Here is a 72,089-nt window from a genome sequence, read left to right as displayed (position 1 = left end):
TCTCCCAGTCTTTAAACTGAGCCCATCTGTGTTTTTAAGTACTAAGTTTAACCCCAGAAATTATGATCCGGACAGAAAAAATCAAGTTGTTAGCCACATTCTGAAAATGCACATAACAACCCCTTGGAAAACAAAACGAACCCATGCACCTTTCAGAAACAAACTCCAAGATGTTTTAAAATATGTTTGTGCTACGCCTAGTGTGATGTAGCAACAGCTGAAGGTCATAGGCACTGTATAAATAGAAAGGAGATTTTATTGTGACATGTCCATCCGGAGCCGTTGCTCTTGGGTATGCCATCTGGGATGGGAACAGGAGCCTGTGCATTCCTACGATAATAAAGAAAAAGAGATCCTTGTCCTTGCAAGGGGTGTAAGATGAAACCATGTGGGCGGTTAGCGATGAGGTTGTAACTTTGATCCTAATTTTACCAGTTCTCAAGAAAAATCAGAGGTGTCATGGTGACCTTTGGAATGCAAAATCCTCCTGTGGGGATTAAATCACATACCCAAGCAGAGAGAAGGAATGTTTTCACCCATAAAGAACATTTTCTATCTGCTGTAGATGGCTTATAATGACCGTGCTACTAATTTGGGTACCTCAGTGTCCCCATCAGTAGAGGTGACAGGGGTTCTCTGATGCATGTGCTGGTAGGACTTTATACCAGTGTCTGACAAAGTGCTATCAAAGGCCTTTTCTGGAGATGGCCAAAACCCTGCTTCATGCAATTTCTCTGTGCCATCCATCATCTCTCTGCACCCAGCCATTTGTCTTCCTCATGTATTTGGGTGACAAAGTCTTCAGGGTCTGGAACAGTGGATGCTGCACCCTTGGTCCATGCCAGAGCAACAGTTTCAGGCTGTTGCCTGCAACAACCAGTAATGATCACTCCAGCCACAACCTATGGACGTCCTGAAAGAAGGGGAGCACGGGGAGCCATTGGGGAGTAAATGCAAGAATCATTTAGCAAAACCAGAGGGGATGAAATACTGAGATGCAGGAGCTTGATGCAAGGAACCTGGCTGAACAGCCAGTGGAGGTCTTCGCTGGTGCAGTGCACCACAATTACTGCTGCTCCTGAAGCAATGAGTGAAGGTAGCTGCAAAGAAAAGACGAGACCTTCACTTTCACTGCTTGGCGCCAAAGATAACTCATGGTATTTACTTAAGGAAAGCAATTTGAGAGAGACACAGGCTGTAAATCTTCAGATGTCATTGCTGGATGAGAGCCAAAGAGCCTCTCAGCTCTCTCTGTGCGAGGTCCCAGTTCATCTAATGGGGGTATCTGCTTCACCGATGAAGGCAGCAAGGTCATGTCCTGTGCCATGATGGGATGAACCCCAGCGAGATCCAGGTCTGGGTTAGGGACCAGAGAGCTGTGCGTGCTTAGTGAGGACCTTTTCTGTGGAGACCTGACCCTCATTTGGACGCAGGTCCTCTGACAGCTGCTCAATGCTACCTCCTTGTGCTCCATGGTCCCACCCTTGGGAGGCATGTTTGCACCACGAATACGGATCAGGAGCAGCATCCTGTCCCCCCACACCTCCTTTTGCAAGATACAGGTTGTCTGCACCAGTTTGAGCAGGAAAGCGTGGGTGACTCCCCAGATTACTGTTGCCTGCTACTGTGGTCTGGAAGGAACTTGCTGGTCTAGGTGGCATGCTGAGGAAGACCTGAAGGTGAGGGATGGCGTAGCCACGGCAGAGTAATCAGGAGCTTCAGCAGCACAGGTAGTGCTACATGTACTCCAGCTGGGTCTTGCTTCTCCTCCTGCAGTAGAGGCTTGCTTGGTTCACTTGTTTTTTTCTCCCTAGGGTTATTTTTAGGCAGGTGACCAGGATGGGCTTGGTAAGTCTCATGAAACGCTGAAGCACATAGCAGTGGCCTGTTGGAAACCCATAGGAATAAAAGGAGGAGGGGGCCAGTACTTCTCTGCAGCGTGGAGGGAGCAACTGTTTATTCCCCTCCTTGAAGGACAACTCAGTGCGTGGCATTATAACCGCAGAGAGGAAAATCTTTGCTCTTCTGCTATGATTGCTGGTATGGTATTGGATTGTGCGATGGGTCACACCTATTGATCACAGCAGGCTAAAAAAGAAACAACCCATAAATAACTCCTGACATCCCCAGCTGTGCCAGAAATCCTGAACAAAGGACTCTTGGGAAAGCTGTTGTTGGTATTTGTCTGTTCCTCTCCTCTAGAAAATGCTTGGGACAGGTTTGGTTTAAGCCAGGTGACTGGGGCTCACTAAATGTTTTTGCAGGTGTTTTCTTAGCAGGGCTGAGTTATCTTATTCCTTAATCCAACCCTTCCTGGAAGAGCATCACCAGCCACACTGGGATAGGGCATTGCTACGGGTGTTCAGCCCTGTGCTGTTCCCATGTCTGCACTCACTAATGCTGAAACTGGTACATGGGCAGCTGGTTATGACAAGAAGGCAAAGATGACTCTCCTGTTCATTCACTGAAGCTAGTAATATCTTGTGCCGAATCTGGCCTTTGAATTAATGAAATGGCATGATTTGGGCAAAAGAATTTGTAATAAATGCATGACAGGGAGGCTCAGGGGGGTTCATTTTTGGATTGTGCTTTCTTTAAGGAAACTCAACCCGAGATGGTGCTAGGATGGACAAGCAAAGTATGGTCCCTGCAGAGTACCAGGGACCCATCCAGAGCTTCTGCCAGAACGCAGCAATGGGAAGGGTCAAGAGGCTATAAGAGATGCCTGTGGGGAACAGTGGTGTCTGCAATGCTGAGGGGTGCAAACTACGGCAAAGGGACAGACAGACATACAGCAGGAGCAGGTGGGTCAGCCTCCCACCCAGCCCAGCTTGCCGCTGGCCAGGGCCAGGGCATGAAGGGCAGCAGGCCAGCCCTTCCATAAAGCACTTACTGATGTTCCTCCGGATCCCACGTGCTCCTTGTGGACTGACCACAGCAAGGGACACGTGAGAAGGGGAGACGGCCAGGCACCATGCCTCTCCTCCCCCCTGCCTCTTTCTTCCTCTCTCCCTCCCCCTCTTTCTTGTTTTTACACTGCAGAAAAAAAATGTTCCCCACATAATGATGATTCGGCCAACAGGTCAAGTCAAGCATGATAGATTTCATTTTCAAGCTGGGGTCAGGCGGTAAATTGCCTTAATGCTGCTGGCACGGAGATCACCGTGCTGAGAGGCTCTTGCAAATGAGGTCCCCCCGGCATTGCTCAGACCTACCCTTTCTGCAGGAGCAACGCCTCAGGTTGTTTGGGGGCTGGGGGGCCCAGCCACAAGCAAAAGGGTCTTTGAGAGCAGCACCGTGCTTGTAACTCGTGGCCTAGGGGCATTTCCCACTTTATAAGGGGCCACGGCAATGTGCTTGCTTGATATATGAGTTATCTCTGCTGCCAAAGGGTCCGCAACGTAGTACGGGGCACACTGGGTACTGCATTTCCATGGCAGGAGGGAGAAGATAGAAAATGACTTTGTTAGAGCAAGAGAGGTCCAACAGGGGTGAGGAGTTGCAGGTTCCTTCCAGGGAGCGGGGCTGGTGCTGAGAAATCTCCATGAGATACCCAGGCCCTGATACGAACCCAAGAAATAAATCCATCCCATTGCAGAGAGATGGAGAGTCAGCCAGGGAGGGGAAGGTTTATTTAGAGAAACAACCGTGGGCTGTCTGCCCACATCAGGCTTTTAGCTGATGATCTGCACGTGCCGTATTTGGGGGCGGCTGGGGGAAGGAGTCCACTATTATAAGCCTTACAGCATCTCTACAAAATCCTGCTGAAGGCTGTGGAGAGCCCGATCCAGCAGGATCCCACTTCTAGTGTCACCTTTTCTGACCTTGGCCAAATCAGAGACAACCCCATGGCAGGTCGCTGATGGCAAACACCAGCAATTCCTGAGAAACGGGGTCCTTTGAAGGATTACCCAGGATTTCAAATGTGGACAGAAATCTGCATATGCCCTGATCGTCCTCTGCCAGGGCAGACAGGGAAAAAGTGGGAAAAGGCTAAAGGGACGGATGGCCTGGAGAAGGTGGAGATGCACGGATTCACCCACTTCTGAGCAGGATGCAGTCTGAAACACCAAGGATCCTGGGGATTAATGGCGATCTGGGTGCTGAATCCATTCCCTTTACGCTTCTCATTCCTCCAGACACAGCCAGCACCTGATAGCGATGTGAATCAGCACGGGATAATCTATCTCTTTCCTTCTCCATTTCTGCCTCCGTTAAACATCCCCTGCTCTGGGGAAGGCTCTGTCTACGGTAATTAAGGTGAATAGATCTCCTGTAGCAAAGGGCACTTCCCGGCTCGTTAACACAGGGGAGGACTCAGCAAGGGCATTTCTTCCCTGCCCTGGAGGAGGACGAAGAGAAACAAATGCTGGGTATCCCAGGGGTCCTGCTGTGGGGTGCCAGGCATTCAAATGCATGGGCGGAGACATGTGGCCAACACGCTAAGAGGTTTTGAGGTCCCAGGTTCACCTGTGCTCTGGGGTCAACCACATCTGATGGCATCCGAGCAGTGGGGAAGCTTTGGTGCAAGCCTGTGCTTGCACAGGGAATGGAACTCTTTCTCGTTATTGCAGGGACTGAGACCTTCCTCTGTGGGTTAGTTTGGCCCATCTTGTTGGAGCTCAAGTATACGATACCATCCCAGCTAGCTGCAGCTCCTCTCAGCATCCTGCAGGTGCCAGCTAGCTGGGCTGGAGCAGGAAGGGCTGAGATATGAAGGCTCAGTGGCCATCAGTAATTAACACATGCTAGCAGGTCCAAAAGATGTGCTGTAGCAGGACTGTAGGCTGTGGAAGCAGCCTGCAAAACCCATCCCAGATCATGCAGAAACAGGGAGTCTTGCTGTAAGAGGGATGAGAGAGTGCCAGTGCCATGGCTCAGTGGCTCTGGGATGAGCTCCTCCTCTCTTCTCTCAGCTTTGCAGCTCTGGGAGCCAGAGAAAGGATGCAGAAGGACCTGCCAGACTCGCCCCACAAGGGTCTCTTGAACCCAGCAGGAAAGTGTTGAAAATACATTCATTTCAAAGGCTAGTTTGCTCCAGCCTCTTCTCATACGAGAGTAGAGATGCATTTCCTACCCAGAGTTTACCTGCAAGAGGTGAGAAAAGGGAAAGAAACCCCCCTTTGCAGTGTTTGCCCTGAAAACATGTGCCCCGGTGCAAAATCAGCCGTGGAACAGGCAGGGCTGGTGCTGGGTGGCTGTTCCTGCGTTCCCCTCCTGGGCGGAGAGCAGCACCACCTGGGCTCAGCCCGGCCCTGCAGGCTCCCTGCTCTGCTTGCTGCCTTGCACTGCCTTCCTTGCTCACACGGCCCTGTTTGGCCAATACTGCTGGTCCTCCATCCCTCTCCCCCTGCCTCTCTCTGCAAGAATGCTCTGTGGTGTGCCCTGGGCAAACCCCCCAGGAACCAGCTGGGATGGAGTGGGGGAAGACCAGGGTCATCAGTGCAAGGAGCACTGAGGTCAAGAGGGCTTTCATGCTTCAGCATCTTAACTGAAATGGGTTTCCCTTCCTCCCCCCTCCCTGTGCCCACCAACTCACTCAGGCTCCGTCAAGGGCACCGGGCTAACGGCTCTCCTAGCCCGTTGCTGCGCACTCTGCATCCCCAATGAACCACTCGCATCCCTTTAATTAAATGTCAAGATATGCAGGTTTTTTTTAAGAGCCCTGCGCTCAGGAAGATTCATGGAGAGCTCAATTACTGTGTGGTGAGGAGCTAGGGAGGGGGGAAAGCTTCGGGTAAGAAAACTGCAGAGAAAATGGGGATTCCAGACACATGGGATCAGGGCACTACCTTAAACATGCCTTGGCTGTGCTCAAACCTGAGCTGTGCTTCCCACCTCACCAGGCTGTGAAAACCGATGAATGCCATCATGCCATCAATGCCGTCCACTGGGGGTTGGACTAGATGACCTTTAAAGGTCCCTTCCAACCCAACACATTCTATGATTCTATGTCTCTTGAATGCAGAACAATACCCATCTCTGAGATTTTTCATGCGATGAAACCATTAAGCCCCCTAGATGAGCTTGCAAAACAGCACAATTAAAACTGATATACGCTTATGGCCAGCCTGCATCTGCTGGAAATACTTTGGGTTCTTCATTTGCAAAGATCTACTAAAACCGGCCAGCTCCATGCTTGAGGTGCAGCTCCTTCACCTCCAAAGCGATGGCCAGTCCTGCGGCATCACCCCAAGGGGAAGCCAGACCCATCTTGCATCAGCATGGGATGTCCTGAAGGACAAAAACGGTTTTCGTGCAGCAAAGGGCTGCCTGGCACGGCCCTTCAGAGGTGTGGGTAGATGCTACCATCTTTTGTTGCGTCTCCACACCAAGTCCTCTGAAGCCACCTCCTTTCCTGTGTGCCTCTTCATTAAAGATATCCTGTAAAATGTGCAGTGACTGCTGTGGAGAGATGCCCGATGTGCTTTCTTGCAGCTAATGGAGGGCTGGATGCCGAGTGCTGGCACTCTCAAAGGAGGTGTTTGGATGTTTCAGTACAATTTGTCCTCCCAAGGAGGCTTGGAGGTGAAGCAGGAGAGGAGGCAGCACAGCAGGAAGCAGCAGGCAAGACAGAGGGCTGGAGGCAGGACATATTTATCCCCTCCATCTTCCCATGGTCCAGTGCCAACCGTAAATGCACGCAGCTCCTGCCCCAGGCCACCACCTCGGGTCAGCTTTATCTGCTCTCTGGCTCGCTGCTTCAGCCTCAGACCTGGCCAGAGCCAGTGTTGCACCTGGCAAAAGCCTTTTTTAATCTTGATAAACTTCCAAATCTCAACATAAATCTTGCAGTGATGACAGTGGGATTTTGGAATTGCCCTGGTAGGATGCGATGCATTTTTATCAGCTTCTGGGGACCCCACAACACAAGACAGCTTGGAAGGCAGAAATTTAGTGTTCCAAAATAACCATAATTTCTCCAGGAAAGCACTTTAGCAGGGCTTCTCAGATGTCAGTATCAACAGGCAACTGACTCCAGCCCTAGACTCCTCTCCATCTCCCTAGGCTACAGAGGGAGCTGACACGCTCCACGTGCACACAGTTCGAAATTCACGTGAGGTGATCTCCACCAGATCCCACCCTGTCCACCCCAGCACTCCAAGCATGGTTCAATGATCCCAGTGTGAATCTGAGGATGGGAGATCCTGGACTATCTGTTGGGTACAGCAATGGGCGCATTCTCCATGTTGGATCACAGCTCCAGGACTGCAATGCTGGTGCTTCCCACTTTCCCTCCCATCACTCTGCAATTCACAGTTGCTTTTCTGTTTTGCCGCCTGTAATGACGTGATGCAGGAGGCAGGAGAATGGTGGAGTGGTCAGTCCCTGCACCGAAATAAGGAGAACGGTGCCTCTGTCTGGACAGAAGACCCATGACACAGGGAGAGAAGACTGGAGAGAAGCATGTCCAAACTTCGGTGAAACCCTTCAAAATTTCTGTGCTTTAAGATAAAAATTGCAGATTTTAGATGCTGCTCGGGTAGGATGCCAGAAGGACCTGGGAAGCTGACTGGACTCCCAACACCAGTGTGTTGATCTCACCCCCATGGAAAACCATGAGCTCCCCAATCTCAGCAGTCCTCACCTTCACCCTTCTGCGATGCTCAGCCATGCATGGCCTTAATGAAGCTGCTCCTTGTCCTCAGTACATTTTGGGGGCCTTGGCTGTCTGGGAGGCATCACACTATGGTTCCTCTGGTGGGATCTCATTATGTGATGAGCTGAACATCTGGATTAAAATAGATCAAATAGGCACTAAATCCTAAATAAGCCTGAGAGCTCAGCAGCAGCCATATGCTTCCTACTGACAAGCTCAAAAAAATCTCTCCTTGCCATTAGCTCACACTACATGCAGCGTTTTATCCTCCTCCAACCCTGCTCTGAGAGAAAACCTTCCTGCTCTTCCTCCCCAGCCGTCCCTGCTCTGACCATCCTCTGAAACAGTAGCCCGAGGCTCTTCTTTGGCAGGGATGGCTGAGGGCACACATCACATCTCAGCTGTGTTAACTAGAAAATGGGTGGGCGTTTACCCCACTGTGCAAAGGATTTTGTGATATTAATTAAACGTATACTGCTAATAATAATCAAAGGGAGATGAAAAAGAAAGAAACCCAGAGCTTTGTTGTTCAGTGTTCATGTGTGACTCAGACAGGGGGTCAGTTAGCAAAAATCCCGTAACAGCACTGTAAATATTAATGTTTTGTTGCCTGTATCACTATAACTTTGAGGCCAAGAGGAATGTGGAGGTCTAGTGGCCTCTCAGAGCAGCTTCTTCTTGGTTGGGGAACATGGAGGGTGGGATGGACCCAAGGGCATTGCAGATGCAAGAGGATGCAAGACTGCAGGGATGCTGCTCTTCCCTGGGCATCACACAGGCTCTCTCTACGCCAGCTCTGGAGCCTGCTGGGACTGATCCATGCAGGAGAGGACAACCTGTGACCGGTCTCAGTGCCACTGAGGCTGGCTGTAGCTGCCTCTGCTGATGCTGCATCTGGGTGCGAGCATCACTCCAGGGAGGACTCAGAGATAAAACTTTTCAACACTGCTTTTATGGCCTGGTAGCACAGAAAATAAGGTATGGCCATTGCCTTTAGGTCATGAGCCTTATTTAGCTTAGCAAGACAAGGGCTAAGGTCTTGTGAGGCCTTGGCAGACTCGTCTTGGCCTGAGCTTTTTTTAGCTGGTTTTAGCCGTAACAGCGTATTGCCCAATGGTCAGATGAGCGTTGCTGGCTGTGACAGCCAATCTGCCCAGCGGTCGGGTGATGAGCATCTAGCTTTAGCTAAGCTTTTTGCAATTGCGTAGTTTCGCCCTAAAAGCATTCTACCAGCCAATAAAGGTCTAAAAAAAAATAAGGGATCCTTGTATAACCTGGTCTGCCAACCAGTAAGCCAGAAGTGCCAGCAGCAGGCTGCTTGATGAGGTATGAAAATAGCACCTCATCAACCCCCCAGCACCAACCGGGGCAGCCCTCCCACCCTCAGCACCTCCAGCAAAAAATTTTGGGTGCTGGTAACTTACCAGGACAACTCTAAGGAGGGGTGGGCACAGCACCAGGGGTGGCTGAAAGTCTACGTATATCAATCATGATTGCAATATTAGTGGGAATTATCGGTAATTGGAGAATTTGGACACTACATGTTGGTCTCATTGCAATGAGGGGAGGTCTAACGACTTACTTTATTGTTAATGAGACTAATGCTAAACTCCCTGCTCTGTGCATAAGGTCTGCTCCCTTTTTGCCTGCCACTAGATTTTGAGTGTAACACTTCAAAGTTAAGAATCTGGAAATGGTCTTAGCTGCTGTGCATGGAAAAATTGGGACAGCCCATGACCTAGGTTGGCTGGAGAAACTCTCCCTCCTTCTCTACCTCCTTTCCCCTCCCAGAACCCAGTTTGAGGGAGAGGATGGTGGTGGCTGAGCTTTGTGTTGGGTCAACCATCTATTATTTATTAATAATGAGTTGAAATGGCAGCATGGGGGTGTCCCACTGGTGTCCCCTTCCCTCCATCACCCATGGGCATGGTGGCCCCAGGACATGACTGAAGGTGGAGGAGGCACATGGCAGCCTGTGTTCATGAGGGCCACATCCTGCTGGCGAAAGTCAGAGGGCCCAATTTGGGCTTGCTGATGCCTCTTGGTGTAGGGAAGGATGAGATATTCACCTCCAGGATGCACAGCCCGAAGGAACCAGCTCTCCCTTTACAGAGGCATCTCCCCAGCCTGCCCCAGCTTCCCTTTTTTTTTTTTTTTTTTTTTTGCCGAAAAAGTGTTTTTTTGCTGTGGAAGGGGCTGGTTGTGCTTTGATAGTGCAGGATCCACGTGCTCCATTTTCCTTCTGGGCAAGATCTCATGATTTTACAGGCTGATCTCTCAATTCTTTCAGAGGGGAAACTAGGGGGCAGGCGAGGAAATGACATACCCCAGGAGGGGAATTGCTAACCGAGGAGCACCCCCCGGCTTTGTTTCGGCTGATGAACACCTTCCTTCCCCCTGCCCTGTTAGCCTTTCTTTTTGCATCCTGGGAAAGGTCTGAATTTCGGCTGAGGGAAAGTGCTGGGGGAAGGAGCGGGGTGGTGGGGGAAGGGATGCTCTCTCTGCACCGCCTCTCCCGCCTCCGGTCCTGTCTGCTTGTGGCCGATCCCTTCGCCGCGCAAGGTGATGGTGATGTGGAGTGACACTTGACTGTGCAGAGCGGGGAGACGGCAGCCCCCCGCCAGCCGCTCCCCCTCCCGCAGCGCTGGGGACGAGCCGACATCGCCCCGGGGAGCTGCTCCCGTGGTGCCAAGCAGCACCCTGCTCCCCACAGCCAGCCTTCCAGCTTGGAATGAGACTGTTCGAGGGGTCCCGGAGATCTGAGGTGTGATGGAGGAGGTGTTAAATGGGACCCGGTGTGGCAGGGCTGGAAAAATGCCCCTGGTCACTTGCTGGTGACGAATCATCCCTTGCATGGGGCTGTGCGGTGTTGGAGGGCAGGAGCATCTCTGGGACTGGGACTCACGTGACTTGCAGATCTGGGTGATGGGCTGGAGGAGATGTACCCAATAGATGATGGTGAATGGTGCCTGTTCAGCCTGGCTTCACATCCTGATGGCTCAAATGCAAGCAAGGCCATCTCTCCTCCATCCCCAGCCTCCCTTTTCTCCATCCCCAGCCTCTCTTTCTCCATCCCCAGCCTCCCTTTTCTCCATCCCCAGCCTCTCTTTCTCCATCCCCAGCCTCCCTTTTCTCCATCCCCAGCCTCTCTTTCTCCATCCCCAGCCTCTCTTTCTCCATCCCCAGCCTCCCTTTTTCCATACCCAGCCTCCTGGCTCCTTCTGCTAGCCCTGCATTTGGGAAAAGCTTGCTGTTGGCTGTCACACACTGTGCTGTCATGGGTTTGACTTGACTCTATAAAACCCAGCCTTACAGGACACCAAGCTCTGTGCCATGGGGCTGAGCTCAGGAGCAACCCTCTACTTCGAAGCCTGGAGCCAGGAGGAGAAAGAAGGGAGACTCCATGTCTCCCCATCATAGCCAAGGTCAGGGTGGGAGGGGAGGACCTGAAAACACTGCCTGCAGAAAACAGACCTGATTTCTCACCCCTGGATCAAGAAGGCACAGGGCAAGGGACATGACCTAGTTTTTGATGGCAGCACTTAATATTTCCCCTGCAAGGCAAGGCAAGCCAACCCAGTTTCTTCTCCCTCCCACTTCTCAGCCAAGCAGCCAGGCTGGGCTGGCCTGCTGCCTTCCCGGGGCTTAGGAGCACATCGGCATGGGATGGAGGGGAAAATGTGACTGTGCAGCCTCATCAGGCGCCCAGATGTGCTGCTGATTCATCCGCTAATTGCGTAAGCCCCAGGAACGGGATGCACTCGCAGCCGCTTGCTCCAGCAAGAGCTGTATGGGGAAGCATCTGTTTCCTACTTGTGCACCGGCACAGGGGTTGTGTGGAGGGACCACCCTCTATACGGGAGAGGAGAAGGACCGCCCGTTGCTCAGGCTACAACTTGGACGAGGGCAGAGGGCTCAGGATGGGGTGCAGCACCTGAAAAACACAGCAGCAAGAGGTGAGGACCTGGAAAAGACAGCACTGTCATGCTATGGCTGGTGGGAACCAGGTGTGCAAATCCAGAAGCACTCAAGAAAGGCAACCAAAGGTGGCCAAACCAGTCCTCCCATCTCCCTGATCAAAACCCAGAGGAGCATTTTGCCAGTCTGAGTGATCCAGTGGCCCTCGCAAAGGGACAAGGGACAAATCTCTATGGGATGCTTCATACACTCATTTGTGTAATCGTGTGGATATAATTTGATTATTCCTTCCTAGATGTTTAGCATCACAAAGGGAAATGCTGCTTCCAAGCTGAGCCCTTGCAGCCACTGCTATGAGACTGGTGTGGGGGAAAAAGGTCCAGAAACCGGGCTGGAGAGGCTGCAGCACAGTTTATGGCATTAAAAATATCCTGTCTGGGCCAATCGCTGGCTCCCAAGCTCCTGCCTGTGCCTGTGTCAGGAGTAAAACAGACTGTCAAGTGCACGTGAGAGGTCCTGTGTTTCCTTGCCACAGTTCAGGCATCATGAAGATCACAAAAGCTTTTTAAAATTTCCTTTGACAGATTCACTTGCCTTGGCCTAAGATCCTGGAGCTCTCCTTGGTTCACCCCGTGCCTTGTCAAACAGGGAGACACCGTACGTGGAAAGCCTCAGGCAGCTCCTGGCACAGTGTTTCCAGAAGTGGGGATCAACCTGACCCACCACGAGGGTGTGCAAAGGCTTACCCCCCCATCCATTCCCCCAGGTCCATGAAGAGGAGTGTGGGACACTGTTAATTTAATTGGTGTTGCCTGGATGTGAAATACTCTTCCAGCAGCAAATAGGTCGGGCCTTTCTGGAGTAGATGCAAAGCCCAGATACTGCTTTTGCCCCAGGGCACATGGAAATTCATTTGCTTTACTGGAAAGACACGTGCATCAACCAAAAACACCAGGATAGTCTTCTGCCAGGGCTGCAAATTCATGCTGTGCAGTGAAGAGGTTTCAGAAAGACCCCAGAACTCCTGACTTGGCTTAGCAAGAGCAAACCATGAGCAATAGCTGGAATTTTAGTGCGTGGGGTTTTCTACAGATGATTTGGTAGTAGATGTGTGCGTGCATCTCTCGAGTGCGTATGCACACGTGTAACACAACAGAGGTTTTGGAGGACAACATTGTACAAGAACAGCATACATTATTTTTTATCAAAATAACACTAGCAAGCTGAGAATATTTGGGTGCTATACATTAGAAAACAGCCATTACCTTGAAAAGGACCCCGTCACTGTCTTCTGCACACCCATGTTCACACTCAGCCTGAGCTGCCACGTGCTTCTGTCTGCAAATTTGGGCTTTTGACTTTTGCAGGCTGGCGTTTATGAGGAAGAGCAAGACCTTGGCCAACCCTTTGAGGAAGCCACCTGGCTGTCTCCTGGGCAGCAAGTCCCAAATCAGGGTCACCACGCAGGCGAAAAGCCATGCAAACATTGAATCTGGACCTAGCAAGAGGCAGAAAAATCCCTTCAGCGTTGGAGCTGCTGGGTGTGCATGTGGAGAAGGGGGTGCTGAAGCCAGTGGTGTCCTTCTGGGCTGCTGGAGGAGGGGGAGGAGGCTTTTTCTTGCAGGGGGAGTGAAGGAAATGGCTCAGTGAGTCATCCAGGACCCAGAGCAGTGTTTGTCTAAGCTGGGGGTTTAGCACAATTATAAGCGGCTTTAGGAGCGGCGAACGCGGGAGTAGCACACACAAAAAAAGTCAGGAAGGAAAAACAAACAGTGTCAGTGGTTATATAAGGGATTAGAGAGTTGCTGAAGTGTCAGCCGGCTGCTGCCTGCTCCCCGGGGTCTTCCACCGCCCCGATAACACACGGATGGTCTTTTGGTTGATCCTTATCACATCTCATTAAGAATTTTGGAGGCAGATTCAGAGAGGAGTGAAAACACATCCATACATCCACGATAGCTCCCGCTGGAGGGACAACAGAGGAGGATTTGAATGGAGCTGCAAAACTAAGGGTGGCTGGAGAGTCAACGAGTGGACAAGTGGACAAATGGACAAGTCTTCACTGGCCCCTCTATCAGGACACCAGAGCTAGGGGTCAAATGAACCACCAAGTGACATTAGTGTAGGGCAGGTTCAGACAGAAAAGGGAGCCGCTCCCCATCACGTGTACAGTCTAAACTGGGGAATTATTGCTGCAGGATGTTGCAAATACAAAAAATTTACATGGATCCTGAAACTTCAGCACCTGGTCATCCTCAAAAGGCTCTTCCAGCTGAAGATCCCACCTCTGCCTTTAGAAGCTGTTTGAATTTGATATTGTTGGAGGCTGGGAGGGAGTTGCTCCATGTTGGCTTGATTATTTTTTTTCTCCTCTTCCCTGCTCTCAGAAGTAGGATACTGTACTAGATGGACCAGTAGCTGGATATGCCATGGGATGGGTGGTCTATGGGATGAACAGGCCATTGATCTGCCCCAGTTTGTCCACTTTTTTGTTGCAGGACACAGAAGGCACGTGGTTAATATCTAGCTGCTGTATTGAGATTTGAACCCTTTTTTGGGAAAAGTTCCCCCAGGATCTTCCCAACTCACGTGTCCAGGAAGGCTGCCCACTCAGGTGATTCTCACCTGCTCCTCCCAGGCAAGACCGTTACCCATGGACCTGCCAGATTTGGAGGAGGAATAGGGAGACAGTCCTGGGAGAGGACTGGCTCAAGGTCATCCCAGAGGCTGGTTGCAGGGCTTGGGGCAGTGCTGTCCCTTAGCAATGCACCCACGAGGCACCAGGTCCTCCCACGCTGGAGCCTGGAGAGAAGCAGCAGGTCAACTCAAGCAAACCCACAGCAAATACTGATGCGATATTAGCAAAGTTCACCAAAGGGAGCCAGAACAACATGTGCTGCAGCCTGTCTCGCAGACACCCGCTCCAAGAAAGACGCCCTGAGCCTGCCCTCTCTGCTTACTGCTTTTTTCCTGTACTTATATTTAAAAGATTGATTCCTCCGGCTGGAAAGTTTGTGCAACCCTCAGCCACGGCTGTTGCATCACACCGCTGTTTGATTTGGCCAGCAAAGCAGAACAGCAATAAGCATCCTGACTTCATCTGGATCGCATACCTCGCAGTGACACCCATAAATAGAAGCTGGTTGGAGATGGGTGGGGACATCTGCGTGGAAACCCAGCACAGCTGGACCATAAAACACCTCGGGCTTCCTTATGCTGGGCCCACCCCTGGGCTGCAAGTGCTGCCTCTCATTTAGAGAGTGGTTAATTATAAAGAGAGGTGATAAATAAGAGCTGAGATATGGGGCGCTTTGCCCTCTGGCCCAGGAACATTCCTTCCTAAAAGGGAAGCACAACTCTAGGAGGTCTGACATCAAGAAATCAAGCAGCCAGCACCTTTTATAGGAGGTGGAGAGCAGAGACTTGACCATGTATGGGCAGTAGAAGCCTGTAGGGCCACAAGGATAGAAAATCAATTGCAATGTTTTAGATGTAAGAGGTAACATTTCCTCTTTGGGGCCATCTCAACACTGGGAAGATCTCTCCATGATGTCAGTGTAAGAATTTGTCAGATCCTGATGTGCTCTGCTCTGTGCCTCAGTTTCCCCTGCTCTGGAGTAGGGCAGAGATATACTCAGCGTGTGCTGAAAAATCTGCAAAACCAGGTTTGATGGGAAGTGATGGAGTTTGCTCCACAAGAAGAAAAATAAATACTCGGGAGGAGGCGTTTGCTTTCCGCATGGAGTTTCAGCATTTCATTAAAGCAGAGCCAAAAAAACCTCTTTCAGGCAAGGCCACGAAGAAAGATTTCCACTTCTCCAGCTAAACAGGAAGGGCTGTGTCCTGAAGCTGACTAAGACCTCCCGTTACTGGTGATGGTCTCTGTGGAGGAGAGGACACCTCTGACCACCTCACCATCTGCCTTAACAACATGTGCTTCCAGGGGATCATCCAGCCATGCCAGGAGGTCAGGGAGAGCCTTGTCTGACCAGGAACCAGCATAACAAATTGTCCCTTAACAATGGGACAAGTGAAATAATAACATCCGTTAATGACACTAAAAGACCTGCTAGGCTAATTATGTTCTCCAGGTGGCCACTTTGCCTTCAGTGGCTGCTCCTGGCTTGTTGTATAATGCTGCCCAACTTTTACCATTTGCTCATGTCAATATCCTCAAATTGCTGTTTTCTTCCCATGGAGAAGATGAGTTGTATCCCTGCTGCTGTCACGTCCACTCTCTGTGTGGGAGCGCCTTTTTGGAAGATGCTGATAAATTGTCACCTGCCTCCTTGCTGGGTGGAGGGAATAGACACAGGGCTTTCTTCAGCATCACTTTTTCCCCTAAAAAGCTGGAAGTAGAGTCCTCATCCAAAGCTATAAAACTCCTGATTGAATTACCCTTTCCCACCCACTCCCAGGGTGCACCATCCCGTAGAAAAAATGGGATGATACTATCAAAAGCTACTGTTGATCCACTTTTCCACTTTTGCTTAAGTATCAGCTTCAGCTCATTTGAAAAGGGTGGATCTCTGCCTTCTCTGCAGTGTCCCAGGCCTTTTTAAGACATCCAGACTTGTTTCATTTCCAAGCCACCATCTGCTTTGGAGTGTCCCTTGAAATCTGGTCTCATTTCTCATCCCCTTTTGCTGCCTTGTTACCAGAACCCATTTTCATGTGGAGGTTTCTCATGACCTTCTGGATGCTCCCATGCGTGTTCTTGGCCTCAGTGCCTGATGGGGATGAGTCAAATGGCTGCTGCCCTTTGCTTCCTGGGTGGAGGAAGGATCAGGAGCGGGAATCAGGTCCTGCTTGGTGGAACATAGACCCTCCTCCAAAACACGGACCTCAGAGAAGCGAGTCAGGTAGCGGCAGCCAACTCTTGGCTGGTGAGAGGAGACAGGGGAGATGGTTCAGGCAGGCAGGTTGAGGAGTGGATGCTTCCATGGCTGGTTTCATCCTTCTCAGAGCCTCTTGAGGAGGGCTTTTATTAATGCTAAGAGGATCTTGGCTGCGTGCATGTGGAGCTGGCACCCATCTGCTAACACCTGGCCTCGGATGAAATCATCGTCCTGCCGTGGGGGGTGGGGGGAGGCTGATTCACTTTGTCACGAGTCCTAATTATACACAACATGCTGTCTGATTAGTGCTCGTGTTTGGGAGAAAACACTCGGCTGGTTAGTGGCTCACAGAGGAACTGCGGATGGAGGGAAAAGAAAGCCCCCATCCCTCCTTGCCTGCAGGGCCAAATCCACCCTGGATGGCGTGGCCGAACCTGGGTAGCACCAGGCATGGACCATCAAATCTGCTGGGACATCTGACACTTCTCCTGGCCTCATTTCCATGCTTTTCATGCACAACCTCACTCCTCTCCTTTTCTTCCCATCCCATCTCACCACACCTGGCGGAGGGGGAGGTTTGGCTGTAGCCAGGAGGAGTTCAGGGAGCTCATTTATCGATGCCCTGGGTGTTGCTGGGCCCTGGTTCCCTGCCACAAACCAAAGAGGGAAGCTGTGCAGGGGTTGTTTAGCTGGCTGAAGACAGTGTTTTGTTTTTGGTTATTTTTAGCCTGGTTCCCTCAGGAAACCAGGTTTTGCTCTCCATGGCGTTGCTGCCCTGAGCGCAACCTCTCCCTGGGGTCTTGGCTGGGGATGAGGGAGAAAAGCTGAGGCGCCGAGTGGTGAGTGATCTCTGTCTTCCAACAGGCTCCTTGGCTTCGTCTTCACGGTTGTGATCATTGCAGAACAAGGTTTCCCAGAAAAACAATTTAGGTTCAAACCCAAAATTGTTGTCATAAAAGAAATGTGAGGCTATGGGGTTTTGTCCAACAGCATCACCCCATCCTAAAATTAATTGTAGCCAATACCCTCTGCAGCTTTATTAAAAAAACCACAACTACATATTTTGATACCTGGGGGGGGACAGGGGATGGATTCTTTCTTTTTTTTTTGAATGAAAGGCTTCCCTGCAATATTCAGCAGGCGTTGCAGCTGGCTCTGTTCATTCATATCCCCACTGGCTTCCAAAATATGCAGATGCGAACAAGCCTGTCTCGATTCCGCAGAAACGGGAACTCCTGCAGCCCGATCAGACGACAGCATCCTGCGGCCGGCGAAATACTCGGGGGGTTCACCGTGACCCCAATCTGCCCTCACTTCCCGTTAATTATAGCAGCATCACCAGCTGGCAGCACGCTCCCGGCCACGTGGGCTTCTCCCTTCCCAGATGCAGAGGGAAACCGCAGCCACCTCGAGTCCCTCGGACTGCAAATAGCTGCTGCCGGAGGGAGCAGAGCATCATACCCTGGCATGCAGGACACGGGGGAGACAGGCAGACCACCGGTTTCTATGACAACCGGTTCAGGTGTCACTGATGGAGGGGTTGCAGGTGGGGATGCCTCCTGGGGCAGGGGACCAGAAGATGGGGATGTTGCATTGCCACGGATCTGCGTTTTGCAGTGCAGCGGGGAGACGGCAGCTCTCGCGCTTGAAATCTCCTCTGGCAAATGTCAAAGCGAAGCTGGGAATAGTCTTACACAGCTTGTTTTGTTTGGCTAATCTCAGCAAGTGAGCTCACGTCTCCTGCAAACCTAAGGAGATTGTGTGACAGCAGCTGGCAGGGCTGGGGGAACGAAGCCGGATGGGCATGGGGGGTGCTCTGACTGTGTCCTTCTTGCTGGGAAGACCCCATTGCTTCCTGGGACCTGGTGGGACCACATGGATTTTTCCCAGTGCCAGCTCCGGCTTGCCGATCCCGGCAGCCTGGAGGAGTCTTCAGCTCCCGCTGGGACTGCGGCTCTTAATAGGCTGCCTGAATCTGGGCCAAAATGTTTTCCTAGCTGCTAACAAACCCAGACACTCTCCCGGGAAGGTGGAGAGGGAGGAAGAGTGAAGCAGAGATTATTTCAGACTCCAACACAGCCTTCGTTTTGAATGTGCCTGGTTTCTTCTGAGGTCCTCCTCTTTTCCCCTTGGCCTCCCTCAGATCTGCCCTGATGGCATCCCATCTTGACCACCTGCCAGCCACATTGAAGGATCCCTCCTCTACCTGAAGGACCTCTTAGACTTTGTTCTGGCATTCCCATCCTGACGGGTCATCATTTTTCAGGGTCCCTGTCCTCTGTATGTTAAAGAATAAAGTTTCTATTTAAAGCTATGAGCTCTTGACAGAGGAAAGAGCCATGGGAGCCTGGCTGCGACTACTCCAATCAGTGTAGGTTTTTTCCTCACATAAGGTATATATGCATCTTAAGAACAAGCTAGCTTCAACACCCAGAATTGTAGTGGAGGGATCCGGTTTCCAGTAGCCAGCATTAAGTCCTGCAGAAGAAGAAAAACTCCTTGTGCTCCCTTCTTCTGGCCTGAGCTCAGTAGAGTTGCTGTCAAACTCAAGATCTGCTTTCCCTGTTGAGCTGCAGATAAATTTGCCTGCTGGTTGGGAGAGCAAAAGGATTCCTTGCATGAGTAAAGTCCTCTGGAAAAGGTATATCTGCCTTGGTCGCATGTTTCTGCTGTGTCTGAGATCAGTGTCTGGAGTAGATCAGGGTCTGGACTTGGAAGGAAGGTTTGAGAAGTAGAGGTTGGTGGTGAACCCTAATTCCTATGGTCTACAAGGGACGGAGCCCTTGATCGTTGCTATAGGTGATCCCTTGGTACGTGAAAAGTGGAGTGGCCCACGACGTTCTCATTACAGAACTTAGTGAGATTTTTAGGTGTGTGTTTCTGTGTTGACATTTTTCCTTTTCTACTCTTTCACACAAAGAGGAGACCCAACAGGCTGAGGGAACGTTTCAAAAACACTTCTAATGTTCAAGGCTCTCTTTGCTCCAAAAGGCTGGGGTTATCTCTTGGGTGGAGCAATCCAAGAACATGATCTTGTTTCTTGGAAGTAGCTGGGCTGACCTGGAGGTTGTTTGTGCAGCTCATCCTAGCTTAGAAATGAAGCTCAGCCACTGGTCATTTCTTACACTGCTTTGTACAGCAGTGTGGACCATTATGTTTCCTTGCATAAGCAACCTTCTAGCAGAAGATACCAATGTACTTCGCAAACACCGCTGGTGCTTTCTGCTATCTGCATAAGCAGTTTACTTTGCATTCTAGCTTTATATTTACCCAGAACATCTTGGTATGCTGGTGAGTGGCAGTTCTCCATAATGTCTGCGTATGTGAATAAACTTCTGCTAACTCCGCGTGAAACCCTTCTGCCAGTCAGGCAAATAATTACAGCAGGGAAAATTAGGAAAGGAAAAAGAACAAAGACTTGCAGCATTTCTGGGGAATGACCAAATAGACCGGTAGACCTGGCCTGTGCCAGGTGCCTGCCATTTCATGATGTCTGTGAGATGAGATGTGCTCCTGTGGTCGGACAGAGATATGGGAACTGGCTTCAGTTCTTAGGTCATCTGTTCCCCAAGACAGAGGATGACGCAATGTTTTCCACTGGGTCAATGGGTCCCATGGATGATGAGGACCATTTTCCCAAAGAGCTACGTTTGACAGGCACCATCCCATTTCAGCTCAGCCCAGGGCTCTCAGTCCTTGCCCAGGCTTCATTGGAGGACTGCTGGTCTCCAGCTCAGCCATAGCCGTGACCATGGCTGGCCATGGACCCTTTGGCCCTGATCTGGAGGTTGACTTCAAGGCTTGGCCTTAGACCTGCCTCATCACCACCAACTTGCCTGATGATCTAGCCTCTTGGTTGAGCATGGCTGTTGTCCATGGGCCTTTCCTGCTCACCTTGCCTGGGTCCCGTGGAGCTGGGCACTAGCTGGTGAGGTTCCTGCCCTGCAAAGTCCCTGCCTGCCACTGTGCCATCCTATTCAGCTCCTGGCTCTCCATCCCTTGGGGATGTGGCCTGGGACAGTGCACATCGCACACTGTTGAGCAGATAAAAGCTGTATCCCACCACAGCTGTTCAAATTATAAAATGAAAGAAGGCGGGCTCTGCTCAATGCTTGATCAGGAGACTTCCAAAGAAATGAAGCGAAGAAACCTGAAACTCTACAAGAGTAGGAGCCATCTGGCAGATACCTAAGGATCCAGATGGCCCAATGATGTGTTTTTTTCTACAGAGCCATATCTGCTGTGTCAGTCCATCGCTGGGACTTGAAACCACAGCAGTTCATCAGCCAGAGTCAGGGCTGGAACACAAGAGACATGTCTGGTTATGCTGTGTCAGGTCCTAGCAGGGTGACACCAGCTCGATCAGCACCTCTTGCTGGAGCTACGGTCCCAAAAGGAAAGATCTAGCAACTAGAAAGCAGCCCTGGGACAGGACCAGCTCCTGATCTCTGTTGGAAGGAGGATGAACCAGCTCCAGGGTTCAGCTTACAAGTCTACAAACAACGTGGAGAACTAGTTACGGTTGGTGACTTAACTTCACCAGTGCTGAGGGGATTAACTAGCATTTGAAAAGGAGCTTTCAGAGTGTCAGATTGAGTGGCCAAATGCAAAGTATTAAGGCAGCAAAGCAGCCTTGAAACCTTACTACAAATCCCTTTCCAAACATCTCCCTTGCCCTCCTCGAACAACTCTTTGAGCAATGCCCTGACTCCAAGGAACGACGGCACATTTGTGCCAAAGAACCCTTCCTCGTGGCCTTTCAGAGCTGGTCTGAGCTGGGTCCCAAGAGCTCTGCTGCACGACCTGCCCATAATTCACCCCTTGCGTGAGTGGCTTTAGCCACAGATGGAGGGACAGGTCCCCAGCGGCAACTCAACATTACATGGTGCCTAATTGCAAAAAATTCAGCGTGCAAATAAACGGCAACAACCGTAACGATTTTCCTGCTGTAGGAGCTAGATTTTGTTAACATGCATATTAGCACATGCTAATTAGCTCCCACTGCTGCTCTTGCCACAAGCCTGAAGATGGATTATACCACATGTGATAAGCAGCTTAGTTTGGGTGGTAGCTCACTGGAAAGCAGGGAGTAGAGAGGGACCAGCCAGCTTTCTAAATGATGAAGATCAACTGTTTCTGAGCAGCTGGAAGGAATCTCAGCTCATGAATGTTTCCCTGCTCTGGCTGCTCTCTGCCGACGGCTGTTAGACTTGGTTGATGCCGCTGTAAACAGTTTGCTGCCAATGCTGCCATTTTCCCTCCTTGGTACACCCAGGATTTGTGCAAGTTTTGCACCAGCTTTTCCCTCCTGCTAAAAAAAGAGAGTAAAAGAAAACTCAGTATCCTCGTCTAATTCAGCTGCAATACCCTGGTTGTCACCTCAGTTATTTCTCTGTGGTGTTGGGCAAGGAGCAAAGCAGCAGGCAGCCTCCTTCCACCTTTCCCCAGCCCAGAGAAGCTGGGAGATGGGCTCTTTGCTGGGAAGCAATGGCTTTCCCTAACCTTGTGCTCGCCCTCCAAGCTCTGGGGGATGCTTCACTCCCGTTGCCATAAGAATGCTGGACAGGGGGGATGCTAGATCTGCTGCTGCCATCTCCTGGAGGAGGCGTGGATCGCGGGGGGTGTTTGAGGAAGAGCACAAGTAGCTGGGGAGATGTTTCAGGGAGGGCTCAGCCCAAATCCAGGCATGCCAGGCCCAGGTACATTGGTACCGTGCCGTTTGGACCCCAACAGCACTCACTTGTTGCCACCTCTTACATGCCAGAAGCTTGCAGAGCATCACCCAAAATCAGTGGACTCTCTGCTGAACAAACCATTAAACAATTCAAATGGCCATGAGCCCAAATCATGCCCAAATCTGCCCAGGTAGTACTTTGTCCCCAGTTTTGCCTTGGTTAGCTTCACCCTGGGGAGCTTTGGGCATGCCTTCTGCTGGACTGGGCTCTCTGGGAGGAGTCTGAAGGATTGGTGAGGTCAGCTCAAGGACGGAGGATGGCTTGGAGGTGACCGTTCTTGGAAGAGAAAGCCCCAAACAAGTTAGTCCCATCCTTAATGCACTGATCTAAGTGGCAGCAAGGAAATACATCAAGTAGCACAGGGTGACGTGTAAATCAGGCAGATGGGAAGGAACGGGTGTGAGGTTTAGCTGTGTGCATGGAGGCAACACAGACAATGAATGTGGGACGTGTTGGAAGCTGCAGCCGATGGCTGTTTCTCAGTGTTACAACCAAGAGCTGTAGCTTTTCTGCAGATTGCAATTCACTCTCATCTTTCCTGTAAGCAGGCAGCCCACAGAGATCAGAGCTCCCAGGGCTTCTTCCATCCAGATGGAAACCTGGGGCTGCGGATGGCTCCCTTGCAGTGAAGGTGAGGTGAGTCACGGGCCAGGCTGTTAGACAGCAGGGACCCGATGTGGGTCCCACTGTGGGGAGGCTGATGGGAGACACATCCTCGATTCCTGCAGCCGATTGTTAAGGGGACAAAATGACTGGAGCTGAAACGTGGCACTGCTTGTCTAGTGGCCAAAATCGTTGCAGTATTAAATGATTTTACATGGGGGTAACCTGACTCTGAGCTGTGTCGTCATCGTCATCCAGGGAAAGGTGTTCTCAGGAGCTGCTATGCCCCCTTGGCATGTCCCCGTCCCACCCTGGGGCTGACTTTGCACAGGAATGGGTGAGAGATGCTTGGATCATCCCTACTGCCAGCTCAGCTTCAGCTTCAGTGGCACCTTCTGCAATGGTTGCCCCATCGCAGTCCCTCTCCTTGCTTGGAGCCTTCCCTCCACAAGTCCCGCTGCTCCCCCTCTGCCATCTGAATCCTGCCCTCCCCAAAGAGCTCATGCAAAGTGGGAAAAGTTCACACAAGACAGTGCCGAGGACTAGCTTGCTAGCAGGAGGATGGAGGAAGAAAATAAGCCACACAAATGTTCCCCAGCTCTGCTGGTGTGGGAGACCATCCAAAGGTACCAGCACAACCAGGACACCTACGTCCTGCACCGTGCAGCGCAAACGTGACTGCGGTACCCGCGCTCCTGATTCCAGATTCCCTTGCTGGGCTGAAATGAGGCCGTTGTTCTGCTCCGTCCCCTGACCTTAATTTGATGCTGGCAGAAATTTTCCTTTGAGACAAACTAAAAATCTTTGTCATCTGCAGTGACCCGGGATCCACCTGACCAGGAGGTGTTTTAGGAGGAGATGTCAGTCCCTCCTACAGTTCACATCTGATTTGTCTCTGAACATACAATGCGATCCTTTCTGTAACCATTTTGGTCCTGCTTTAGGTCTTCTTAACTAAATTTCAGGCCATTAAAATGGTCTGAAAAAAAACCCCAAAGGGAATTGTGCCTCTCTGCTGCCAGACTACATCCCGCAGTGCAGGTCTGCATAGGACCTGTAGGTGTTAGAGAACCGTATCAGCTGGGTAAATTGCTATGCTGAAGTTGCCCAAAGATCAGGTTATAGCTGTAAAAGTCCTGCTGTGTCCATTCTCTGCCCTCCAGAGCAGGCAGTCATGCATCTTGGCTGCCACCTCTGCAGCCACCCTTTGCCTGAAGAAGCCCCTGAATTCACCTGGTCCCTATTTACATTGGCACAAGAGTCAAGGAGAGATTGTCCACATCAAAATCAGCTGGCTGGGAGCACAACGTGCAGCTGAGCTGGGTGTCCATAGCCCAGGGAGGAGGGTTTGGATCCCATCTCTGTGCATTTCAGTTGTCCATCTCTCTGTGTAGGATGCATCAGGAGACCAGGGCACAGGCCCAGGTGGGTCCAGCCTTTGAGAGGCTGGAAGCATGACTCTTACCCACAAGGACCCATGCAGCAGAAAGAGAGTCTGAGCCGCAATGCAGAATCAGATTGTCTACTGGCTTCCAAGCTCAGGTGCCACCTGGGAACTAGGAGGGTTCCCACCAACAGTTTCTCTACTGGGTCATTTGAGCTGGAGACCCTACAACCTTCTCACAGCATCCCCCTGCTTTGGGAGCCCTTCCATGGCTGCCCGAGGGAAAGAAAAATAACTCAGAGCACAGGCTGATGTGCTTCAGGGGCAGAGCTATACGCAGGCGCAGCAGCCACTGGAAGCACTGGGGCTGTGTGAGGTCCAGGGTCCCTGTGATGGGTGGACATGATTTCCCTGGTCACAAGGGGAGAGGCTGTGACAGCAGGAGGCTCCCCTAGTGCAGAGACAGTGGCTGGGAAGCAGTCAAGGCTCTTCCACCGCCACGGATGAGACAATTTCAGTGCCTTGAAACAACTTGGGGACAATGGCACGTGGCCAAGATGCTCCACAGCCCACTGCGTCCTGAGTTACCCCAGTTAATTAATTTTCCTCTCTGGATTGATGAGTTTTGGGTTTGCCTCCACCCCTGAGAAACCGCGCGGTGCCTTGGGAGAGGGCGAGGATTCACAGCCGGCTGCACGGCACAAACCCATCCGGCACCTTTGGCTTTTGAACCCTGCTCACGCTCACCCTGTGGTTTGCCAGCTGCAGCTGACATTTCCACCCCTCCCCAAGGAATACCATCGCCGTGGGGGCTTTCATGGGAATTAAAACACACAACAAGGGCAAAACCCTCCTTAAGAGAGAAAATGCCCCTTTTGTGTAGGTGGTAAAAGAGGAAAAAAAGTTTCCTGTGTCCAGACTTACCTGCCAAAACACGTAGGACAGTTGTGACTACTGTGCATATTTGTGCCAGTCACTTGATTTTTTTGAAGGCAAGGAGGACAGCGAGGATGCCAAGGAAACCACTTCTATCAGCAAGTGCAATAAGCTGAAACCCTTTGGGTGCAAGGGAATGACTTGCGCTGCCAAAGGAGAAAAGGAAGAGAAAAAGAACACAAGGTGGAATAAATCCAAACCACGATTGCTTCAAGTACCTGAATGAAGGAGAACGGGTCCCAGAGAAATCTTCTGGTTGCTCCTTGGGGGCCTCCTTTCACAAATGCTGTGGTGCTGTTGGCCAGCAGAAGAGCTGACCTGGGTGGTCCATGCTTTGCCCAGGGCTGGGGAGGTATCCTGCCTCCAGAGCCTCCACTGAACACTTTATTCTGAATTTATTGATTTCCTTAGCCTGCATCCACCCCAACTCTGCATGTTCACTCACCTCCCCCCACCATGGTTTCTGCAGTTCCCTTGCTTGCTCTCTCTTTCAAGCAAGGCTTTGGCAGCTCTAGTTGTGCCATTTTCTGCCCAGGTTCTTCTAGTTCCCTCCAAGCCCCATGACCATCATCTCCACGTTTGCTCCTAGCAGGCAGCACAAACCAATGGCATTTTCCCAAATAAGTCTACTGTCACACAAATGCTCCACCTGGCACTGGTGTGGATGTCTGGTCCTTTCTCTCTTGTCTTGGCATTAGCCAGGCTGAGGTATCTCACCCTTTTCTGTGCATCCTCTGGTTCCTTTTTGGCCCGTGGTCTCTGGCTAGCATCCTCTCTTCCAGTGGGGCCTGCTGCTCACTTCATCATCATCTTCTTAGTCTTGTTTCTGCTCCCCCAGCTGTCCTTCACTTTTTTCTTCCCCCAAATACATACTTCTGGGTTCACTGTTTTTCAGACCTCCTGCTCAGCAGGTACCCGCAGCTTCTCAGTCATATGTGCACGTGCATCTTCTACCATCTTCCACCATGCCCTCAAAACCTCTCTTGCAGAGTTCTTCAGCGTCCTATTTCCTCAAAACCTCATTAACGTTGCCTTCACTTCAATTCACAGCCTTCAGCTCCCACGCCATGGATCCTTTCTTCTACAAACTCTATCATTTGAGACCTGTTCAGTGTTAACATACAACCCGGAATCATACCTTTTGTTGGTTAGAAAATGATGGAAGCTCTTTGTTTATCGGGGACTCGGGGATATCCATTAGTCCCTGAAAACTTGTTGGACCTCTGGAAGGGTCAGTAAGACAATTGCACCTACATACGTGTACACATGCATTTAACATATGGGATATTTCCAGGTCACTCATACATAGGAGCTGCGAGACTACAGAAGTGACTGGCAGAGATGACTTGTGTACGCAAACCATAAGGGTGGAGACGTTTCAGACTTCTTGTGCATGCATGGTCAGCTGTACAGGTGCCCTCACGCACAACAAGTTCAGTGCCTGGTTCTCCTGGAGACACCCATGAGTTTCCCTGTGTTTGGTGCCTCTGATCCTTCCATTCGAGCTAACGCACAAAAACAGCGCCTTGACCCACCTCCATAGGACTGATGCGTACATCATAACTTCACTCTCGAATCTCACAATTCTTGTTTCATATGTCCAGCTGCCCAGCAAAATCCACTGCCTTGAAAGACACATTCCTGCTGGACCCAACTAATAAGGCATCCGATTAGGTTTCTGGGCCAGATCCTCAGCTGAGCAGCCCTGAACACAGCCTAGCTGGCTTCCAAGTCGTCATCTGTCTCCAAAACCGACTCTTCTCTGGAGCTCCTCTTCTTAGGGGCTGGTTTTCTTTGCAGCCTCCCCTGTTGACAGGGCAGACCATGCCAGTCCTTCAACGATTTTGAGTGCAGTCATCAGAAGCTTGTTTGTCCTGACGTGATGTGCAAGCTCCGCACCTTTGAGAACACCAAGCAGCTGTGCAGGCACTTTCAGCAGATAAGCTGCATCGGGGCGGTGGGGGGGGGGGTGGTTATTTGGCAACAGAAAGGGAGGCGCACATCTTGGACTCAAAAGGCAAATGAATTGTATTGCTGGTCAACAAATAAATCTGGAGCTGTTCCTCTGTCTCACCACCAAACCAGCCTCCCCTGTAACGAGAAGCCTTCTGAAGGGTGAAGAAGGCAAAGATAAATCTGGACCGGGTGGGATGAAAAGGGCTGGGGCACCGCTGCTGTGGGGCCTTGTCCCAGGCCAGGTGAGGACCCTCCAGAAAACAGTTCCAAAAAGCCATTTAGCTGCTGCCACTCTGTGTTTCACCGTGTAAACAGATAGGAATGACTTGTCCCCAGGGGCAGAAAATGTCACATTTGATGAGTACAGATGTAGCCAGAGAGATCATAAAATGTTCCTTTGTCTTTAAGGCAGGAAGGGGATTTTTTTCCCCCCTCCTTTGTTTTACTTGACTTTCACCTTTTTCTTTTTTTTTTTTTTTTTTTTAATATCAGAGAAGATGAAAAGAATTAAGGTCCCATCCCTACAGTGCTGCGGGCACAATACTTCCCTGGATATCAGCTCTTCCGTGAGGATCCCTGCATCGAAGCCATGGCTTGATATTAATGCTCTGAATTCGCTTTTGGGGTTAAAAAAAAATATCTGTGAATCCAGAATGTGGCTGTTCCCGTGCAGAGGGGAATATTGGAATATCGCAGCTTTGTGATTCACTGCCATCTTGTGATATTTAACATTTTCCTAAAAGGATCAACACACAATATCAATTAAAGAAAAAAACCCAAACAGCAAAAAAAAACCCCAAATCTGTTCCTAGTATCCATAGTTACAGAGAAAAGCTGGAAACCATGAGTCTGCTGGGCTCTGAAACTCCTATCACAAACAAATAAAATTAAAACTTGTGACATTTGTTGCTTTTACATTTTTATGACCCGCAAACGCTTCACAATCAACTATGCTCTTTCATTGAGACGCCTGAAAAAGAAGCTGGAGTTTTCCTTGATTAGATCTCGCCTTGTATGATGTGAAGACAAGGTTTTCAATCTAATTTTTTTTTTTGGCCTTTGCCTTCGGGTGGAACAGCAAAATTAGGACAAGCTCGCTCAGATGAGCTGGTAATTACTATTATTATTCCTTCCATGTACAAGCGGAGTACCTGGGAGCTTTTGTACTAGTTCAGAGAGGAAAAACACGGTGATTAATGCTGCATAATGCATGGGCAAAGTTTAACAGAAAATAGGGATTTTTAAATTTATTTTTTTTTAAAAAGCCAAATAACAGGGGGTTGTTCCAGCTTTTTAAAACTGATAAAAGTAGACTGGGCAAAGCAGCAGGAAGCAAAACGTCAAAACCATCTCACCTTTAACAAAGGACGAAGAGGTGGCGGGAGTAGGTGTCCTTGCCCAAAGCTGCTTTTGAGGAGGGATTGGCATTCCGATCCTGCCTAAGCGAAGCGCCCCGGCGCAGCTCCGCCGAGCACCGCGCCAGCTCTGCCTCACGAGCGGCAAACAGCTGACCCTCGCTTGAGGAAATATCCATCAGAAACTTTGGTACACGTTTACGTTTTTAAAATGGTAGATACTCCAAGAAATCCTTCGTTGAGGAGCTTTTGAATTTTTATGAAGCCAGAACACCCAAAATCTACAGCGCACCCCAGTATTTTACTCTTTTACTGGTATTGTACTGCCCCGTTATTTTACCACTGACTGCGCCAGACGTGACAGGAGGGACCACGCTGACACAGATGAAGGTGGTGGTGGCTGGGTTTTGTGCTTGACCCCGTAAAATTGTCCACAAGCACGCGGGGAGGATGGGTGCTCCGGACGAGTCAGGCAAATCTCGTGTCGCCCAGCAGGACGGTGGTTCCCTGCGAAGGAGGGTCAGGGCCAGCTCTAAACATGGGGGAAGAAGGAGAGGACCCGACCCCAGGCGCTGGTGGACCGTTCCACCTCTCCACCACCATCCTGAGCCTCCACCCTCACCCAGGACGCTGGGGAGACCTCCCATCTCAGCCATGGCCACCACACCTGGGGGTGTCCCCTAATTTAGTGCCAGCAGGGATAACAGCCTTTCCCTTAGGTGTCCCTGCTCATTGGATATATGAAATCTGAGTTATCATGTCATTTATGAATCCTGTCAGCGAAATACTTTTTGGGGCACGGCCCTTAATTTCTTCCCCCTCCACTTCCACGGAAAAAACACGAACACCGATTGAAGCAGCAGCATAGGTTTGAATGGCTTCATTTATAAGCCATCCAAACAAATGTCCTGAAGTAACTGCATTCACCCTTTTAAACTGTCTTTTTGGACACCATAAGTGGATTCCCAGAAAATAGCATAATGCTCTTTAATAGAAAAAATCAGTTACAATTTAGTAGTGGTGGCTGCTCTCCTGGGGCACCGACCTGAAGGGGACCTGGAGGTCAGAGCACCAACACCCGTTTCTCCTTACCTCCTGCCGGCTCAGGCTCTACAGCGATCTAGGAAGCCTCACCAAGTGAGACAGTTTCTTCAAGGCAGAGCACAGTTTCCTTCCCCGTAAGTTTTCGTAAGAGTTTGCAGCCCACAGGTGCTTTTTGTTACCTGTACTCTTTCCTCCTAGATTTTTTGGCTGATACACGTGGCTGGCCTCTCGGTTCCCATGCAGCGAAGATTGCATAGCGCCCAAACCCAATCCGAGTGAAACGAGTTTTCCTGAACACTGATATGACGCAATTGGGTGCAAAGAACAGGACCGGAAACGGTGAAAGAGGATTAGGACAGGCAGACCAGCTGCTGGCACAGCTACACGGTCACATCTTATCCTGGCTGATGTTACAGCTACGGCTACAACACAGTCAAGCCGGATGACGTTAGCTCTTCCAAAGACCATTACCAGACCTGTGCTCCCGTTTCCATACGGTAACTCCACAACCTTAGGAACAGCATGGCCAGGGTCAGGTCCAAAATGCAATATTGGGAATCCCTAGTAGGGAATCGTGGGTAAAGGCAAGCATAGACCCCCAAAACCCAGCATTAGGTATGAGCCCAGTACTAGGAGGCACCCACAGGTTAAATCTAGTCTCCCACAATGACCGACAACCTGCAGAAATGTCGACCGAGCTTGTTTGGTGACCCATATCTCACATGAAAGGGCACAGTCTGGCTACCTTGCCTGCCTCACATGCTTCACTTGATATGGAAACACTCCTCCAGAGCTCCAAACAGCACCTTAGGCAAGTGGCACTTCTGAGGCACCTGTTACTCTTAGAGCCCTCTAACGGACCATGAATTTGGCTCATAATAAATACTTCTGCTTAGCACCTCCTCTAAACGGCAGCTTTCAACCAGTCTTTCTGCGACCTGTCAGTGAATCACAAACAACCCTTTTGGCTTCGGCACAGCCCTGCGAAACTCCAAGAACGACATGGTTTGAATTACTGTGGTATTACCAGACAGGACTCTTGTCCGAGCTGACGGAGAGGCGTGTAAAAGGGGACTGCACACACGGTTCTCGGCAGGCAGCTGGCCCACGCTGAAGGGACAGGGCAGTTTTGCCGGTGCAGTTGTACTAGCAGAGCAGAAGCAAGCTTGCGCTGCACAGCTAATGTGGTGTTATTTGTTACATTCACAGAAATTGAGTGTACTTTGCAGTGTTTTCAGTGGATTTAATGGAATACCTCTGGTCTTTGTCTGACATTCCGGAGTCTATAGCATTCCTGGTTGGCTCCTTTATCTCATAAAATCCTTTTAACACATTGAAAAAAAATCTCTAATACAAATGTCTGCAATTCTTTCAATACTGTTTATTTTATTACAAGAATAGTTTAGGACAGAACAAAAAAAATCATGGCAAGATCAAATTTTGAATAATTAAGAGACTTTACGAGCCACAGATCTCAAGTAATGTCTCTGCTGGTTATTGCTGTGCACCACAGTAACGATGTACCCATCTTTCACGGCAACGTGTGGTGCTGTGCTGTAACTCAGCACTCCTGCAGAGTGTGCCGTTCAGCAGCAGTGCACAGAGTAAGAAGGAAATACATTTCCTTCCGTTGTTTTATTGCTGTCTCATCTCTCTGATAATGCAGCTTTTAGTCTACTCAAGTTATCCCTAAGTTTGGCAGAGACAAAACCAGCCCCTTTTGCCCTCCCCAATTACTGTGCACCCACATAGATTGTGCTAATTCTTCTTTCCGAAATCAACAAGTCATCAATTAGGCTATTAAAAAAATAAATATTCTTATGCAGGAAATATACTGACCCCTACAATTAATATATTAATAAGCATTTACTTGTAACATTAATTGCATGACTCATACTGCCTGAATTTTTTATTTAAAAAAAACCCCAACCATCCAAAACACAAAGGCCATGGGGCAGGGGTGTCTGAGGCCTCCAGACACACTGAGCTGGCTCTTACTTCAAAGGATGAATCGTCAGAATCTGGTTGGTATCAGCAGAATTGGCCTGCGCAATAAATGAGGCGAGGTAGCCTTTCCCTAGAGGTGTTTCTGTCTCTCAGCTACAGAAAAATAACGCAGCCTGGCTGCGAGCAAACTTTTTACGTTATATAAACCAAGCAAAACATACTTATATAGCAAAGGTTTTCTGAAATAACCTCTGGAAGTTCTCACAACATAGCAAGCACTCTTTCTAGAGTTTCAGTACGTATTTCAGTGAGAACAGAGACACACTGGCAGTATTTTCTTTTTACTGTATCCTTCCAGTGTTTGTACAGAAGACAAAATCTGTAAGCCTCACCCCTACACACCTATTATTCAGGACTGTACATGGCATTGCCACAAGCTTATACAGTTCCATAAGTTCAGAGCAAGTCTGGAGAAACCCAAATACAATCAAAATCAAATGTATTTGATACAGACATCAGAATCTGGAAACAATAAAAAGCCTGGGTATAGTCACATGAGACTGACTGCCAAGATAAAGTAACCATGTAAAAATTCCTGGGGTATGGGTGCATCAGAGTGCCTTACCCCAAAGTTCTTGGCTAGCCTCTGTTGTACAATAGAATGTCCTATTTTATACCAGCTCTAACAGGATCGAAAGCAAGACTTTTAATCAAGTCTTGCAGCTCTTGCTTAAAAAGAGCATCCTATCGTCAAGCACCGTGAACAGACTAGAGGGGTTCTTCTTTGTTTTTAATTATGTGGCTTATTCATTAAAAGGTTAAATTCCTGCTGTATTTTTCTAACGCCACAATTTCATGCCATGGTCAGAGCACCAGCTTGGCGCTCAGGCTGGAGGTTGATCAGGGAATTGCTTGCTTGGGCCAGCTCTGCGATGGATACTCGGCCTCTCTGTTTGATATACTGAGCCACGGCAGCCATCTCCTCTGGAGTGATGTAGATGAACTTTCCTCTGTCATCAATCACACCTACAGGGGGAAAGAAAGGACCTTGAAGTCAGCACTTTGGCTCCTCTCACTTCCCGACAGACATCAGTCACTTCTTTTGGAAGGGATGTTCAAACTGCTGAGGCTGCATTTCATATCTAGGGCAGGCAGAACAACGTGCTAGCAGTCAGGCTTTTATCTCCTCTCTGCTGTTGGGACTTTGAACAGGGCTATGATGATAGCTGAGTGCCTTGGTAAGACTAATTTTGTTCAGCAAAGTAACAGGTTCCTTTCACTTTATGCAGCTAGCTGGTGGTACTTCAGCAGCTACATCAGGTATACAGTTTCGGTGCTGATGTTCTGGGCCCACGCAGCCGGTGGAGAAAGGCAGAGCAGCAAGAGGGCCCAGGAGGTGATTCAGAGACCCTGTGGGGCCCAGCTCAGCCATTCCAACTTACCCTCTAAAAGGGAATGAAGCTCAGTTTCCATATTCCAGTTGCTCCATCAAGAGCGAGAATAGACCTCTCTGTTCTTAACACACTACAGGATCAAATGCATGGCAGAGAGCCTCACTGGCATGCTTTTTAGGCGACGGAAACATCCACGACAGTACATATCCTTATGCTTTGATTCAGACCGCTTTTAGGTCACTCGAATGGGTATCCACACATACCCACCAAGACAGTCATTTCCCAGACATGACCACAGTATCAGGTCAGTAAATGTTTGCATTGGCACCTTCACCTACTTAGTCCATGGAAAGAAAAAGACTGCCCAGCAATAAAACAGACTTGTTCAGACAGGGAGCTCCCCATGTGCTCAGTCTCTGCTTACAGTCCAACTCTGATTGCGTGGGTACATGGCTAGGAACAAGCACTTCACTTACTACAGCATCGTGGAGTGCCCTGGGATGTTTGCTTCTCCCACAGTGTGCTGTACCCTGCTATTGGCTTTAGCCACAGCACCTTTAAAACAGACTTGCAAAGTACCCCAAAACATCCAAGCGATTCTTTCAAATTCAGATTTCAAAGACATCATTTGTGATGTCTTCTGGCTGCTCGGGAACTCCTAAAGGCCTTCAGCAGGGCTCAAACAACACACAGGACCTTGTGCTGGTTCCTGAACTGCTGGGGCCATTCACCCCCACCTCTGTATAATGGATCATAGGAGCAATCACATCCTATAGTGCTTTAAACAGTAGTTTCATGCCAGCTGAAGCAGGGATAATAAAAATATCTATTTATCAAGTCCTACTAGGATCTTCTACAGTTTAAAACAAAAATTACACTGGAAGTCTCTCTCTACCATAATTAAGGCATTCTCTGCACCACCTATTCACCAGCTAAAATAAAGTCCCCTTTAAGTTTTGGCTGTCACCTGTTAGAGTGCCATCTGCCATCAGGTCCTGGATTCTGTTAATTACATCCTGTTCAGAAGGGAAAAAGGAATAACAAACTGATCAAGAGGAAAGCAAAAAACATTTCACGTGTTCAGACAAACTCCAGAGGGAGGCTTACATTTAATTCCTCAGTGCTAAAGACTTCAGCGAAGGATATACATCAGTATTTCCACACAGACAGACACAGTAAGCCTTTCGGTCTTAGAAGGATGAAGCCAGCTTCTGCATTTTGGGGTGTTCAAATAACTTCCCTATCCCCAAAAGAGACTTTAATCGCTACGTTAGCTGTTAGTTCTACAGAAGGGGGGTGGTTATACATATCTTCCCAGGAAAAGGCTGTACAGTGCCAATGCAACACGCAAGTTCCATGAAGTACACTGAGGTGTGTCTCCAAAAACCTGGCTACACATAATACATTCCAGAGCTTTTTATGTATTTTTTTTTTCACGCTACATTTAAGAGGAAATCTCTTCTACCAATCCAAAGAACAACTTGCTGAATTTGTTGCTGGGTTAACCCTTAGTTACTCCAAGCATGCAGTTCCAGTACACCTTAAGCTAGTATCTAAGCCTTGGTTTCCAAAGTTCTGCCTCTCCCCCTTTCTTCTATTTACGTGACTGCAGAAGCAAATTATAGTTTAGATTTCAACCAGATAAATTCCCTTAACTGACCCACTGCATGCTTAAATGAAGTTCTGGTTTAAGAGGGAGGCAGGAGCACAGCAGCCTGGACTTACAGCAGTGTAAGTTACTGTGAAGGGGCACCCCAAGATCAGATTAGGTACAAAACAACAGAAAACAATGGTCACTTAGAAATACATGTCAAGTGTGCTCAAATTAAAATAAACCAAGCCACAACTATTCTTCAGAGTCAAAACACAGAATGTTTAAAGAACAGAAAAAGGACGGATATCACACCATGAGCTCACTTTCACACGCTTATATAGGGCTGAGAGGGATAATTTTCCTAAGTACTGCACCCCTTAAATGTTCTAAAAACACACAAGCAATTGGAGGAAAACACCTCATCTATCGATTGTTTGCAAACATAACAATATTGCCCAATTATGTGGGCAGTGTCTGATTTTGCTACTAGCTCTGTTTTTGATTCCCAAGTATGCTGAACTGCTGTATTACTAGGATTTGCAAATACTACAGGACCCATTAACCAACAGGCAGCCATGCAAGAGGAAAACAGCACTTTTCACTGAAACAATCTTGTAAACCACAATCCTTCACTGGCTGGCTGGCACTTTGATGAATGGCCACATTTTTAGGGCTGACTTTGCTGATCTTCACCAAAATCCAAGCATTTTCAGTAATGTTGAGATACTTGCATAGATGTTACCCTTATTTACCCACTTTCTCTCCTGTCCTTTTAAATTCATTGCTTGTACTTGCACCTCAAAAAGTTAGTACTTACCTGTGTTCTTAAACCGAAGTGTGAAGCCAAGTCCTCCAGCTGGATTACCTTTGTTTTCTACAGAAACAAAAGAGAGTTAAATGCAGCTGATGAATTAGAAGTTTAGCATATTTCTTGTCCTTTCAAATAAAAAAATGCATTTAATAGACAAAGTAGAACCTGTCATTCTGACTAACTTCTAGTAAGCACTTTTCTCTGACAAAAAACTCTACCTTAAGTTACTTAAACCACTTGCTCTGTGGAAAGACTAATGCTCTGACCCACTTAGGTGAAGACTCAAATACATTTGCCAGTGTTCATCCTGAACCTTTTCTTACGTTAGGAGGACAGGATGAGCACGAGCACAATAAACAGCCGTGGCTTGGTTTTCCCTGCCACCTGAGTTTCTCAACTGCTACCTTTAATATCCAGTATGCTTTAGCAAGATCTCTTTTTGTTTGAGAGATGTTTCAAAGTACATTTTAAAACGATCACTAGTATATATCAGCGCAAACGTAAAAATCCAGACAAGGCTGGCAGCATTAAGTGCTTTAGTCTGTTTTACTAATGTCATGTGTATTAATGCCATAATAATCTTCCTAAGCAAGTGAACACCTGATTAAAATTGTCAGTGTTGGAAGCGTACTGCTAGCACACTCCTGTGCAGGCAGCACCATCACCTCTGAAAATAAAGGCAGAAGCAGAAACTGCAAATTTTCACTTTGCTTTTGATAGAGAATCTTACTGCAGCCACTCTCAGTCAGGACGCAGTCACCACTGCTCACATCTGGCTTTATGCTTCTCTGTAGCTCCAGAGAATTACAGAGAAACACCTGGTGCACTTGTCTGGAGCTACTTGATTCCTGGTTTCTTATCTGAAAAAGTTTTAGCAACTCATCTGTTTAGATGTGGTAAGACGATGCACTGTTTTTAGGAGCCTGGAAAATATAACATTTTTGAAAACATTCTGGACTGCATTTCTAAGAGCCATATGTGTACGGCCACAAGAGCTACATTGACATTATCAGATGCAGTACTTCAAATGATAAATGCATTTGATCCTGATCTTGAGAGTATACTGGAAGGACACCGAAGAAATAAAGAGGCTGAAAAAGATGAATCTTTTTCATTAATAAAATCAGACAAAAAAAAAGCCAGACACAGACTTAGGAGTTGTGAAGTTTGATGCAGCCAAGCTAGAGAACTGAATACCATGGACTGAACGCATGGAATTGGAACCAGTCCATGGAATTCAGTTCTCAGAGCTGGGAACTGCCAAGATTCATCACATCTTCTTTTAAAAGCATGGGGGTGGGGGGTGCAAAGCCACACGAACAAGAAAAACAGGGTTTAAACCTTCATTTAAAGATATTCACACTCAATGACCATGTTTACTGGGAGCTTTTCAAGATAGGTCCTGCTGTGAATAAGATCCCAGAAGGTGGGGTGGAATTCGGATGCACTCCCCCCACGCTCTGAAATATAACGACATTGTGAGGTCCCAAGCCAGCAAAACACTTCACCACATGCTTCACCTTTTAGAGACAGGCTTAACTTTCATTGAGCAACATATACACATTTACGCTTTACTTAATTCATTTAATTTTAGGTACGGTTCTGCTGCTGTCCTCAGCAAGGGATTAAAGAGAGCAAGAATTCCCAGGATTAAGGTGAGTAGGATTTTTTTTTTTTGTTATCTTGTAAGCATCATTCTTCTTAAAGAAAAAACAAGAAGGGGTAAAGCCTCTGAGTCCTTTGCTATCCCTTTCAAATGTAGTTTGCTGTTTCAATTCACTGGCTGTAATTCAGATGCATTCAACGATACACTGTCAAGCCAGGTGAGAACAGTGTGATGGACAAAGTGCAGTCTCCTATTTTCCTTGGGCCAACAGAGCTAGTGCTCCACAGCAAGGGAACTGCTCAGCCACTCTTTAACCTCTGCCCACTTCATTATTAAGTTTTTTCTGAAGTGCTCAGAGAGCCCACAGAGCCGGTTTGTAAGGCGTGTTGTGCAGCTACAGCACTGCTAAGTAAAACCGTAAAGCTGCCATTAAGAACTGGTTATTCTGCTCCTCTGAGAGCAGAGCAGTCGAGTCTGTAACTTCAGGACTGGCCACTGTAAGAAACAAACACACAGGATGGCAACTGCAGCAGAGACAATGCCACAGCCTGAGCTGTAAAGTGGTGACGTTGCAGCCGATGGGTTAAACTGGTTGCAGCCGATGGGTTAAACTGGTTGCGGGGCTACTATGAAACCCCCAAAGGAAGGGGGTGCTCAGCTTTCAGAAAAGCAGAACTGGGGGGCATCAATCCTTTTGCTGCCTTTAAGGAAAGTCCCATTTAAAACAATCCCACATGGCAGACTGGAGAAAAGAGGCTGCGTGTTATTTCAAACACCCTTAGGAAGGAAGCAAGCATGGGGTAAGCTACGTCCAGCCAGTTATACCAGTAAATAAGTTATTAACAGAAGAGCTAAATTTTTTTTTTTAAAATGCCAATTGGTCTTTTAATTTACACATTCTTCAGACAACTACTAGCAGCTTAGCACTGCCTCTTGATATAAGTCAACAGTTTCTGTGAATAGAACAGAAGATGAGGGCAATACATAAGTTATATATTAAGCATACTTTCAAGATTAAAAAACCAAACCTCTAAAACTTGTAAAAGAAAGCAATGCTCCAGTTCTGCAACTCATCTCTACATAGGAAATCAGGTGTTAAAGCACTTCCGAATTAGGTTTTCAGCCTGTGCTTAATTTCTCTGACGTCAAGTAGAAGTGACTAATATAAAACTATACATATGTGCTTAAACACTGAACTGAGAGTTTGTGACTAATATGTTCCACCCATCACAACCACCAGGGCAATGTGCAGAATCAGACCCCACTGTGTTATCCCTTGGAAACCCTCCCAGTTTTAGTGAAAGATCCCAAGGGACATTGAAATATCCTACTGCTCCACCTACTGTTATCCTAGGGCAGCTTGTTTATCAATAAAGAACAGCACATTTTCCTTAATCCACAGCTTGGCAGCATCTTGAAAGCATTATATGTGAATGGGTGAACTGGGATCACACCGTAGCATGTAGTCCATTTCCACAGTTAGTAACTGAAGCAGAGGGTGGTCTTAACAGACACGGCCATTTCAAAGTTCCCCTCCCTTTCAAAGGAATCTCTCCAGCTTCTGTGGAATACAGAATACTGAAATTGCTGCACGGCTGCAAAACGAAATGTGCCATCTGAAGGCTCATTGTCACTCCATGGTTTTACTTAGGCTCTTTAAACATGTTACCTATAGCTTTTCCAATCTATTCTCAGCTGTCCCATCTGCTTTTGGTGCTGCTTCTGATCAAAGCGGACTGGCTTATGCTGTGGACTTGGTTACTGAACAGGGGCTATTTTCATTTGGGCTGCAGCAACGAAGGCAAGTCCTAACTCCAAGTGCTACTAGCTTAGACATTTCCAAATTACCCCAAGATCATGTTGATCAGAAAGCACTTGAGATGCAAACCTAGCAGCTTCTCTCTCATCTGTGGCCTGACAGCAATGGGATACACCACTAAAAGTGCCAGTGACTCAGGAGGGAGAGAGCAGCACAGCAAAAGCTGCTTGCACTGTAGCTTTGCAGGGACTCTAGAATGATCCAGCCATTGTTCAGACTTGCACAGCAATCGCTCAAATTAATTTCTTGAGCGGAGTTTCCTATGAGACAAATCTGCTTGTAATTCCGGGGTTTTGCTGGGGTAATGGACATGCAAAACTGGCCCAGGGTGTGAGATTCTGAATTAACAAAGTGATTAGGACTTCACAAAGTATACAAGTGATTTGCTTACTAATGAAGTCTTTCACATACATGCCATACGTTGTCAGATAAGAGTCCAGTTTCCAGTAAGGGAAGAAAGGGATTCATTAGGACAAAAGATTTGCATAACATTGTCAGAGTAAGAGTAGGAAAATGCATTTGGCCTTTGATATACCAATAGTGGAGAAAGAAGCATTTGTCTTTACAGATCAGAAGTGGAAATCCTCATGAACACACCACAGGTTTTAAATAACCAGCCATAAAATATGATGAAAGGGAGGCTAACAAGTGATCTTCTCATTAAATATTCCTTCCAAACATTAAGACAGCATTGCAAATTACATGGATAAAAACAAGAAATCACATGAAAAGTTGGATTGACCTTTACAATGCCAGCATTGCAGACACAAACACATCCTGCATGGCAGGCCACATGCTGGTACGGCAATTCTCATTCATGCTAAGACAAGATGTAGAGACTGTTTTCTAAATCAGTAGCTGCTGTTCACAAACAAAAAGCCTGGATGTCCCAAGTCCCAGTCAACAGCAAACATTGCTGCTCAAACTCTGAGTGTGATCCACAAGGTGCAGAGTTTGTAACGCCTGTCCCTATGAGAGAAGGTTAAGAGCTACAATCCTGCCCCAAAAAGCCAAGTCACAGCTATAACTGCAAATGGTTTTAACAATGATGACATGCTCATGCATGGTTAAGTAAATAATGCAGACTATATCTAAGGTATCACTTTTGTTACTTGTTGAATATTTAAGTAAATCAAAGAGGAAGTAAAAATTTCCCTTCTTTCTGCAACTTGTCTCTTTGAAAAAGGTATTTTAAACAATCTAACAAGTATGGAAGGAGGAGAAAGACCAATGGTAGCTTACCTTAACGTATTCGAGAAATTCCATTAGAAAGCTGCGAGACTGGATACAGCAAGGAAAACAATTGTTATTTTAAACACATGAATATTAAATGCATTGCAAACTTGCTGACTACAAATATTATAAAAGTGTTTAGCTTGCATAATTCTGAAGTTTTAAACACACGCACACACCCCCCAAAGGAGATTTTTGAACTGGAAAAAAAAAAATAAAGATGTAATCTTAGCTAGGAATTTATGATAGGTATTTTCTAAGACAGGATATGGCTAAAGTACAATCTGTGTTTAAGTGTCTTCTGAAAGAAAATCTTTGAATCTTTTATTCTTCACATCATACATACCTTGAAATAACCACATCTGTGTGCATTTGTGCATCATGAATTAAGTTACATATACACACCAAGGACATTTTGTACAGAGTGGTTCAAGAGACAGCTCATGCAGATGGTAAAGTGTAGCACACAGCTGCACAACACGTGGAAGCTCAAGCCGTTTTCAAAGCTATGCACCTGAAATCCGGCATTTCAATATATGCGGCTCAATTTTCAAAGGCAATGCAAACAATGCGCATTTAAGTTAACAGGAGGATCAAGTTACTCTGCAACCCTGGAAATCAATCAACCATAATTAACTGCTTAGGTCTGGTCTCAGGACCTTAATTTTCATCATGAGTTTCAACATGCTAGCCTCAACAACACAATGTAGACTCAGCTATTGTAAAAGGATACTAAAACACTTCAATACATTATCCACCACAAGGCAGAAGGGTGGCTTGCCATTTCTGTAAGGCTGGTGTCCCCAAATAACTAAGTACCTGTGATTGCTTCTGAAGATGACTTTCAAATCACCTACTATTATAGTACTATCTCCCCATCCCTACCAAAGATATCTCATACCGCGACCCAGGCATCATCAACTGCCTGCCAGCTCTTCTGAGTGAGGAACACCCTCTCTGTTCCCACATATAGAAAGATTAACTTCTCCTTGACAGGCAGCTGTAGGAACACAGACAACAAACACATTCTAGCTTTAAAAGGAGCCTAAAGTAGAACAATTTAATATTTTTGCTAAAATCTGATCTTCTAACAGGACGGGCGCACATTTTTGAAAGGACTTTCAACAGACTATGCATTTTGCTGTTCTCTGCATCTTAGGAAATTCCCCATCACCAGATACAGCTTCTCTTGGTGTTAATCCCAGAACGATGGAGGAATTTCTCTTAAAGAAAGGGGGTCCATAGTGAGAACTTGTAACTAATGTCAGGCAGTATTAACTCATTACAAGCTCCTCAGCCCAAAGCCACTCTCAGGCACACTAAAGGCAAATCCATTCAATTCATCAGGGTTACTTTAGCAGAGAGGCAAATGCATGCATGGCCCTGAAAAAAAAGTACTTATGAAATGCACTGGACAGCTCAAATTTGGCAGCTACAATCCAAGAGCAATTTCAGCATTTGATAGCAATTAGAGTTAGCCTAACAGGTTTTCACAGCAGACAGAATAAGAACACCGCGTCCCACAACAGTGGAACTTTTTCAAGTTTGCTGTGGTATCATGTCAAGTATCACATTTCAACCACCATCCCCAGCAGCGCGTCTGCAGGCAGCTGCAGGAGGAGCATGCTAGAATGTTATGCAGAGTTTGAAATACTATCAACATAGCAATCATTTGTGACACTGAATGCACAGTTTTCCAGCGTACAACCCACAAGCATCTAGGTTGTCTCCTGTGAATACTCCTAAAATAAGTCTTTTAAGACAAGAGCTTGGCTTTTCATTTGATTTCACAGCAGCTCCATTGGTCTAGAAAATAAAACCAAACCCAAGCAATTCCTCCCAAGATACGTGAGCATTACCAACCTCCATATTTAGCCTTGCTTTCATTTGCCCCACTGTATGTAGGTTGGGCAGAGCTGACGACAGTAAAAGAGTATCTGACTTCCAGGATGAGTTTTATTTCAGTCCTTACATTAAGGGAGGACAGAACTCATTTCTAGTGATACGCATTTGCCTTACTACTCTAAACTAATTTGTACGAGTCTGGAATTAGGGACTGCAGCATTCCCCAGGAAATACTCCAGGTTAACATGTGCCATATACACAATTTAGCTTTTACAAGCAAAAACACTTGGCTGACTCCTAATTTCAAGTTCATTTTACACGAGACAGAATGTAGTAAGGGTGACCCAAGCCTAACAAAGATAAAGGAAACTGCATTAACAGCCTCACATACATACCTCTTCCTCTGTCATTGATTCTTCAACCCCTTCCTCTTCAACTACAAAGCTCTCCTTCAGCTTCAGGTACTCTTCATACTCCCTCTTCTCCTCTTCTTCCTTTGCCTTCCTTTTTTCCTCTTCCTGGACAGAAAAGATGACAAGTGGTCAGTTTGCTCCTCCCCAAATCAGATTTAGTTTTAAGTAGCATCTTCTTTATCTGCAGTCTGGTTTTACTAGGACAGAGAGCAGATAAAAAGTTTCTAAAATGAGTCTAAGTTCTCTGATGATGGTATCATTTATTTCACAAGCCACTCTTAATGTAGTAACCATCTCGCATGGTAGTATAAGCTTGCACACAATACACCTAGGCTGGTTCTTAACAGATCTGACAAAGGGGAGAAAACCACTCTTATATAGCAACCTGCTTTCTTAATTTGCATGAATATGTTTCTTCTGGAGATCCCGTGACAGGAAGTCCCTGCCCCTAACTGTACTTTGATGCAATATCCACATTTTCAGTAACTGGCCCCAATTCTGCTCTGACATGCACTAGTATAAATTAGGAGCTATCACGAAGAATATAGGAGTTACACTGGTGTCCATCTGTGTATAAGAAGCCGTCCCGTAAAAATTTCAAGTAAAATCTTTTTCTTATGACATATAAGAAAACTACGTCTACATGGAATGTAAAGAATAGTATAAAGCATTTTAGGCATAGGAAACAAGGTATGATTGTATTAAAAAAGGGTTTTATTTACATGTTTGATTGTTAACCATACATACAGGCTCTTTTTTTAGTTATTTGCAATAAAAATACTTTCAGTTCCCTACCCTGAAAGAAATGTTAAAGTCTTAAAAATAAACAAACAAATAAAATAATGTCGACCCAGAAAACTCTAAGCCCAACATCAGTGAAATGGTGATGCATTCTAGGTAATGTAGAATAGTCACACATTCACACAGCAAAACTGTGATTAAAAGTTTTGGAATGTGATAGATTACTTAAAAAATGTTTCAAATTAGAAAAGGTTTTTACCCGTAGCTCATCAATTTGCAGCTTTCCATGATTTTCTTTTAAAATTTGTTTTGTTCTTCTACAAAACACTTTATACATGTAGCTTCACACAGAAGAAAAATGTTTCCTTACACAATGGTTTCTTCCAGAGAAATTTTTGTTCGTACAGCACCTGGTACAACGAGATTCCAATTTGACTGGCCTCTGGTTGCTATCACATTGCAAAGGCTTGATTAAAACTTAGAGAGATGAGTCCTTCAAATTTCAGTGACAGTCTCTGGACATTCCTTTACTATTAACAAGGAATTGATCTCTCAAAGAACAATTATATTGATGTCTAAATGCTTGCCATCCTACATCTTTGACACTAATATGGTAATTACTTCCTTAAATGGCTGGAAAGCAAACACTTAATCCATTAAAACAGGAAGAGACAGGAACAGGTAATTAAGTATATTGAAAAATGTCCATATTAAAAAATGTCCATATTAAAAAGGCCATATGTAACGCCAAAATCAGCAAGATACCAGAAACAGGGATGGGAGGGTTGTCCTTCAACAAAAACCGAAAAGAAAGTGTATTTGCTCCCAACTGCGTTTAATCAAACTCCCAGAAAGTCATGAGAAGGAATGCTATCAACATACAAGTATAAGAAAAACAGGACTGAAACGATCTTACTGTATGTGCAAAATCAAAACCATTTTTTTAACTGCTATCTCATGAAAAACTACTGATCTGAGGAAGCTCTTGAGACAAAACAAGACCATTTTCTGGGTCATTCATCACCGTAATGATTATTAGCAAAAGTCCAACAGTAGATTTTTTTTCCTTATAAGCGCTACAGGTGCCAAGAACAACATAACCATATTTCATTTGGAAGTGACAGGAAATTTTCTTTTCTTGTAAGTGCATTAAATTTAATCTTGATCCTGGAAATACAAGAATAAGGTTCTTCCCCTGGCCTATTACAGAGGTGTAATTCAAAAGGATTTGAAATGAAGGAGAAAAAAAAATTTAAAAAAAAAAATCACAAAACCTGAAAATTTCTTTGGGAAATTTCTAGACAGGTCTACAAAAAAAAAAAAAAAAAAAAAATTGGAAGACAGTGTCCCACTTACAACTGAGCAACAATAAATAAGAAGTATTTTCGTGTTTCTAGAAAGTCTAACAACAAATTGAACAAGTCTTCCTTACCTACTTGAAGAACAGTACCTTCAATTTTATTAAAGCATACGAGCACGTTACTAACAGTACTTCCATTTCCAACACATGCAGAAAAGCACCTCTGCTGTGTTTTTCTCAGCTGCTCTGAGTGCAAAGCACTCATCTACCAGTCCCTCTTTTGCGGTCTCTTTAAAAGCCAACATGAGTTTATTTTCCAGATCCTAAATTTTGATGCTGTGATCAACAGAGCATTTCCAGGTGGTCTGAGCCAGTGCTTTGGTAGATAAAGCGTGTCAGCCTCAGAGCCTCATGTTTCCTGGTAGTTGTAGCTTCCTCCATAACACTAAGTATTTCCAGAAGCTTTTTCATCTAATAAATAAAAATCCCAGCCACTTCCTGCACAGTCTCACATGCTTTACTGCCTAAATTCACCTATGATTAAATCTGTAGAAAAAGAAAGATTTAGCCAAACTGTAAACTGGTTCAAAGCCAAGAGGAGAGATGTTTTTGCACAACTGCACTGGGAGAAGCAACCAGCAACAGCAGTGGAAGGTGAGCAGGGGGAACTCTGGCAAAATCAGGCTGTCTGTTAACACTTACTCTCTGCTATTTTTTTCACCATCATGCCAGCATTCTTCTTTCACGTGTCCAAGTCATGCAGCAGTACCATGGTAGGTGCAGGGTCAAATTTAGGCAGGTTGCATTCCCACAAAAACCAGTCTATCTGTACACATAACCCACACACGGAAACACTCGCAGCACCCCAGGGTCTACTAATGAAACAGAGACCAGTACTTGCTTCATGCAAGTCATACAGGGGGCACTCAGCTCAAATATAAATTTAAAAAAACCCATATCTTTGTCAGTCAGGTTTCTTGGCCTCTCCCCATCCTGATCTCATTAACTGCTGTGGAGTTAAGTGGTAAAGCATGCGGCTCAGAAAAGAGATAATAGCTGGGCCACCTCCCTTCAATGGGTGGGGTGGTGGGGAAATCCCAGCATCATGGAAATTTGCTAACTGCAGATGCTCACCTTCAGCTGCTTGCCTTCTTTTTTTTTTTTTTTTTTTTTTTTAGTTTTTGAAGCAGGTGGGTGAGGAGAGAAGCAAACCTAAATGCTACCCAAACAGGGGGCTTGCTACAGTGTAAACATTTCTTTTTGATCAGTTCACGCATGCGAAGCACAAACTCTCTCACCCTAATCATGTCTTTATTGGGAAAAAAATGAAAATAAAAAATTAATCACTCAAACCTTTCCTCTTTCTCTCCCTTTTCTGACAAAATGTTCACATTATTACTGATTGATTGAGTCTTCCATGACATGCCTGCTATGAGTCTCATGTGCCACCTTGCATAGCAGAGACCTACAAGCTTCCAGAACCCCATGAAGTCTGTGGATCTCCAGCACTCTGGCAGACATTTTCCAACACCCTTACCCCTTCCTATACTGAACCTGGTCAGCACTGACTTCCCACTGCACCCAGTCCCAGTCCTTCCACTGATCTCCAGGCTCCCTCCGTCTCGCCTGCCTGCTGAGGACCTGGATTTGCTGTGAGGCTCCTTTCAGATCATTACCTTCTGTTTGCCTCTTACCTTGATCACAATGATTATTTCCATGACATCAGAAATATTAATTGTGCCAACTGCGCAAGAGCCCAGCCTTTTACCAGGTGAAACCCATAGCAACTTAACTCTTTTACGCTTACAGCTGGAAGCAGGCCTTGACTCTTGGAGTCCTGGGATGCTGCTTGAGTAACTGCAGTGGCTGGCTGACAGATTACAGCCTTTGAAGGTTTATCCTGCATTACTATTTTCAGCAAAGGGTGAGGACCCTTACAACACTGTCCAGTGAGAAGATACTGAACTACTGTTTCTACTTTTCAATGCAGTAACCCATTTAAGGTGACACTGAGACTAAGCGATATTAACTCTATAGAGTAAGTAGCTTTTCTGAGAGCTTTGCCTAAGCAGCTCTCCCTGAGAGGAAACTGCTAGTTGTGTGCTGTGCCAACTCTCCTCCAAATCAGATAAAGATAAACGTGCTGACAAACAAATAATTCACAGGCAGCTTATTCAACTGCTAAGTGGAAGGGATCTCACCGCTAAGTGGAAGGTAGACCAAACACTGGACTCTCTTCAGCCTGATACCAGTTGATCCTTGTTTGTGGCTGTTTCCTTAACTCGCACAATGAAGAAAAGCATATTGGTTCCTATGCCAAATACTTTTGAGGTTCATGGACCAAAGAAACCCTCCTTGCAGAACATTCAGTTTTCGTGCCATTCATGCAAGTTCTGCAGGAATTGGAAAGGGACTTTATAGTAAATAATTTCGCACAGAGCAGATGGACTTCTAGGATTCCTCCCCACTACTCCAATGTTTAGACACAAAATAAAAAAAATACCTTTAGAAAGACAGAATAAGTGTTCTTACCAGTGCTCATCCCCTCAAAATCAGAGTAGAATGAGTTCTCTGCAAGGTTTTCAACTTGTACTTTCTTATGAGAAATTAATTTTCAGGAAAGTATACACACTTGAAAGCTGACGCTTAAACTGAAACTACTTAGTAGTCTACATCAGCCTCCAGAAATGCACTGTTTATGTATGAATAGTGGCTATAAATGCCAAACAGATAATGAAAAGCTCTGCTGAGAAGCAATCAAATCTCGACGTTCACATAATCCTACACATAATAAAATAATTCAACAATCAACATTTTAAAACATGGTGCCTATTCTCACATGATCAAATATCAAACCAAAGAGACAAAACCTTAGAGTCTTATTTCTCAAAAGCTTTAACAGGACTCTTGGGATCACTAGCCGATCCTCTACTTCTACAGCTCTTAAGATCCAGACCATTTTTATTTACGAGCTTAAATGCAAAACTGAAAGCCTAAATGAAATGGCCCAAGTTTAGAAACTTTGGGTACTGCTGTGCTTGAGCAATACAGATCTCGTTTTAACGTAACAGTGAACAAACATCAGTCCCCACTCCTGCTGTGGCCTTTTGTTTCACAACAGTTAAAAGCTTGCTCATTGGAAGACTCGTAGTTTCTCTACGGTATCAAGCTATGTTTCCAGAGCAGCCCACTCTACAATGGATTTGCTGGCAACACACCCGGTTCAACACTGCATTTCAGTATAGAATAGTGATAGCTGTGAGCCCTGCATCTGCACGAGCAGCTTCCTTAGCATGGTGAAGCTATGCTGAGGGAGTAAAATCTACAAAAATCCCTGTGCACAGGGAAAAAAAAAAAGAAAAAAGCTCTTGTGCAAGCAATCTGCAAGGCTTTGTATGAAGACACTGTTTTGCAACATCAGAGGAAGTTCGCTCTCATTGATAAGGTGGCAGTTGGTAAACCATCTCACCACTAAAAAACTCCAAGAGTGAAAGGGAAATCCCCAGGGTAAAGCAGAGCTGAAGCAAATGCCAATTATAAAGGAGCTTCATCACATGCATAGCCAATCAGGTCACCAGAACACTGGAAAGGAAACTTGAATTTAAAAATATATTATCTGGTTTGCAACACTGGAGCCAAAGGGCAACCACATTTTATTTATACGTGCATACAAATGCATTTAAATAGAACCAGGGGGTTATTTTTCTCAAGTATATGCAAGATTTTAGCCCCATAACTCCCTTGAAGTCAGAGTTCCCACTTGTAGTGAAGCACCGTGTAGAGTTGCCCAAAAGTAATTGGAGAGAGATATTAGTTTGCCTATAAAACAAAGTGGGTTTTTCATCTGACTCAAGAATTCATTATTTCCACTAGAGTCCAAATCTTAAACTACTTGAGCGGGGTGTGTGTGTGAAAGGGCTAACAGTCCCGGTAACTTTATCAAAGATCAACACTGGGGAATTTCTAGAAGACCTGCATGCTGAAACATGATTTTATATCCTCCTGATCTATTTGACTTCCCTCATCATCTGACTAACTTTTAGATGGTATTTAATGGCGCAGGAATCGCCCATTGCTGTTGACTAGGATTCAGCTATTAGTTTAAGGCTGTAGCTGCAACGCTGAAAGGAGACCCTCCTTTATGCAAAGCCAATCTCAACGTTCACAGAAGTCAGCACAATTTTGGTAGCATTTCTTGGGAGAGAGACTGAAAAAAAGGCGCAACTGAAATTTAGCCAACAAAGCTGATTGCGCTTGTTTGGAGACTTGCCACTGTCACTATACCTGCAAAAATACCCTGATGTACTGGAAAACAAAGGGGAAAAAAAGGCAGTTGACAACTGTAACATTCTTCAGACAAATTTTAGTGATAAACTTAAATTTCTTGTGCCTTATAGGATTATACAAACTACAGAAACATCAGTAATCAAACTGCCTCCAAAAATCATACAACCAGCTACCCTCTGGCTTTTATCTCATGACTATCAATCCACTCCTTGAGCTACCTTTTATAATTTTGCCTTTCCATCTCCTAACTTATATGGCGGAATACTATTATCACATGTGTCGTCCACAAGGGCTTAGTTGTGATAAAACGTTACTTGTGGAAATGAAGAATCCTTTCCCTAGAGGAACATATAAATGACATTTTTTCCTATGTATTCTATAAAAACACAATAAATCCAATGATCCCTTTATCGCTTATTAGCAGCCTAGAAGAGAGAGGCAGTATCTTTTACATCACACAATCAGTCCATAACAAGATTTGAAAGATAAGATGTTATGATCATAAAGACAGCCTATGCTTACATACACAGTAATCAAGTATCTATTCATTAAATTCATTTCCCTTCCTATCACCCAGTCAAGACTAAAACACTGAAGTCTTGTTATTATCATGCTCCCTATAATACTGCTTTCTTTGCTGACAGAAGCAGGAACTCAAGCAACACAGCCTAAACATGTACCAGTCTTGAATCGTTCTGTTTCCTGTTAAAGACTCTGATGAAGACAGAGAATTAAAATTACTAAAAACCACTTGAGGAAGAACATTAAATATTGTCAGACACGTTTACTTCAATCCACACTCAAAACGTTCAGCTGTTACTGGATTATCAGCCTGTCTTAGACCCAAGCAAAAATATTATATTGAATACACTTTCCCCTTAGTAGCAGAGTAACATTCGTGATGTAGCCCAGTGCATTGTCTTGCTGCCCCGATACAGATTACTGGGAAAAACAAACAAACGAACCAATCAAGAAAAGGCTGAAATTAAAGAATCTAAGTAGCTAACGATTTATTGCCTAAAGTGAATAGCAAGCTAGATTCAGGCACCTGAGAAATTTTCCAAATTCTACTAAGTACTCCTTCGGACTGTTGAGCACAAAGTTTAAAAAATAAAATACACCCCCCCCAAACCTTAGTTTATATTCCTCTTTTTTACTGAGCCCTGTAAAATGGAGATGGAAGTGTATTAGTGCAGCCTTTACTAGGGATACTGACCATTAAAGAAAAAAAAAAAATAAGGGGGGGTTTTCCTCATTCGAACAAAAAAAGTTACTCAGCCCTAAATTGAACAGACATGGATTAAAAAAAATAAAGTTAAATATTTTAATAAGCACTTTCTGTGTGAAGAGACCTCTAGTTAGAATTTCACCCTTATTTTCCACTCAACTTTTCAACCATGCCTGACTGGTCTGGATTAGCCAGCTGCTCTGCGAAACCTGTAGGCAATCAACAGGATAAGATCTTTGTCCTGGGCTACAACTTCTTTTGAGCTGGTCGACCAAGCTCAACTGCAATTTGCTTAGCAATTCACCTGCCGTGCTGGCACCACTCTGGAAGGAATTGAAATTCTGTTCATTAGCCTCCTCTAAAGGAAGTGACATTTAAACACTGCTAGCGTCAGCAAGCGTGCCCTCCTAATTATCCCCAGACTACTGGAGCCACTTGGTTCATTACAACCAACTCTTCAGGATTTCAAGGATATTGAATTCCCAGAATCTTAGAAAAAAAATATTAGGTAACTGGGTGGAGACAAAACACTTAAAAGAAAACACCACTGGAGGAAAACTGCCATCTGAGTTATCTGCTATGCCAAGCTCCATGGCATGCAAGCATGGGCAATGGACATGTGCTTTAGAGGCAGCCAGAGCTTGTCTTACCTCTTTCCAAGCCGCAAATATGAGTGGGAGAAATTGGCAATACTTAGGAGAAAAGCAGAGTGGTCAGAGGGACCACAAGGCAGAAGCTGGTGCTACTGAAGTGTGTGGGCAGGGGAAAAGCGGTAGACACAGATCCACAGGAAGCCAAGGCTGATAGCTCTGCTGTTGCAAAACAGCTTGGCTAAGCACAGGAGTGGCTTGGACTAGCTGAGATCAGTTATCCAGTCTCAGGGTTCATGTTTTGACCACTACCAGGTACTTCTAGATTTCTACACCTTTCTCAGAAGGTCAGCTATGAAATAACTGGTCTGGAAGTTTGTCCAAGTTGCTTTTACAAGTCTTGGACCATGCTACATATCCTGATGTTGTAGCACTGACATTCTTCTGATCCATTTAAGTTTCTGAAATTCAGGAGTCTTCTATTGGTGAAGAGGAAACAACAGAGAGTTCAGAAGATAAAGGTAAATGTACGTTCTACAAAAGACCTCAGGGACACAACCTGCATGTGTAATGTATGGGGAAAAAAAAAAATAGTGTTTTAATTGCTTTATCTTGCCTTCATGCCCCCAACAGAGGACAGTAAAAATTGTCTTTTCCTCTTTTTAAGTGTTATCAGCAACACAACCCACTTACACAACCTGTGCTTAGGACAAATTAAAATAAATCTGCTCATTACAAACCAGAGACACAAATTTCCATGCACATTTAAGTATCCCAAAAAATTAACACAGAAAGCTGGGAGCTATGCTCCCCTGGGATGGCAATTATTAAGCACAGGATTGTGCAGAACACTTTGGTCCTTGCCTCCAGAAGCACACTGCAAGGCTACCACACAACTCGCTCAAGCACCAGAGAGCATGAAACGCATTCCTAGTTCTTAGCCAGTAGCACTGATGCCCAGAATACACAAAGCAGCCTTGAAATAAGTTTGCCTCCCTCACTGATGAAAGTATTCAACAAAAGCATTTCAATTGCATGGTACCTGTTTTTCTGGGTCACTCCTGCTAACTCACACATTTGTATGCGTAGTTTAGAAATTTTTAATTGTGAAGCACATGTAAATTTGTATAATTAGAATAAAATTGTATAATTTTACACAACAGTTGTAAAATCGGTTGATGATGTCTTTCACTTTCTGCCCTGCTGGTTACAGCTGTCAGGCAGGCAGCTTAAATAAGCATAATGGAACAGGGGCCCGGTGAAGTTATGAAATCTCCTTCCTTAAGAGACACTCAAAGCTGGGCTGGTCAAGGTCTTGAGCAACCTGCTCTAACTGGACATGGTTTGAGCAGGAGGATAGACCAGATGGTCTGCGGAGGTCCCTTCCAACCTACGTTATTCTATGATTCTGTGATAATCAAACTTTTCCTGTCAGACACCAAGCAAGCAACCCCCAGAATGTCTCTCGCTACTAGGTACAACTCCTTCCTTCATATACCTGCACTTAAATAGCTCCCAGACAAACTAACAGACGACTTTATCAGCTATTTTCGTCAACATAACAAATTGACCAAACAAGCTGTCACGATGGCATACAGCTGTAGCAGAGCCACTACCAGGAGACCGTGTTCCGTTTTGCCCTAGACTCAACCACCGTGGGTGGGTGCTTGCTGCCACACGTGTATATTGATGTTTGGAGCAGTTTTCACTTCTGCCAAGCACTTAGGGGAACAAAGCTGGGATCTAAAATTGAAATAACTAAGTATTACTGTAATTCAAACAAAATGGGAGAAAAAAAAAACCCGAAACAAATAAAAGATGTATGCAATAGTAATAAAAGCAAAAGGGAGTGCTGCTGATCACAGAACTTAATAGAAACAATCTCAAAGACAAACCTGGTTCAAAATTTCCATCTATAAATACAATTAATCCCACCTGTCGTTCTTCCTCGAGACGTATTCTCTCCTCTTCTTTCCGCCTTTCCTCCTCTCTTTTTGACTCAACTTTTTTCCGTTCTTCTCGTTCTGCTTCTTCGGCCTAAAAACAAAAAAAAATACAAACAAATTATGCAAGACAAGCCTTACTCTTCCTGAATATATATTTTTTATTTCATATTGTGATACCACGGGGGGGGGTTCTTACTATGTTCCTACATGCATGTTCAGAAAGAAACAGTAAAGAGAATAATAATAAAAAAATATATTAAGAGAACAAGCAGAAGACATTCAAATGGAGGATTTCTGGCTTTGAATGTTTCAGAGAAAAAGACCTAACCGAGGAATTTATCTGTCTACATGGGAAAATAAAAATCAGCATGTTTTAAAACGAAACAAAAGATTCCTCACTCCACTAACCGATGCTTATCTAACTTCATTCAACTTTGCTCAAATTTTCCACAAAAAAGAAGCTAATTAAATAGAATGAATATGGAAAGTAATGACAAAATGGTTAAAGCATAAAGTGAGAAAAGGATTGTAATGGAAGTTTATATATAACATAATAATCAAGTTTCTTACCAATCACCCTATCTACAGGGCATACCAGTACAGTGTAAAGCAGAAATTGGATTTAAACCTCAGGTTACAACAAAATTCTCAAGATGGGATTTCACTGGCTTTGTTTGTACCCTTTACACATTAGAAATGTTAGTAGTTTCATAAACCCTGTCTTTTTGTAAAATGTGCGAAGCTCACCGTGCACTCTGGGCTCTGCTATGCAAAGGCTGTTTAAGTTTTACCTACTTCTTGCAACCCCACATTCCAAGTTATGGAACAATACAGAGTTTGCAAAAAATATATAGAACAATTAAAAGGAATTAATGTATAACCCGCTGCCATCCATGAGCAGAGTTCTGAAAGTAAGTTTCAAAAAGCCTGTTGCTTCCCTGGAGTTAACAGCAAAACACTAGTCAAAACCGAAAAGAAATGCAATAGTATTTAAGTACTCTTACACACAGATTTAAGAAACAACAACTGAAAAAGCTACATGTGTTCAATCTGTATACTTGGTCTCTCTTTAAGGGCCAAACTTCGATCAAAATCTGACTGCAATCCCTAAAAACAGTAAACATGGCTAAACATAGATAAACCCATACAAAATTTTTGCACTATGAGAGCACATGAAACGCTACTCAGAACTGCCCACAGTTCTGGTCAAAGACCCAGTGTTACAACAATGCTATGTGGGCTTGAGTGTATTTTTAAAGGGAGACAGTACTGACATTAAGCTGCAAGCCAGTGGAAACATCCAATAAAAAGTATTCAAGTGTTAAACTCCTCTCTCCTCCCCACAAGAATGCCAGAGAAACTAACGGAAAGAAAACGAGACACAATTTTCCATGGCCCTCTTGGGGTACAATGTAAAAAGCTGAACTGACGTTTTTAAAACAAAAACACAGCCTTTATTGGGATGATACTGCCTTTGCCTTTCTGGGGTATCTGTCATCACCAGCTCTTTATTGAGTACTGCTATTTGGGGTCTGCTCTGGTCTCTGTACATGGCAGGAAATGCTTACCTCTCTCTGTGCTTTTCTGGCTTGTTTCTCTTCTAATTTCCTCTGCTTCTTTGCTCCAATTTTCCCAGACACTTGAAATTCTGGCACCTCCTCAGCATCATCTTCCTCTGCAACATTGTATAAATGACAATTTTTAAATCATCTGTAAAAAGTCCCTTCGAGAAACTTCAATACTTCCTAGGAAAGCAGCAGCGGATGAAAAGGAGACACATACATTTCAGACAAGACCTATTAGATGGAAAAAGGCAAAAAAAACGCAAACCACACGGGACTGCTAAAGCCAAAGAGTAGAAGTAACAAAGCAAACACACTCAAGTGAAGCCAGAGGTAAAAATTTACTTCATCTATTGAAGGAAGACTTTTCATAAACGTTTCCTGCTTTCCACAATTAAAAGACATACTTTCTCTTATACATAAAATGTGACAATCGTTGTCATTACATAACTGCTTAACACTAACCTGCAGAGACTTTCTTCTCAGTTACCTTTAAGCTTAGCACAACAGACATCCATTCAAAAAGTAGGATTCAGAGGCATACCACTCATCCCCTGGTTCTACCCCGATATAACTAACCTTTAATGGAGGAAGAAAAAAAAAAAAAAATCCCTGCAATGCAAGTCTTGGGCCTGACTGGAATGGAACTACATGTGAATAGTTCCCTGTTGTACGACAATTGGTTGTTTGGAACGATGATTTCTGCAACTGTGAAATATGAAAGCATCATGCTTAAACGATGTGCAAACACATTATATTCCTGCTCACCCAGGGGCTAAAACAGACTAAAGAGCTTTTAAAAAGTGCCATTTCCTCCGTCTTCCCCTGGACCAATGTTCTCATGAACATCTGGCCACTTCATTTGCTAATCTAAATTAGTCCTTGATCCTACAACATAAGTACCGTGGATTGACCCCAACACTCAAAAAGAAATCATTAGCTCACTTCATGAAACACTACACAATATATAGAGATTCATGTGTCTGAATCAGATGTCAGAATCAAAAAGAAAGATCTTTATTGCATGGATCCCTTTTTTTGGGAAACTAATTTACACTTTGAGCATCCACAGAGCTGTTATGCTTGATGCTGACTTCAGATCCACACACTTGAAGTCCATCGGGTAATCTGAAGAATGGCACAGCCAGCTCCTGCAATTTTCCTGACTTGCAGTGTTTACCTAGGGAGGGAGAAGTGTGCAGGGGAAGTTCTTCCTCAGTTAAGTTTTAGCCCTTGTCATTGGCGGGGGGGAAAAACCCCACACAATTCCCTATTCCCACAACCCCTGAGCCCTTGGTTTCTAAGGCAGGGCTAACAAGAAGAAAAAGCCCATCCCGTTTGATAACCACCTTCATGAGAGCCCGCAGCAGTTGTGCTTGGAGCTGACTGTACTGTGGCAATCACCAGAACTGGTTTGATAGGCTGCAGCAGGATATTTTCTGTAGGGAGCTCTCTCCAGAGAGCTTGGTCCCCTTTTTTGGGAACCCAAAAAAGCTGCTGTTAAAGGAGCATATGGATGAACACGACTTGCCCTTCTTTTACATGTAGAATTAGGTTTGAAACACTCTTGTTTTACTAATTCCAATACACAATATGGTACTATGGTTAAGCCACTGAGACACATCGTCAGAAACGAATGTAATTGAGAGCTGCGTAGGTGGCTCTCAAATAACTTATCTGTTTTCGGGACATAGAAGTTAACATGAGGCAGGCTTGCTGAACTGGGCTTCAGAGAATTACTGGTATCTGATTACCAAGATCACCAAAAGGGGTTCCCCCTTCCTACAACACAAACAAAGAGAGCAACAGGGGACACTCAGACTTGACACAGTTGCTTCTACAATTTTGCTGAAGCTTAAAATAACTTTATTTATTTTTTAAATACCAGGCCAAGGGGAGTTCCAAACACAATGGGTGAGCAACCCAGCATTAGCAGTTATTACTCCAAACTTAACAGTTCAATACTGGTATTATTCTTTAGAAAATTATTTCTGGAAAACATCACAAGTATAAAACACCATCTATGACACTATTCAACCTGAGGCTCTGAGTGCTTCTCAGATTTCATCTATATTCAGAGTACCTGAGCCAGAAGTCAGGCAGAAGTCTAGAAAGGCTTTTAAAGCCTCTTTCTAGTTCTGGATCAAACATGCCTTTGTTCAGCAGCCTTTGCTTTCCTCCTGTTTGAAGTATCTGATGTGATGGTCCCCTAAGTACAATTTCCTCCAAGCTTTTTCTACTGCATGGAGTTACATCCAACAAGAGACAGAGACAGTGTTACAGAGACAGCGTTGCAGACACAGCCCGTGATTCAGCAGAGCATTAAAGGTCAACAGTGCACTAAACCTGGGTGCAATTAGTATGTGCTAAATAAACCTGAACATGCTGACGAGAATATAAGCACATGGTAAAAGGATTTGCTGGATCAATTGGTTATTATAGCAGAATAGCTGCACCATTTTTTTCCACATAAAGAAGCTATCGTTTCAGCAGCTTTTAACAATCACTTTTTACATGCTCATAGCTGTCAACACCAGTAGACCTCATGGGGTGGGGGTCAGTCCATGGGAACATGCACTCCATCTGCCCCTGTGCTTCAGATGTGATGCAAGACAATTTAATTGTGCTCACTTGTTGTGAAAGCAGTTTATTATCACCCAAAGCACTAGGGTTGGCCAGCATACTTGGTTGGGAAGCCTAACATCATCCATCATTGCATTGTTGAAGCTGAAAATGTATATTTGTTGAAAGCTGAAAATGTATATATGATGTTCTGTGGTCCTCTCTCTGTTCAGTTTATCTGAAGTCTTAAAACGTGGCAGCTCTGTGACGTACGAAGGATTGTGTCAGGAAAGGGAGAGAAGTTTAGTGCTCCAAACGTGACAAGCCATTTTTCAGTAGTGATTTTCCCTAACTGCTCACAGTACCACAGGACATGAAAGTCCTGTTCCCACCTCACAATATGGTGCTGATAAAGAACACCAAACCTCAAGGTACATAGGATCATCTTCACCTGAACTGCTTGGATGTGACATAATGAGACTGCTTTCAACTAGTCACAACCCTACCATCGTGTTCTGGTCCATCTTTTACAGAGTCCAACATAAATATACCAACACTTCCAGAGCTTGCAAAGCATTCCTACCAGCCTCCAGCTCTAAAAGGCAGAAAGCAGGAATTGTCTGACTTACAGTGGTGCTTTCACACCACTTTACATATTCTGCTTTACACAAACATGGGCTTTACTCAGCTAGACAGCTGAGAGGTAGTTTCAGGGAACCTTAGCTTTTCCTTAACATTTTGAACATACTGAAAGGCAGGACAACCGGAATCAGTTAATGGTCACACAGAGGTTTGAAACTCTTGAAATTTACACAGTACTTTTTAAAAACACTTCCCAATACCATTAGAAAGTGTGCTGGAACGCTGATGTTCTCTATCAGGACAGGAATTTACCAGCTACTGTGTGCAGAATATGCAAAAAATCCAAATGAAATAACCTGCATCACATATTTTAGTTGCCCTTGTCATCTGTGTCAAAGGGTCCCCCTTGCTTCTTCTTAAGTTTTGGAAGCGAAGCAAATGGATTCCCATCCATGAAAAAGGATGCAAGCTGCGCATGTGCTTACTCACAAAAAGCCTTTTGTGCATGGCCAGCTGCTTTATTTACTATTTATGCAGCACCTAACAAAAGGAGTAAGAGAAAAGGGAGTAAGACGTCAGGCAAAACAAACAGTTCTTCCTAAAGGCAGAAGACAGACGTGTGTTATTAACACTGAATAGATGTATGACACCAGCCACTGAAAAGGAATGGGTCCACCATATGGAAAGGTGTGGGCATTCATGAGTAACACATCCCTGCAGTGGTACAATCCTAACAATTTTTTTTTTATTTTCTTTTTTTAATTTGGTAGGTATCCAGTTTATGAACCAAACAAGACATTGGCTTATTAATCTGAAGCCACAAAATCACCCTACACTTAGGACAGAAAAAGGTCACCAAACAAAGGACATTAGCCCTTTTGAGCAGAAGTCAAGTGACTTGAAGTTTTTTCTTGAATAAAGCCATACGGCATAACTGAGAAACCACACACCTACCTCTTCCACATACAGTCTGCGCTTGAAATGTCTCAAGGGCAGACACACATTGTGGATACTTTGATAACACTAAAGTCACTTTCTATATAAACAGTAGCAAGTCTAAATTAATTTTTGATTCGCTAGTTAGGATATTAGTAGTCAAAGTTTAACTGTACTAGAAAGGTTTTCCTATTGATTAAGCATTAAAATTATTTCAATACTACTTCAATTAGTATAGCTGTATTACCAGCTGTTTAACAAGAACAGCATGGGACCATGTCAAAGTTTCCAAGTTTACACATTTTCCAGATCTTTTGGTATACCAAAGTATGGCGAGACGGAATGTTACATGTGAGGTAGAGTCTGCTTAGAAAAAGTGCTTCTTATTCTGAGAAATTTCAGCACACACATTGTTCTCTAAGTTATGCACAGTAACCACCACTGAATGGGGATAAAAAAAATTACAATTATTTTTTTATACTATTTTTCCCCAAAACTTGCAGAAAACACTCATGCAAGATTTTTTTAGATGCAGGATTTGAATGCTGGACTTAGACACTACACAAAGCAACAACGGGTATTTTAACATGCCCAATTATTGTATTTCTTAAAACTTCTAAAAACCTTTTTTGTCTGTTTTGCGATTTCTTCCTCAATAGTGATTAACACTGATGAAGAAAAACATGATATCTCCAAGTCTTGCCAAGAAAAAGAGGAGATGAATTTATGATTTAATTTATGTTAGAATCATTAACTTTTTGTTATCGTGTTTTATTTTACAAGCTAGAGCACTAAGACTGTCAAAAGCTGTTGGCTTTATTGTTACTGATTTTGTGGAAGTAAATTTAACCCAATGTTCACTGTACCAGACATTCCTACACCTGTGCTCAGATGTACAATGCTAAACACTCAGAAAAAAGGCATGCAGATGTTGGGATATTTAACCTTTTGGAGTTATATGCTGCTGCCAAAAGTAGATAGCCTATAGTTTGTACCAGTTCAGCATAAAGGTCATTGGCAAAACCAGATTATTTCTTTGATGCCGTCCTTACTTTCTGTTTGTTAAAAAAAACAACCAACAAAGTCACATTTTTGGCAACAATTTTTGCAACAAGCTAGAGAGGTCAATGGTTTGTAGGATGTGGAAATGAGCATCTTTCAAAATTAAACCCTTGAAAATATTCCCTGGAAACGTACTGGGCTGCTCAGGCTCTTCTGGCATGACCTTCTCCTTTTGCCTTGTTTCTTTCTCTATCTAAATCAGCCCCACCCACAACACCCACCAAAGCCTTCTACCCAGAGGGTTGCCCAGTGGTCCTTGTTTTGCTTGGTGGTTTGGAGATTGCTCTCCTTTCTTAGAGAAGTCTGTTTCTTTATAACTACCCTAAATCATGGTGTGGTGACACCCATCAGTTTCAGACAACAAAGAAGGCACCCCCTCAGATCAACAGCACCAAGTTTTGGTCCAAGACACCACTCCAAGTGACAGAAAACCTGCACTGCAAAACCTGTGTCCTATTCACTGACTGACAGAACAATCCTGGAAAAGGCACTTTGCCTGTGCGCGCCTCTATCTCCCTGCAAACTCTTTGTATTGTGTGCTGAGGCAGGCAGGTTTTCTTACTACATGTTTGTACAAAGTCACTTTCAGAAATAACGTATAATAGTTCTTCAAGCAAACAGACATTAGCTTCAGATAGTCATCCTCATTTTTACCACAGTGGGATCAAGATGACCTAACCATGTTTGCCATTATAAGTTCATCCCCACAAGTTCCTTGTCACTTGATAGGAAATTACAGTACTACAGCCTTTACGCAAACATCAGATTGGCTGGGCCACTTTCTGCTCCAAGAAGCAAAATAACGTAGCGTCAAGAGAAGTACCTACTTCACTGCAGAGTGTTTTGCAGTGTTCAAGGCACAATGAGACGGTTTGGAAGAGCAAGCTCAACTCAAGAATTGGACAACTGCTTTTTCTGCACATAACCAGCACCTAAGTAAAAGCTCTCAACAAAACATCTTTACATGTACCCAAAGGTGATCAAAGTCCAAGTCGATGCACTCAGAGCATCAGTCAGGCAAAAACAAGAGCCAAAGAGACCCTCCTCAGTCAACAAATAAACGGGATCTGAAACTGGAAAATGGCTAGTGCTATTTATTCACACTACTCCATGCCCTAAACAACCCTCAACCCAACTCTGGTTTATCCCCTTTCCCCAGCTTTCTCCCACTGCTTTGCTTGGCCTCTCTGCCCTACATGATTAATGCCTGAAATCCACACACATTTATGACTTGCAGTGAGTTTATTTTCATCTTGGCTGTAGCTAGCCCCACAAAGCCACTTCTGTCTGGGTTCAATTTAAATTAAGATACAACAGAGCTAATTAAGTCTGCTAGCTGGGATATCAGAAGCAACCTAACCACATGAATACAGAACTCTCCTTCCAGACAGAAAGGCATAGGCACTCTGCTACAATGTGCAGAGCAGATGTCCTCTGAGGCACGCAGACTTTAACAACAGTTGCCTAGATTGCACTGCACTGCATGAAAGACAGTAGTGTTATGACTAGAATTATGTTGGGCAATATAAGCCAACCAAACCCATTTTTCTAAAGCCAGCCTGGAATTCACACTGGTGGAACACAGCTCAGGGGTCCCAGTCATTTTGAGAATTACTTTGTCACCAATCAAAAACATCTCCCCAGCAATCTTTGGTCATCAGAGGATATTAATAGATGTTGATACTCTCGTAACAGATGACCTCCTTTGAGTACTCAACTAACCACTGAAAAACGTTACTCAGGCAAACCGAGCCAGCGTAGGCACCTGGCTAGCGAGCCTGCCCCCACAGTACAGCACAGCCCACATGGAACCCATGAATAAGGAACCTACGTACGTGGCGTGGGTTGCAGTTCTGGTAGGAAAGTTGAGGCATTTAGTGCTTCACTCTTTATTTTCTGTCTGTGCCAATCTGCAAGTAATTTAGGTGTCTTACTACACCTCACTGAGCTAAAGAAAGAATTAGAACCTCATTTAGCTCCACTGGCAATGGGTGGAGATTTGAGTATTCAAAATAATAATCTACTATCTTTGTCTGCATTAAATGACTCCTTATCCAGACTTGCAAGTAAATAAGATTATGATTTCAACTACAGAAAGGACAACTGAAAGTTATTAAGGTTCTGATCCTAGTGCCACTTTGTTTTGGGGTTTTTTTCCCACCATTACTCTGCGAAAGATTTGAGTACTGGCACAATACGACAGCTTAGCACAGGCAGCAGAAACTGCGCACTACTATTTCACCCTTGAAGCTTTCTTTCTCATTCTGGAATTGAAATCTGATTGTTAGATGGAAAACAGAAAACCCTCATGCTAACCACAGCTCCAAAGCCTGCGAGTGTTACTTTGAGACCATTTCACAGAGTCAGCAAAACTGGCTCCCGACAGGCAGAATACTTTGGTGGTAACAACGGTTCCTACCTGACTCCACTTCTTTGTCTGTAAGGGTAACATAGATATGGCCAGGGCATCCTCATGCCCTTCCCAAATTCAGGGCTAGACATCTTGCAGCAATGGGTTGGTGTTATGCCTACACCAAACTGTGGCAGAAGTCAGAGTGACACAGAGCAGGATCAGGTAGCTTTGCCCAAAGCTAAACACAGGCCCAGAGTGGAAATTCCACACACAGATCAGAGACTTACTAGTAAAACATTTTAGCAAATTTAACAATATTTTAACAATGAAAAAAAAATAATCCACTTCAGTTGCAGATGTTCAGAAGCCTTCTAAAGCAACAAGAGCCTTTACAAGTCAAGACTGAAGAAACCAGACTGGCTTGTTTTCAGTGTTTCTGTCTACGCTGCCAAATAACTTTGCTTTTCAGCACTGGGTGCCCCAACTGGTCCTGCATTGCCTGGGACTGTACATCACTGTATGCATTCTGGGCTCTCTTTCCATAGGAGTCAACTAATTTTTATAACACAAAAACTCTGCTGTGGGGATAACTTGCTATTTCAACAGGTTCAAATGGAGGCAGTAATTACACAAAACTGCTCTATATTGCAATGACACAGAGATAAAAGCATATGGCCCCACACAAAGGAGACAAATCCAGGAGGAGATTCCAGGCCTATGCCACACACCCTCAAACTGAGCTTCAAAACATGTAACACATCCTTCTCTAAGAAGAAAAAAACCCAAACCCCACAGTAATACCTGTAGCTCAGGGCCAGGCTAAGGGCTTTGCAGCACAGACACAGCCAGTCCATGACAGGGGTGGCTGGTGGGGCTAATCACAATACGGCCACTAGTCACTCCACACCTCAACACTGGGGAACCAGGGACAGACGCTTCTCTCCACAGCTACACGGCTGAAGTCTATGCTCAGTCTCCAAAGGCTTTGATGTTACTGTTGTGCAGCAGTGCTTAGGCACTTGGATAGACCATCCCAGAATATGATTAAAAACACATAAAGCAGCACAGAACAGAAGCTAAGAGCCAGAAGTTTTTTTAATTTCAAAAAGAAATTTAAAAACCCCAAATAAAACAGGGACGTAAATTTCAAAGAAAACTTCACCCAAGAGCCACAGCACTTGCATCTGATGTACAGTAAGCTGCAAAAGAATTATTTATAAAGCTCAACGACACAGATTCTTCTATTGCTAAAGCGACAAAGTAAGATAAGCCATTTGCTTTGACAGCTTCACTGTTGGCCTTTGGCGTTGAAACTTTTGATGTCTAGAGTTTAAAGTGAAAGATTTTTAGATTCCATTTTCTTTCCAGGATGTTATCACATGAAAAGAAATAACCAAAGTTGAAAAGTTCAGACCTGTCAACTTTGCATTTGTGAAACTGTGAAACTTAATTAGCTTAAATGACACGTTTACCTGCAAAAGTGAGCACAAGACAAGAAAAGCTGAAGAAAGTGCAACTAGCCCCTCATCAAGGCATCACACAGATGTTTGCTCAGTTTCTCACCTACTGCAGACCAAAAAGACACGTCGCTCTCCACTGCAAACTTAAGTGAAGCAAAGCCCACTTTTATCAATACTTCAACAGAAACCCTGAACACTTAACCCACAATCTGAAAGTACAAGGAATCCAGTTAGGGGAATCATGGTGATATAATCTCTTTAGTAATAAAGATAATAGTGTGTGAAGTTTCACCAGCAAAGGGAGTGAGGATTGCAGGGTGTAAAAAGATGTTATTTATCACCATATTCTTGTCTATAACCACACCACAGAAGTATAGCTATTAACTGTAGATCTAGCATAGGAACAGACGACTTGTGGTCAGCACCCTGCTGACGGTAAAACAAAATGCTACAGTCTGTGGTGATCTCCAGCTAAATGTCTTGATTCCCATCACCACCTGGATGGCTTCTCGGAAAGAAAACTCCAGATTTGGGAGAGATTACTTTGGGAATTAATGCTTCCCACTGATCTGCAAGAAACCAATGTTTTACTACAGTTCATTATTCTAGTGCAAGGTGCAGATTCTGTTTACGCGAATTTAACCCACGTGGCTAAGGGCGAAATACAAAAGGCAGTTTCTGGGAAGAATATTGTGTTGTGATGTGCTATTGGCACAACATACTGCCTCAATTCACCACAGGAGGAGGTAGACGCTTCAGTTAAAGGTAAGTGACATCTAGAGACAATTGATGAAGTACGGAGAAAAGCTGGACACTCAAATAGATTACAGTCAAGCTGTAAATAATTCACAGTCAGCGAAAATGAAAAACTTTCTTCAGGAGCCAACTGCATCCCTTCACCAACCTTAACATTTGCTCTTAAGGTTCATTTCAGTGTCTGCAAGATGAAGTGAAGCAAACATTACCTTCTACCCAGTCTTCCACCTGCTGCGCTCTCCTCTGGGCCATCATCCGATTTCCCATGTTTCTCCGGCGCCTTGGCATCCCATCTCCCCGCTCTTCAGCATGGGGCCGAGGCCTGGCGACTGCTGCTGCTGCCACATTTTGCTGGTGTTCCTCATCAGCTGCAAAAGGGAAGTATAACTGATGAGAGATTTGCTTGCCATCTCTGCTTGCTGCAGTTGTCCTTTTGCTAGTCAACTTTTGCAATCAGAGGTGCAATACCAGTGCTGTTTTCCAAATGACAGAATGCCTCCCCACTCTCATGTGTTTTTATTCCCCTGCACAGTAGCAGATATGTGCAAGTTACCTTCCCATCATTAAGCAGGATCATATACTGGAACATCCTTATTCGTGCACAGTGTTCTGTACAATGGAAATTTTATTCTGACAGCAGTCTCTTTTGCAATAACATACAGATCATTGTAAAGAAAAAGCTATAGCTATGTGCTGCTAATATTATTTGATATGACAGAGCCCCCACAAAATAAAAAAACACAACAAAAAATCACCACACCATGATACAAAGACCACTCCCACAAAGTGCTCAAAAAATATTCTTACTTAATCTAATAATTTAAGATAATGATAGTCTGTTTTTCCCTTCCACCAGAAAACAATTCCCTTTATCTGGCAGGACTAGTCTAATAATTTCTGAGTTTCCACAAGGCAAGGACTCAGAAGTACTCCTTTTCCATTCTAAAGTAGTCTTGGGGTTTTTTTAATTTTTATTTTGTACTTGTATAAGTTAGAAGTAGATTCATCCAAATTCAAACTTCAGAGCACATATGTTTCAGAATGCAACATGTAAATTGTTATACCTGAATCAAAACCTGAATAGCAAACAAGGATTACAAATTACAAATTATAGCTGTAATACACACAGGGTAACCTCATTCTAACATGCTGATTTAAACTGCTTCCCAACAAACACACACAGGGGAAGACGGAGCCCAAAGATCACTGCAGCTCTCACTGCCATCCTCTCTGAATATGCTACAGTTACTAATTAAGATCTGACAAGTGAGGAATATTGTAACAGAGGAACAGCCGGGACACAGCATGGGAGCAAGCAACTGACCGGTGGGCTCATTTCAGAAGTTCTCCATAGAAAACCCTCCCCAGGTTTTTCTTTTGAGACCTTCATGATCCTGTTGCTATCATCTATGGTAGTCATGCCAAAACAATCAGATAATGGTAAAATATCATCATCCTTAATACCTGCTTTGCATATTCTGTTGATAAGCGTAAGCGATATTTTTGTATGTTGTTACTTGCTCGATCCTGCAAAGTATTAAATAGTATGTCTTAATTCAGGTAAATATTCAAATGGTCTCATGGAAAGCTGCAGAACTGTTTATTTACTTAAACTCAGGACACGCTTTTTTTTGTGCTTTGCTGGATTATATAGTATCCCAGCAGGAGCACAAAATGCTTTCCACAGTCTATCAAGCCTCCAGCATCCTCTGATCCAAACAATGCCTTCCTAAAAAACCTACTATTAGCATATCTATAATCAGAAAATAAGATTCGTTATGACTACATCTACATGACGATCAAAGGTGTGCTTGCAGCTCATCTCAATATACCTCAACTAGCTTTAAAGCAGGTAACTTTGGTACTGATAACAATATAGCTGCAGCTGCACTGTTTGCATAGGCTGCAAAACAGAGTAATCTGGGGAAGCATTTGGCCAGCAAAGCCATTAGCAGTTCAGGATTGCTGCAACAATGATGTTAGCAGTCCCCCAGCAAACTCCAGCGCTAACACGCACCGTGACATTTTGAATTGAGTCACTGCACTATTACACTGCTGTCACCCTCTTGTTCTCATCCACTCTGTGAGCCAAAACAGGTCTATGATAAATTACAGAGTGTAGGCTCCAAGGATCCAATCATTTTGCTTCAAGGCTTGCCCAGTATTACTTATAGCATAATAATGCTTATTTTGAACGCTACAGAACATGCTATAGGATATACTGCAAAGGCAGAGCAGCAGATCACTTATTGGGACACTACTAAATGCCGGAAATACTTAGTCTGCAAAAAGACTTTCTATACAAATGCAGTATTTCTCTAAATAAGTTCTTGAAATACACTGCAATTCAAACGTTAGCATCCCTTTCACCTGAAAGCTTCTGTGTGTCTACCTCAATAAATTCCAAAGGTGGTCCTGCACAGCATATCAGCTGTGAAGTTCTAGTGCTCATTCATTCCGGGGCTTGGTTTTGGTTCCCATTATCCTGCAAAACAAAGACTGTTTTGCATTTTGTGAAAGAGGATTCTATTTATAAGCCATGTATTAATTTCAAACCCAGGTGCTTAACCCTCCCAGAGACAAACGTGTGAACCAAGCTACCCTGATTTCTCAATTTAATTCTCTACAGGAGACGCAGTGATTCCTCAAAGTTGACCAGTGCTAAGAGGGCTCAGAAAGTAGTAAAAACCCCACCCAAACCCAACCGATATCATGGTCAAACACACAAGGCAGCTGTTGGACAATAGTTTGGACACATCTCCAAAACATTCAGACAAACAATTGAAGACACCTAGACACTATGGGTTGTCATTTAGTAGGAAAAGATATGCCCTAATATAGCTTTTTTTCTTCTTCTCTCCCCTATAGCTTCTATTTGCAAAGCATTCAGCTGGACAGTAATTAGAAAAACATGAATGTTAGTCCTTGCATTTCTTCCCATCCTTCATGGGGGGGAGGAGAAAAGAATCATTTACTCTGCCTGTAACACACTTATACTTGGTTGGTTCTTCAGGGTCAACAATTTGTCTATGTGGTTCAAGACACATCATTTATTCCAGTATCTAGAAAGCCAGACATGCCCTCTCTTCTTCTGAATGGGAAGTATCATAGATTGAATAGAGCTGCACATGGAGGGTTCTGACTGGTGGTTTCAAAGAATACAGAGGATACACTTAAAAACCCTCTTGCTCTTACTCTTGAAACTGGATTAACTGTCAGGTTTGAGATCAAGAATAATCTTCTCTGGGGTCTGTGTTTTTTTACATCTCCTCTGCAGCCCAGGGCGTGGTTTGGCGACTGCACTTATCTGAATACATCTCTTTTTCCTGTCACTGCAGACGTCTCAGACATAAGTGGCACCCCAGGCTAGCCAGTCCATGCAGAGATTAGTCACAAAAGGACTAATGAGACTTGATATAGAAACATCTGAGTGAAACTTAATGACAAACATTACATAGGTGAGACAAGTGATCCATTAGTTGCTGATGGTTTGCAGAATGGCAGGCCAGAATAAATTAATTAGATAAAGCCCTCAAATTAACAGGCAATACAAGCAAAAAAAATTAAACAGATGTCTGGAAAATGGACACAGGCTTAGTTTGTATTTTAAGCTGTATGTTCTCCAGTTTCTGACTCAGCCTTTCAAAAACCAGGAAATATCTGGAGACAGCAGGTTTACTGCCGTGCTGAGAGAGCAGCTCTGCCTCTGCATTTTCAGAAACATCAGCATGGTGCAGAGGCAGCAATGGAGATTATTTCATCTGACTTGTCAGTCAGCACACAGCAGCAACTGTGAAACTCCAGTTGTACTGTCAGAGCTCCTTCCGCAAGAGAAACGGCGCAGAACTCCGCTCTGAAAGAGGAGCTCTTTCCTAAACTGGATGTGAAGCACCATTGTTGCGTGAAGCACAAAGAATACTATGAAATCTTTCAGAGACCAGACTTCTTAGGACCTAATTTTACATCCCCCAGGTAGAAATCTGCTCCTTTACAAAGCTTTGCAAACTTCCACTTGCTCAGAGCAAAGACATTTTTTCTTGCAAAGCAATCCTTTGTCTATCACAGCACATTATCATCAGTTATATCAGATAAGCAAGTCCATCAGGGTAACACCTGGGCTGGCAAGTTTTGAGGCGGTCCAGCAAGACACAGCTACTAGTTCATGAGCTCCCTCGTTCTGCACCGATGCGAAGATAGCTCCACCTACTGCACCCTCACATGTTAGTGGTACTTCCCACCACACTAGCAGCATCCAGCATCTTCTACCTTCATGCTAACCTAACCCATGAAATTCAACGAGAAAGCGATTCAAAACGCAACAGGTGGAAGTATGCTTGGCTTCCCTGAGGAGGTGCTTTTGCCCAGCACAGCTTATCACATCAGGGCTTGTTCACAAATAGACATGCCAAACATGTATGTTTGTTTTTTGGTTTTTTTTCCTGTTCTCAGCAGAACAAGTCCAGGCATGATCTTGCTGGAAACACCTTGCTGCTCCAAGTTACCTTTCAAAGGAAATACAAAGTTACAGGATTTACCCCTTGTGATCCTTAGCTCCCTTCATTACCTAAGGGAGTCAAGTCTTCAACATTTTTCCCAAAAGAGGGCATGAAAAGAAACTGCTGCCCCAATCCCCAGACTTTAACAAGAAGAGGTGAGAGCTACCACCAGTTCTCTAGGTGAGATGTCCCTGGTTTCAAGTCCTTTCTGTGGGACAACAGAGATTTACTAGCAGAATTGCAGCAGCTTCCATTTTCCACATAAGAAAAAGGAACAGGAAAGAAAATTCCTGTTTAAGACCAAATTTTGCAAATCTTAAATACACCACAGCCCCAATGGTTCTGAAAAATAATTTCTGTTGTGAAAGGAGAACAAAGTCATCCTCACAATATGGAGTTCTGTAAAGGACCTAATATACTGATTTCTGTCATTATAAAGGCAGAAATTATCTTAAATCCACAATAAAAAAAAGGCAAAACTAATATGTAAGTGTCAAAAAGATGGCATTGAAAAAGAGGCTTCAAAGTGATTAAATGATCCTGAATGTAAACTAACCTTAACCAAGCTGTTCAAAAACAGCTTTAAAGCTTTTTGAGAATTCAGACCGTTTAGAACAACTGTGGGCTTCAAACTAGTTAGAACTTTTTACACTTGAAAAGAAAAAGAAACCCTCACAAGCCCCAAAGTCGCTGATTTACCTAAGTCATGATACAAGTCAAGTTCAGGAAACGATGTATTTCCAGCAGTCTCATTTCTCTGGGACATGCACTCATTTTTTACGAAAAGCTTTAACTAACTAGGAATCTGACAAAATTTCATCAGTTTCCAAGCTGTTGAGAAAGATTTAGGACAGGTCTATACATGAGAACATGTGAGAGAAGCATGTTGGAAAACTTAATTATTATCAGAAAAAATTGCTTTTAACACAAAGTCCTTACCCAGCATACACTCTTGCACTATCATGACTGTGTTTATACTAGAGGGGGTTTCTTCTGTCTTCAAAAAAATTATCAAAGCTACCTCCCTCCTCAAAAATACAACAGACAAAATACAACATACAAAAATATCCTCAAAAATACAACAGACAAAATACCTTCCTCCTCAAATAAAACAACAAAAAAACCCCAACAACCCCCCCCCCAACCCCAAAACCTGGAACTGGTGGTGTTACATTGACAAAGCTTAAGTGTTTGTCCTGGCTAAACATCTGAATTTGAGACCTCAAAAGATAAACAACCTCTACTTTGAAAAACTCAACAAGTTTGTTAAGTTCACAGCCACATCTGATTTCTTCCTGTAACGTTCAGCTCGCACCCACACAAGGTCTCTTCCACCACGGTTTCACGCTGCCACAACTGCTGGTCAGCAATACAACAGAGAAAGGCAGAAGGGCTGGAAGTGCTGTATCACCTACCCGCTCCCAGAACGGGACTGCGCAGCACAGCACCTACACCTGGCAAGGCCGGCAAGCCCTCGCAGCGCCGGGCCAGGTGGAAAAGGCGCAGAAGCGGGCAATTTCTGTGAGAGGCCGGTAAAGCAGGCTGTCAGAGGCAGGAAAGGGGCCGGCCTGCCTGCCTTTCAGGTCTGACGGGAACATTAAGGGGTCGCTACCCGCGACCTGCCAGAAGACCGCCTGTCAGCCAGGCTGGGCCGTCACCTCGCGCATTTCGCTCCCCGTTTCGCAGAAGGAGCGTCGGGGACACCTTCCCTCCGCCCACCCGGTACGACAGCTGGAACCCAGACAGACTTTCCCCAACCACAGCAAAGCCGGCGCCCCCCACCCTGGCACCGCCTCAAGCCGGCAACCGGGCCCGGGTTCCGGCCAACAGCAGGCCTCGCCGCCGCCTGGGGCTGCCACCCCGGGGCCTGAGTGACGACCCCGGCGGGCGGAGGGAAGGGCAGGACACCAGTGATCCCGAGGGAACCCAGGGGCCCCCTGCCCCCATTGCGGTTCACCCCCAGGGGAAGGCCTAAGGCAAGGCGCCCCCACCCCGGTTTCCATGGAGACGCGCCCCCCCGCCCCGGGCCCCCGCCCCTCCCCCGCGCGGCCGTTGAGGGCGGGGGCGGGCCGGGCTGGGCAGCAGCCACCGCGGAGGAGGGGGGGAGGCCTAGGCGAGCCGTGACCCACCTGCCCTCGCCTGGCCACGGAGGCGGGTGGCGAAGAAGAGGAGGACGGCAAGAAGCACGGCGACAGCGGCGAGCAGCGCCGCGTCCATCCTCCCTCCTGGCCCCGCCCACACCGGCCTTGGGGGGAGGGGGGCAGCACTTGGTATGTCCCGCCTTTCCCCGCCGCAAGGCCCCCGAGCGACGGGCTGCCCGCTGGTTGCCTGCAGCGGGGCGGCACTGAGGCGGGCTCGGCGGCGCCGGGCCGGCGCGGCGGCGGGCAGCCCTCTCGAGGTGGGGGCCTGGCGGCGAGGCGCGGTCGTGAGGGAGCGCTGCCCCCGAGGCGGGTACAGAGGGAGGTCGGGGGGTTTGGCCTGGTTGTCGGTGCGCTCGGGAGGGAAGTTGAGAGGAGGAATTAAGAACTGTGAGGCAAAACTGCCCCTGAGCGCGGCGCCGTCGGGCCTGGCCGTTGGGGGCGGTTGCTGAGACGTTTCCTGCCGCAGCATCGTGGGGTGGGCGTCTGTTGAGCGCAGCAGGTTGGCCCACCAGTGGGGGTATCCCCGCCCGTGACCCTGCGCCGGAGTGCGTGCCCCGGGTCCGGCCCAGGCGGGCCGCGCTGAGCGTGTTGGCTGTCAGGGCGTCCCTGGCAATGAAGCTTAAGTTACACGTATGAGTAATCTGTAATTCTGCCTTTAAGTCAGTGATTCGTAGGCATGGAATAGAGCTGGAGCTGCCTGGCTCAGCTGTGTGCCAGGCAGCTGAAGAAATGATGTCCTGACCTGGCCTGAAGCAAAGCAAGTTTGTCTCTGAAAAAATTGGAGAGACAGACCCTGAACTGGCCCTAAACTAGTTGTCTTGAATAGTCAGCTGGCTTAATTTGGCAAAAATGTAGAAAACTAAGCTGCCCAGAGGAGGCTGATCTATTTAAAAATCAGGTTTGCATTGATCTATGCAGAACCAGTGCAGGTGGGTGGGCTTTAGTTGTAGATTGATAATTGCTTTAAACTGATCCAATGCTGATGTCCAGTCAAATGGAGCCTCCTGTTGCTTCTGTTTTACTGGTAGCAACGCTCTGTGACCATGCAATAGACCAAAGCAGGGAATCAGTTATTTTTTTTCTTTTTTTCTGGATTTAGTTTTTAGCCAGATCACAGCACGTATCAGCACAAAAAGATGCTGCAGGAATTTGCAGCTGGGGATGGAGAAAAAAATTTCCACCCCTTTGTATGATTGCCCACTGTTAGATCTGAAACCATTTGTCAGGCTCTGCCCCAGTCCTTCCATGAGTGAGGAGAGAAGTATTTTAGTTTTTACTTGCTTTGACTTGCTTTGTGGTTATAAAGTTCTGACTAATCTAGCCCATTCTTACTTCAGAGATCCCTTTAGTGTGGCCTTTTAAAGCACTGTTTGTTGTTGGGAGGGATTCTATGGGGGAATGCTTTAACAAATTGGAAATGGAAATTAGAGGCTATTGGATATATAGACATAATCAAATTAGCTAATTACTCATTCCTGGGGATGGCAGAGCTGCCTGTGCACATACTGTCATGAGCTGGAGAGAAATTCAGATCTGTCTGCCACAGAAAAAAACAGCTTCTGCTAAGTCTTAACAATGTAGAACTGGCTACACAGTGGGAAGTTCTCAAAAAGGAACCGAACTGTGGTTATGAAAATGTGTTATTTTAATATTAATCTTTCAAATCTCATTTTGGAAATCAGTGACAACGCCCCTTTGTTCATGCTGTGCGCAAACTGTATTGCCTGTGTTCTGTTTCTGTCTTACCAGGTTAGTCTAATACTGTGTGGTCAGAAAGGATGTGTCCTCTAGTAACTTTTGATAAATTATGAACTGAAGCTTTCCTGGTGGTTATCTTTAGGGTACGCTTCAGACAATGATTGTTGTATATCATATGTAATGTTAACGATTGCTTACAAAAATAAAAACTGGATGACAAACACCTGGGTTTTTCTTCCATGTCTTTCTTTGCCTGCAAAGTCCTCTAACACAGCTGAGAAAATAGTAAACAGGCACAGGCCAAGTGAGAAGTACCAGCCTGTTCCCTGCCCTGCTCTGAGTTCATCACTGAAGGAGC

The 72,089-nt window shown here is 45.4% G+C and overlaps 1 protein-coding gene across 1 annotated transcript; it reads right to left on the bottom strand.

The window, feature by feature from the left end:
- Positions 1–30,730: 30,730 nt before the first annotated feature.
- Positions 30,731–70,156, bottom strand: DDRGK1 (DDRGK domain containing 1). The gene is made up of 9 exons (XM_063336095.1): positions 70,022–70,156; positions 63,606–63,764; positions 53,692–53,798; positions 52,113–52,214; positions 42,014–42,136; positions 39,783–39,821; positions 35,122–35,178; positions 33,678–33,726; positions 30,731–32,342 (listed from the first exon to the last, which is right to left on the bottom strand). Exons 1-9 carry the CDS (start codon positions 70,107–70,109, stop codon positions 32,170–32,172), a joined length of 897 nt encoding a protein of 298 aa, XP_063192165.1. The 5' UTR covers positions 70,110–70,156; the 3' UTR covers positions 30,731–32,169.
- Positions 70,157–72,089: the final 1,933 nt, after the last annotated feature.

The sequence above is a fragment of the Chroicocephalus ridibundus genome, chromosome 5 (genome assembly GCF_963924245.1).
Source record: "Chroicocephalus ridibundus chromosome 5, bChrRid1.1, whole genome shotgun sequence".
Taxonomy (NCBI): domain Eukaryota; kingdom Metazoa; phylum Chordata; class Aves; order Charadriiformes; family Laridae; genus Chroicocephalus; species Chroicocephalus ridibundus.
The sequence above is the reverse complement of the archived record's forward strand: the minus strand, read 5'-3'. Positions and strand labels throughout refer to the sequence as shown.

What these genes read in the sequence shown, in the direction of transcription:
- DDRGK1 (XM_063336095.1), bottom strand. Translation starts at nt 70,109, where the DNA reads ATGGACGCGGCGCTGCTCGCCGCTGTCGCCGTGCTTCTTGCCGTCCTC. An exon ending in GTCTCGAGGAAGAACGACAG is followed by an intron (nt 42,137 to 52,112) that starts GTGGGATTAATT and finishes TTTTCTGTCCAG; the next exon opens with GAAGAGGAAAAAAGGAAGGC. An exon ending in ACTTCGGTTTAAGAACACAG is followed by an intron (nt 33,727 to 35,121) that starts GTAAGTACTAAC and finishes CCTTCTGAACAG; the next exon opens with GATGTAATTAACAGAATCCA.